We start from the raw sequence: 60,999 nt of genomic DNA, 5'->3' as shown, positions 1-60,999 counted from the left end.
GATGCAGTGCGTACACCTACTCAGGCTGACCTATGCATATTATCATATTATAATATATGAATAAAAGAATGAATTACCAACCTGGAGCTCTAGTATATCCATTTTTATAGAAAGGATCCATTTATATGTCTTATGTGTATGCTGTGGTGATAATGATTCTCATCCAAACATTCTGGATGAGTGGATGCGCCAGGCAGAGAAAGAGAAAAAAAAGTTCTACTGGATATATAAAATAGCACCTGTAGCTGTAGGATCAATATACAGGATCTGAAATGCTAAATATTCCACAATGTTTAAAAGCAATACAATAACTATGTAACGGTTTAAATCTTTAATTTACAAGGTATATGAATATGAAACATTTTGAAAAGTTTCCTAGCAGTCTTCACTTCACAGAAAATAAACATTTGGTAAATAAGCTACTCACACATGATAATTGGACAAGTCAGTCTGTTTACTACTGTGGCACTACCCCAACAGAGCAACAAAAGGAGATCCAACTGAATCCTAAAATTGGCAAACTATTCTGCCGAAGGTCATGGCTGTTGTTTCCCAAAATAACCTGGAGTGCAGACACTTCTTAAGTGTAGCACTTTGTAGGGCATTATCTTTGGACACATAGACTGGAGCCCTGTTCTTAAAGATGTGTCAAACCCGAGACTAGGGGCTTGTTGAACGTTAGTAGACAACCCTTAGGATTCTTTCACTGAAGTTTTTTCACTTCAGAGTGCATTTACATGCACTAATATACGGTTTAAAAGGCCGGTGCACCCACAGATGAAAATTTGGATGTGCAATGAATAGGTGCCGACAGAATGAGAGTCCAAAAAGCTGATAAAAACATAACTGGATTATTGACACAACTCAATTCCCATTAATTCTTGTTGAAGCAAAAATATGCTTGTTAGAAACAAAATCAAGATAAGAATTGTTTTTACCTTAAACCATTGTTTCTGATTAAAATACTAGTGCTTTACCAATAATATTGCTTTTAAAAGTGAAAGAGTCATCTTGTCTGAATCAGGAGAGAAATATACACAAATAAAGAACTGTTTACATGCCTTAAACAAATAGGTTGATGGATTTTGATGTGAGAGGACAATAGGCTTTTTATTTTCGCACAGGAAATGTTATTATGGACTTGTATTTTGCACAGTTTTGGATCATCATGATCTTTTTATCAGCTGATTCGATTCTCATTCTGATGGTACCCATTCACTGCAGAGTATCCATTGGTGAGCAAAAGATGTAATGCTAATTTTCTCCTAATCTGTTCAGGTGAAGAACTCATCTTCATCTTAGATGGCCTGAGGGTAAGTTATTTTTCATCAAATTTTTATTTTTGGGTGAACTATTCCTTAATATACAAATTAACGTAAACACTACTTTACATATTAAACAATGTATACATGTATTTATATAATTCATATAGTAATGACCAGAAAAACAACTTTTAGAAGGGAAATGGCATTACAGAACCAGCATATCCTTGCCAACATCCTGGATGACGTGCCCAATAGGGGCCTGGCTCTGAGCCTTGAGGTAGCACTGCTTCTTGCACTCCAACAGAGTCTCCAGGTCCTTCCACATCTTCATCTGTCTCATATTGGGCTCCTGGTTCTCTCGCACCTGCTTCACCTGCTGACGTAGAACCTGCAAGCCCACAGAGACACAATGTTCATTGCCTTTGAAAAACACGCCTAGTGCTCCAATGTTCCCATGCTAATTGGAGATAAAAGCAATTATTTACATATATTCAAAGCATGGCTGGTGGAAAAAAAACTGACACATGATATCTGATCTGATTTTTCAAATTCTTGCTGAGCCATTAAATGTATTGTACCCATATGCCGGCAGTCCATTTTGCCATAATTCTTGAATTCAGAAAGCTTGTAAATGCAGTTTTGGGAGAGTTTGGCATGCCAATGATTACACAAGCTTTGTTCTAACACTGGCACGATGTGACGTGACACTGTTCGCATGCTCTGCACGGTTTGGCAGAAATATCGGAGGCCAGACCCCCGCTCTTAACTAACACTAAGTTGACCCCGACAGACAAGTAAACGACCTGATGAAATGAAGTCATGAGTCAGAGAGGTTTGACAGATGGTCAGATACGGTCTCCTCACCTTGCCCAAGGACTCCTGCTCTGCCGTGTTGGCGATGTACTTCTCTCTGTAAGAGAAGGATACAATGATTCCTTAAAAGAAAATATGTTTTCTTTCTCGTGTTTTTTTCAAACCTGTTTCAGTTTTTATTTCCAAGCTGCTCTTTTCTATTCACTAAAACCATACAGTGGCTACTTGTCATACAGTAAAGCCATATAGTCAAGCTCTAAACAAAATTTATAATAAAACAAAAAATACCATGAAAAGTCCACATGCCTTGTGCATTATTTCTCAAGTCTTTCAAAGCCTTATTGAATGTGCATATGAAATAAATATTTATAGCAGCAAATTAAATCAATCAGTGAATAACAACTTATTTTTAGTCTGTTCCTCACACAAAACTATTGTTTGATTTCTAAAGAGTTAATATAGTGCATAAGTCATACTGACAACTTTAATATGTTTTGTTGTACTTTTTGAAGAGTAGGGGCCCTGTTCATTCTATGCTTTCATTGCATGCAAAATAGCAGCATACACATTCTGAATATGACTTCTGAACAGCAGCATAAATATAATTATGTCCTTAGTAATTATAAATATTTTTAATTAGTTTTTAAAAAAATATTTTTAGTAAAAGAACTTTTGACTTATGATCATAGCAGTTCTGCGATTCCTGAGTCACTCCTACTTAGAACTGAACCTGCAACCTTTGTGTTAACAGCTTAAATCCTTAACCACAAGGCTATCCCCCGCCTCCACATTTAGCAGAAATTCTGCTAAACTTTTCGAATGCGTAGGCTGCATGGATCAGGAATGGGTGAATAGATACTTGAAGAATAACTGAAACAAAAGACATGACAAAACAACCAGTCTGAGCAGTAGGCATGCAGACGTGCTGAGAGCTGCCAGCTCAAAAGAGTCTCTCGGGAATCATTTGTTTGTTAGTGATGGAGCATGAATTCATGTGCTGTGTACACGTCTGTCTTTTCACTTGAGTTTTTAGGTTTATCTATAGCAGATAGATCTTCAGTTTCTTACCTGAGAGCCGTCCTCCGCACCTGTAAATCCATTGACTGATAAATCTTACTCTGATCTGCCGCCCTCTCTATTTGACTCTCAGTAATCTGTGAAAGAGAGGCCAGGGAGGAGAGAGTGAAAGAAAACCACAGTACTAGAGATCTCTGATGTCTAAGAGAAGGAAGGTTTTTACCTCTCTCATGCAGTTAATGTGATGATATTGGCTTTCTTCCTGTGCCGTCTCTTCCCTAAGTACCCTCACTTCCTGTATAACATCAGGACATTAAATCATTGCCCGCTCTTGTATATTAAATAGTATTTCATAAGATGCTAAAACATTCAAGTTGAGACCAAGGTTGATTGTCTTTGAATTTGAGCTAGAATTTGAACATCCACAGAAAGCTCAAATTGAATCTGAACAATAACTGAGGTTCACATAAATTCAACAAATTAGACTTCTGAGTCATAAGTCTGCTTAATGTTGTTTGGATATCCATATACAAAAATCACAAAGGACTATACATTAAAATTTTCAATATATTTATGTCTGGTTTTGTTATTTATTTATTCATTCATAATGTAATTTTATTTATTAATTAAATATAATTTTATGCTTTAATGTAGTTGGCTCAATTTTTTTCATTTTTAATAATAATAATTTTTTTACATACGTTTATATTTTACATTTATTTATAATATAATATATGACTATATTAATTTAAAGAAACTGTCAATTCAGTATCAATGTTATAAGACCCTGGTAGAGCCCCATAATACCTGTTCCAGCTTGGACCTATTGCTCTCCAGTCCTGCAGCACAGGTGTCATACTGAGCCTTCTTTTGCTCAAACTCTGGAGCGAGTTCCTGTTTTAACAAGCAAAACAAAAGAGAATGCACTTCTGACAGATCTGATATGCTGATTGGCTCTTTGTGGTTGATAGTGATTCTCAGTGTGGTGGAGAGAAACAAATGGCTTTGTATCTTCAATATGTCGCTTGACTCACCGCGTGTTCCTGTCTCAGAGCTCTCAGGTCCTTTATCAGCGGAGACAAAGCAGACTTCTTCTCTGCTATCACCGAATTCAGCTTCTTAACCTGAAATAAACACAAATCTTCATGACAGATGATGACCCGAGAGAGAATCAACCAAATGCATACAAATGAGTGAGTTAAAGAAACGTATCCACAACAGAGTTTTAGTATTTTGTTAATATATGTTACCGTATTTTAATAAAAAGGCATGTTTAGGAAAAAAGGTCACTGTTTATTTTTATTAAGGTCAAATTTGTTCCATTAACAAACCATTAACTATGACATTTGGATCAATAAACACCTAATTTGCTGCTTATTAATAGTTAGAATTGTAGATGTTAAGTTTAGCTACTGGGAGGGATTAGGGATGTACAATATGGACATGCATAATAATATTAAACATTAAATAGTGGGAATAGGCCCCTACTCCCTATAAGTCTTAATGGTAAAATGACCATTATTATCTATCAAAAACAGCTGAACACTATATTAGCACTTTTTTTCTTTATAAGAATGGCACTTCATAAACTACTGAACAATACATAAACACATTTTAACCTCAAACACTGTCATTCAAAAGTTTGGAGTCAGTACGATTTTGAAAACAGTTTCTCGTGCTAACCAAGGTTATAATAATTTGATCAAAAAGAACAGTAAAAACAGTAATATAGTGAAATATTATTACACATTAAAATAAATGTTTTTGTAGATTTATTTAGATTTATTCCTGTGAAGCAAAGCTGTTTTTCTCCAGTCTTCAGTGTCACATGATCCTTCAGAAATCATTCTAATACATTGATCTGGTGATTAAGAAACATTTCTTATTATTGTTATTATGGTTGTGAATGACAGTGTATCTCATAGTAAAGTAATGATTACAACTGCTGTACCTCTAATTAGCTTTTCCCCGAATAACTTCTACTGACATTCCGTTTATCTCTGATTATCTTGAGTGTCAATACAGAGTTGTATCAGACAAACTGTGCACTCCTGTGGCAGAACAAACTCCTCTAGAAAGTTTATTACCTCATTAACGTTCCCTAGTCTTTTGCATATTGACAGTCTCCCAAAAAACACAGAACAGAACATTTGGAGAAAGCAACACATTTCGAGATCAGAGAAAGTGCATCATTCAGCCTGGCCCAGCTCACCATTTCAGACATATCGTCCAGCGTTCGTCCCTTCATCTCGTCCAGCTCGCTCTTGATAGCGGAGACTCTCTCCAGCTCTTCCTGAGTATCGCTGTAGCCCGAGATCCCCCGCTGAGCCTCCAGAGACTCCTGAACGCCAGAACACAAGCAAAGCTTAAATAGAACAACTGTTTATTCGCCTTGTCAATTTGATTAGATTGCTTACTGAAATGTTTGATTATTTGCATACAGTAAACAATGTTACTGAAAAATTGTTAGATGCATGATTTTAGCTCACAAATCAAACAAGATCTGAACCATATTAGCCAATGTTTGTAGCGACAATCTTATAATGAAATCAAAACTGACCCCATTTACTTCTATAATAAATGTCCCTGGTCAATATGCATGATTTATCAGAACATGTTGTTCCAAAATAGATTATTTTCATTATATTTCATCAACATGTCATAATGGTGTCTTCCTCTTGAATGACTTTTCTTGTCTGCTTTTTTGACTCAAATTAAATTAACCAATGATATACTGTAACCGGCCAATACGATCAATACGATAAAACAAGTACTGTTTTACATTATATGCCAATAAATATTCTGATTATTGAATTGGAAAGTAATGATTGTATTTAGATTTTCTAAAATATTAAATAATTGTTTTTTTCTGCATTTCGTCCAAATTATGAGATATAAACCTAGAATTCTTTATCCCATGGTGTAAACAAACTTCCATGGGATGTGTCTGCAGTGACAGTGTGATGTTCAAACAGAAGTCAAAGCCGTAAATCGCAGTGCAAAGCACTTTATTTTCTTTGTACAGAAGGAACTTCACAGGTCAGGCTGAAACTCATGGCTATGGGTTATATAATAGGACAAAAATGTGCTGAGCATTATTTCTGGGGATATTACATGACTAATCACACTTTGAGTACGGCTCAACTCAACTTAGCTTCATCTAGACATTTTGGACTAGTCAGGGAAAATGAAGAACGTTGCAAATATTTTGGGTAAGGTTGTAGTGGCACAACCCTTTCACAATTTAATTTGCTTGGACTCTGTGGTCAGTTTCAGTTTAGTTTGGTAAATACTAGGTATGTCACTATTGAAGGTACACAGTAAATTACTAATACTGATCTTTTTTTTTTATCACTGTAATTGAAGAATGTAATTCTACCTATATCATGTTAATCCTTCATTTCTATTGGGTACAAGACGTGAGGACATATTTTATAAGCTGATGCATTTGTAATGCTCTTGATACTGATGCACTTTGCACATGAGACAACATGAGTGCGCTGGCAGGGGTTTGACTGATGCCCAGGCCGTTTGAGAAGATTGGGTGCCAAAATGAGGGGTGGCCCAGGCTCGTGCAACCAACCACAAAATAGAGGAGGAAAATTCCCCTACTCAAAAAATAACAGCATAGGACCCAGACAGGGAGCAAATGCCAGGATCATAAATAGCCCAAGCTCAGCCTTTCTGCGTCAGATGGGCTATCAGCAAGTCAGAGACAGGGAGGGTTCAGAGGTGTGAAGTCATTTCCAGGAAGGTGCTGTTACTTCAGCGTTAATGCAGGGAAGGTAGATTATGTCCCAGTGTGTATAACATGGTGAAATGATACGCTGATAGACACAAGCTAAAACACCAGTGATGTTTGAAGAACAAAGGTGGGCGTTAAGCAGGGCAGTATTTCAATTTCAATTCTTGAATTTGAATGAAATTTGAATTGGTGAAATAAACAGAATTGGATTTGAATGCAAGGAGGTGGAATTCAAATAAATGTAAATAAACAAAAACATTTGAGAATGAAGCAAGTTGTAAAGTTTGGCTTGGAAAAACACATTTGAAAGATATACAACATATTAACTTTAATAGACCTTGCGGACAGAGAGAACTACAGAATGATGGATAAATGTGTGTTTACCAGCTGCTGCTGTCCAGCTGTGTGTCGCTCTCTCAGGATCTCTTGAGTCCTCTGTAGGACACCATACTCCACCTTCAGCTCAGCGATCTCCTGCCGTTTCTTCTTATAAGTGCTGCTCTTGCCACGCATCTTGGCCACATAACGCTTAAACTAAAAAGCAGGATAAAAACACAAAAAATCTTAAAGACATGAAAAAGTACAATAAAAACTGAAAAGAAAACCCAACAATAATACACTGAAAAGTACAATAAAGTAAAAAGAAAAAAAGAGAAAGAAAAAGCATAAAATACATAAAATTGAAGTTTCTACATTATAGTGTAGTGAAATAGTGTGTCGTTCTCCTCTGGCCAGACGAGACCAGCTGTTTAATTCTAGGTTGTGCGGAGGACTCATCTTGAAGTATGTTGGAAGTACAGCATGTCACACAGCAGGACATTACCAAAAAATCAACTACTCATTAAATATATATAAAAAAAAAAAACATAAACACTTAATTAACAATAAGTACTTAGAAATTATGGACAGTGAATACGTAGACAATAACATGGACAATCAATAAGTGAAAAAGTAACCTCAATTCTATACAAATCTGCCGTGCAATGAGAAAATGTGACATAGGATATTTCAGAAGGGATAAACAGATCACAACACACAATGAGCCCTGGCTGAGTGACTGTGTCTCACTAATGACTACAAAAAAAGCGAAGCCACTGTCTCAAATAGGAAAATGGTACTGACATACAAACACCACCTGCGCTGCACGTACATGTATAGGGATAAGGGATGCAATGAGACAAAGTCAGGGGAACATTGTGGCCTTGGCTTCATCTCTGGTAAGGTGAGAGTCTCTAGGAGAATACAGCTCTAAGGAATGAATGGTAGGAAGAAGGGGCAAACCAGTGTGCCGCTGGGACATCTCAGTGGATCTCAACAAAAGAGACCTGAGACCGCAGGCATGTAGCCATGGACAAAAACATCTTCATCTGGCAGCTCATTTGCTCAGGCTATTCTTCTGTCAGTTAATGCCAATGGCTATAAACGTTGAGCAGCACCGAAGAGCAAACCTAGAAATCACACAATGTGGCGTATGTCACTTGGGGCACGCAGAGATTGTGCGAGAGTTTATGCTTTGTGTATTTTGGGACAGCAAAGGGCAGACAAGGTTGGTGCGGCTTGGGAGGGGAGCAGCAATAATGCCTCGCTGTGAGTTCTTTCACTGCAAACGATTGAAACACATGAGCATTTAAATGCATTCTTATAGGTTCAATCTATGTGAAGCTCAACAGACAGCATTTGTTGCATAATGCTGATTAACCTACTAATAATGTCACTTTTTCTCTTATATTTATTAAAGGGGGGGGTGAAATGCTATTTCATGCATACTGAGTTTTTTACACTGTTAAAGAGTTGGATTCCCATGCTAAACATGGACAAAGTTTCAAAAATTAAGTTGTACGTTTGAAGGAGTATTTCTGTTCCAAAAATACTCCTTCCGGTTTGTCACAAGTTCGGAAAGTTTTTTTCGAGTATGGCTCTGTGTGACGTTAGATGGAGCGGAATTTCCTTATATGGGTGCTAAGGGCACTTCTGCCGGAAGAGCGTGCGCTCCCGTATAGCAGAGTACTGAGAGCAGAGGCATTAACTGATCAGAGCGAGAGCGTCGCGAAATGTCACAAAAGAACTGTGTTTTTGGTTGCCAGGACAAGACAACCCTGCACAGATTACCAAAAAAAAACAGCATTAAGGGACCAGTGGATGGAGTTTATTTTTACAGAGCATCAACGGAGTGTTGTGCAAGTGTTTGTGTTTGTTCCCTGCATTTCGAAGATGCTTGTTTTACAAACAAGGCCCAGTTTGACGCCGGATTTGCACATTGTTTATTTCTTAAGGATAATGCAGTCCCAACGAAAAAGGGTCACGATCGTGTGTTGGAACCGCATGCGGTGAGTAAAACTGCTTCAAATATCTCTGTGTTGTTAACTTAGCTATCGGCGCGTAAGCACATCAAGTAAACAACATGCGATGTTGTCATCAAACTGCACTTTCCACATGTACAGCTTAAAAAAAAAAAAAAAGACGACAAAGTGGAACTTAGTCATTTTCCAAAACCGCTAAGCAAATATATACAGTTTCAGTACATACCACATAGAGACGTTGTTGCTGATGCTGCTCTTGTTAAATTTCAGCCTCTGGATCTGATTCTGGATCATAAATATACGCTGAATCTGACTGTTAGCCATGGTTTGTTTTTCCTCACGGTAAAGTCACAGCTTCCAAACACTCTCAACGCAAAAGCCTACTCACGCTCGTGATTCTTTAGCTCCGCCCACACGTCACGCCTCCAGCCGGTCGTGTTTTTCCGGGAAAAATCGGTACAGACTATCTTTCTCTTATGAATATAATAAAACTAAAGAAAACTGCATCCTTCATAAATCCATTTTCATGGATTTATGAAGGATGCAGTACTACTCTATAGGTACTTACAGGATATTGAGTGAAAACGAGCATTTCACCCCCCCTTTAATCAGCTTAGACTGAGTCATTTTAGAGTTTTTAAGCAGCAGTCACATTAGACTATTTTGACATTGCAACATCTTATGATGTATGCGTGTGTGTTTATACAGTATATGCATAATAAATATACACAAAACACACATATATTTTGCAAACAAAAACGTTTAATTTGGAGGCGATTAATCACGAATAAGTGCTGTCAACTGAGCTGAATTTGTACTGAACTGCCTCCAACTTATCGAACTCTGTTGCTTTCAAATATTGTACTAAAAAAAGCATATTCTGAATAACTTTAAAAATGTTTATTAACTCCTAATTCCTTTTATTTTATTTTTTATTAATTTTATAAATCAGCAGAAAAAGTTAGAAAACACATTTAGAAATCCTAACCCTAGGAACACGGAACTCTGTTCCCTGATTCCCATTATCTGTGTTTAAGTAAATTTTATGTCATATCCGTGTCTCTGACTGCACCAAAAGCCCTTCTGTTTCCTTCTACATTGTGCCACAAGTTGACCATACTTGGTTATTGTCTATTTCAGATTTGCACATCCCTATCACATCTATAGACATACACTCTCTCTATAGTTTCAGCTATCCATCACTTGGCTGCTGCTGTTCACAGTTGGATGAGCCATGGACAGAAGTGAATGTTATCATGGAGAGGCTGATAAAATCGCAGGAAGTCCAGAATTGGGAGAGGAATGGTGGCTATTTTAGCCAGGGTGCCACTCTATCTGCTCGGCCTGCCAATATCTCTGCCCAAGGCCAGCCAGGGAATGCAATGTCTGCTTGTTAAAAAAAAATGCAGACAGACAGCAAAAAGTGAGGACAGGAAAGTTCACAGGTCTCAGAAGCAGACATAGGCCCGTTAATCACTGACAGTTACTTCCGGAAATCTCCTGGGGAAAAAAACATTACAGCTCTGGCTCCGGGGCCAGTGTGAGAAAGTTTGTGCCAGATGACATAACTGTCACCTGCCCTTCTGGAGCAGTGCTGCTTAAAGGGCTAATTCACCGCTGGCAAGATGGCCTTTTAATAAAAACTTAACTGTCCAAGCAATAGAAACCTGAAAGATGGTTTAAAAAAAATACACTATCAAACATAACCAGAAAAAAAAAGAAAAAAGGACATTGGTGTTCTCTTGACAAAAACTTTTGATTTTGGTGCCTTTTTTCTGCCCATGCATATAGGAATAAACAAAATGTAGAAATTTGAGCAATAGTTTTAAAATAAAAGACCTGGAGCTGTCCACCTGATGGTGCAAAACATGCATCTGGCAGACTTTTCCTGACAAAAATGCCACATATAACAAATAAAGAAGTACACTCTGTTCATTTACATATACATTGAAACAATACAAAGCTGGTTGAAAATGTGCAAACTTATCATTTAAGTGTACATACTGTATGTTTTTATGCCTTCATATCTGGTTTTCTATGATACACGAAAAAACAACAAGTAAATTCTGATAATTTAGGAATACATTACATAAAGTAAAGTGATCTAACTTGTTATTATAGTATTTTTAACACAACAAATGTTGTACTATTTCTGAATAGAACAGGATGAATTTGTGAGCGAACCCTGAAGCACTTGCAGCTGTGTTTCTATGTGTTGTGGATCATGACAGATTGTTTTCAGGACCTCATCTCCACGGATCAGCTCTGCTCCACCCCGCTCTCGTGCCTGACTGCTCTTCATGTTCAGTTCTCTCTCCACAGCCGCCAACTCCTCACGGGCCTCCTGTAACTCCTCCAGCTTGGTTTCCTTCTTACGGACTATAATAGCAGCCTAAACACACAAATGTACATTTTAACCAATGTATTTATTTTTTATAACTTTTTTCTGCTTTATCGACAACCAAATTTTCTTAATTCAAATTTTATCTACGATATAAATATAACGTTTATATGTATTTATGTATGTATGTATGTATATATTTAAAAATATGAAACTATACTTTTCTTTTGTTTTAAAGAGAGATTCTTCACTTTCTTTTATTGAAGATGCACACAAGATGCTATGTGGAAAATAAAATATCATGTTGGAGCACATTCATGCAAAAGTGGGGACAAACTCATCAAGACATTCTGAAATTCACATATATTTTTTATTTAAATAAAACTTTTCACCCAAATTTCCATGCTGATAAACAAATGCAATTTGCCAGTGTTCTACTGACCTGCTTTATCAATGTTTTTCTATGTAAACGTACTAGACAGCTTGTTTGACTAGGCATTTGAAGACAGAGGACTCATGTTAAAAATGTATATCTCTTTTTTTTTTTTTCATTCGACTCCCCAACATTTCACATTAATAAATGCAAAAACTGTCAATGGGCCCATAGACTTTTGGAAACCACTGTCTGAATTAGGAAGATCAGCTGCCTGGGACAAATGTCAATTATACAGTCTTCTTGTTATACAAAAATATTTGACATCAGAATGCTGCCGCTGACCAATCAGAATCAAGAGAGCAGTTTAATAGGCTATGATAATGGACATCTGGCAACTACATATAAAAAAAATGCACACTATTATATTAGCAAATCAGAGAACATCAAACATTCGTTCAAGTTCAAAAGATATGCAGGACAAGTAAAACATCTCCACACGAGTACCAAGGCCAGACGGACACAGCAGAAATCTCCCTGCCCAAAATAAACCTGACCTCTCAGGTAAAAAGAACAACACCTGTTAAAGCAAAGTCAAGTACATTAAGTGATGAAGTCATGACACTTTACCTGTTGTCTGAACAAAGAGAGTTTATCATCCATTGGGTCGTTACGCATCATCCTCTTCTCAATCAGATGATTGATCTCGGTGTTGATTTCTCTGATCTAATGAACAAAAGACAGTTCATCACTACAGCGGTAGCTAAAATTATTATAACACTAGTATTTTCACCAGCTAAATATAGTTTGACGTCAGTTATTTCTATCTTTTGCTGTAGTGCGTCAGTAAGAAATATCAGTTTACATATCCAAACCTTCATTTTGCCGTTAAGTGTAATAATCCAGATCCAAAAATGTTCTATTCTAAATAAATGCTGTTCATTTCGTCAAAGAATCCGGAAAAAAAGCTGTATAGCTGTATTTACATTTTCTTTAAACAGCACAACTGTTTTCAACACTGATAATAATAAGAAATGTTTCTTAAGCAAAGGATCAGCATATTAAAATCATTTCTGAAGGGTCACGTTTACATGTTTTTCTACTGTTCTTAGTTCAAGTTTTTACACTAAGAGTCCCATCCATGCACACTGACTGACCTTGTCCTCCAGCTCCCTCAGTTCTGCTTGGCCCAAAGCAGGCTCAGACGCCACCTTCTGCAAGTACTGCACCACCTTTCTTGTGTTCTCCAGCTCTCTGGGCAGCTTCTCAGACACCATGTAGGAGTTGAACTTAATATCCTCCTCGAGTCTCTTCATAAGGCCTGTGATTAGGATCAGATGTTATGCATGTTATCTTTACAAATAAAAGTACTAAAGTGATCTTGCTCTGTGCCACAACATCTGTCTACTGCAGTAAGAGCATAAAGACATTCAGTGGACATCATAAAGAAACTGTTGTGGAGTTCTGAAACTTGCAAGAAATAAATGCAATATGAATAATCCCTTGAAAGATGAGTAAAAGGTGCAAAGAGGTCACAAAACAAGGTTTGAGTGAATAAAGGTTTAAAAAAAAAAAAGCCATTATGTATACATAATATATAGTTGAAATATACATTTTGTTGTTAAAAATAATTTTACTTAATGAATCACTCACATACATTTATTTTTAGTATTGGTGTGCACTGGGATTCGAACTCATGACCCATGCTTATATTCTGAGTGATTCTGGGACAGCTGTCTTTAAGTATAGCAACTTACTCTCTGGCTTTTCATCTGCGGCTGCCTGCTGCAAGTCTCTAAGCTGGATCTGACATCTCTGCAGTCTCTGCTCTGCCTGGAAGAGCTACACCAGAGACGAAACACAGCCTAAGCCATCAGAATGTCCAGGAGACAATAACTGATTCAATAACTGGTCATGGAGCTCCAGTGAGGTTCTTGAGACATGATGTCATTGTGCAGGTATACAGAAGGTCTCTACCTGGTTCTTCTGCTCTTGTTTCTGATGAGCGAGAGATTCTTCTCTTTCTTTTTCCACTCGTAGCTGTCTGGCCAGTTCCAGCATGCGTTGATGGTTTGACACTGCCTCCACCTAGTGGAGAAAAATTGTATCACAAAAACCACGAAACCAAAATAAGTATAGTTGTTTCACATTTAATATGCTAAATAAGTGAATTTTGTGGAGTGGATTTGAATATGGTAAAAGACTGTGAATTGCAAGGAGTTACAATCATGTGCGTATATGGAATATTCAGATCCAATTTAAGCTTCAGAACATTTGTAATTATTTTATAATCGTTAAATAATTAATTAACCTAAACCTATTTTGTTTTTATTTCACATGCCTTGGTAGTCCTTTATTTTGTGTGGATTTAAATGCATTAATTATTCCATTTATGCCTTTTAAAATGTGACCTCAGCAGTTCACTTTGATAGTTCTCTGCAAATGTGTGTATTTGCAGGTGCGATTCCATCATTTTATTTAGTTAGCAGATTCTATAGGATTCTGTCTTTCTTACCCTCTTTTTAAGCCGCTCCACCCTTTTTATGAGTTGATCCTTCTCCTCCTCCATTGCAACAATGTCCTGCAGCAACACATTGTTATTTTGTATATAATGCCAAACTTTACATGACCAGATGGGACTTCAGCAACACTGGCTTTCTTACCCGTCGAATCTCAGAAGTGGAGAAACCTGAGCTCTTCATCTGCTCACACTCTTTGTGGATGGTCTTGAATCCCCCCACCAGCTCCTCATACTATGAAAACAATAGAAAGAAAACATTACAATAAAGCACAAAAAAATAAACATCAATTAATCTAAAATGATGCACAAACAGAACCTATAGTAGGTACACAAACGGGGCTAAAAAAAAAAAAAGGCGTTAAAGTTCACAACAAGTGATGAAAGGTTTTTTTAAAGAAAAAAGTGAGCAACCCTGATTATGTGCACACAATGTATCATTTAAAAATACAACTTTATTCATTTCCCTCTAAATATTATATGAGCTCTTTTAACTAATAATTGTATTATTTAACAGCAATAAACATTCAAATTAAATAGCAATAAACATTTAAAAGAAAATATAAGGATATATATGTAAACTTATAAAAGACACCAGTCGGCACTCTACTTGTGTAAAGTACCAGAATGCATGTTAGAAAACAAAACGAAAGAAAATAGAACAGAATCTAAAAAAAACAATGGTTTTTTTAAGGCTTAAAAGAATAGTTCACTCAAAAAATTTAATTTGCTAAACATTTTACTTATCCTCAGGCCATATAAAATGTAGGATGAGTTTGTTTCTTCATCAGAGCAAAGTTGGAGAAATTAAGCATTTAAGGTACATCACTTTAAATGGGTGCCGTCAGAATGATAGTTTGAACAACTTTTCACTTCACTAGCAATTTACTGATAGTCTGTAGTGGTGTTGTGGATTATTGTGATGTTTTTATCCACTGTTTGGATTATGACGGCACCCATTCACTGCAGAGGATCCATTGGTGAGCAAGTGATGCAATTCTAAATTTCTCCAAATATGTTCTGATGAAGAAACAAATGCATCTGAATCTTGGAATGCCTGATGGTGAACATACATTTTTGGGTGAACTATTCCTTTAAGCCATATGTTCAGTATAGTAATACCTGGTGGAAGGTCTCAGCAATGATATCATCTTGGAGAAACTCAGCAGGGATCTCTAGTTTGACGAGGAACCTGGCCAGGTACGCTCTCTTCTTCAGCTCGGGAATCCTTTGTAACAGCCAGTGCAAGATGGGGTGCACCACAGGCTTACTGCCTATCACCAAACCCTGACGAAAACTGCTTCTGTCAAGGTATACAGATTTCAAAGATGATTATTATTCATAACTTAAGAAGCACCAGAGCAAAAATAAAAATTTGAAATCCATTTCATCCTAATGTTTCTGTTTCTTTCTCCAAAAAACAAAGCTAGCTAGCACCCATCTAAGCTACTGTATGATACCTATGTGTCCTAGGACCACTATTTGACACATTCTGTACAGTTTTTCACTATTCATAACTTACACTTCAGACATTCCTCCAGGAGGTTTGTATTTCAGCATCCCAAGAAGAGTAAACATCCTCTTAGCTGTCTGCTCAGGCATTTCCTCACGTATATCAATGGCTTGCTGAAAGAAAAAAATAAATGGATCGAGACAAGATAAATTGTAAACAGACGATTAGAGGGAACACACAACATAAAAATAAACCTGACAGATAGAGTCTGTATAATACACCAGCTTATGAAATACATATCTAATATAATATGATATAATATAATAATAAATAAAATGACAGGGACAGAAATAACACTGTTCTGTACTGTAACGTTACTTTATTATATTTATATAAGGTTACGCATTTTACTTTGCTTTGCTTAATAAAGATGTAATTTGTATTAAAAGATCATTTCTTCACTCACCTTTGGATCAATTTCAGCCAGAACATCATTTAAAGTCTGCAGTAACTGCATCGGCTCCAGAGAGTCGAATGTAATGAGATTGAAGTTTTTCTTAAAAGGTTCCCTGTTCAGCTGTTCGACGATCAGTTTGAGCTGTTCGCTCATCTTGGAGAGTTTGTGGCTTTTAAACTTAAAAACAACACTTGAATGCGATGTTTAGACTTCTATTGAACTAACGGTAGCTAATTGTCGAGCTAATTATCGATTTTTTTTTTCTCCGAGCGCTGTGACAGAACGTCGTTTTTTATATTACTTAAGGAAAATGAAAATGATCAATATTGGTATATGTTGTGTATCTGTGTACCGCTAGCACGTCAACAAATCCTGCTTAGGAACCGTTGTCACACAAGGCCTGGTTGCTAACAGGAAGTTGGTCATCTGAGCGTTGTTGTTTTTTAAAATAAAAGTCTTTTAAAAGCCTTTTAATGGTTTCTGCACTAAAGACAAAAAAGGTTTAGTACTTGTTTGAAAGAAAGCATCATGAAAGATCATAATATATAAGCAAAACAATTATAGGGCAAGGTGATATGTAATATCAATCTCTGTGAATGACAGGAATTTTTAGTTCTTTTTAATTAGTTCCAAATATTCACTGATTGCTAAATAAACAGACTGAACTTATATATACTTAACTTAACTTGGACTTAATAAGACTTAACTTATAAGTAGTATTTATTTTTTTTTAAATTAGAACCAGGGGGTTCAACTACAGGCGGTCCAAGGAGAAGATATATATGTATAATTCAAGTGAACACTACATACTGATCTGATAAGCATAATATAATGTTAAAATGTTTAGTGTTTTTAATAAAAAGCTGGGTCTATTATATTATATTGGAAAGATATTTTTATTCGTTGTCCCAATTTTTATTGTCATCATAATCATAAGCATCATCATTATTAATATATTTATGTAATAATGATAATAATACTAAGTACTACTATTATTATTATTAACTTTTTATAAGTTACACATTATTATAAAACTATGTTAAAATAGTTTTCAGTACAGAACCTAAGTGCTAATCTTTATAAGTATCTTTTCTGGAATTTTTTCTTGAACCTTTGATTTTCTTTATTTTACAAGAACAAATTTGTACACTTTAGACGCACTAGATAAACTAGAACTAGAAAACAGATAGCAATATATAATTTAAGTATCTTACAGCTGGAATGGGACAAAGGAAGAAATTAAATAAATAAATAAAAAACAGTAAATATATATTTTCCCGTTAATGTGTTCGAATGTGTCGCATGGATCCACTAATAAACGTTTTAACAGTTTATCTGTGGGTAACTGGTATTGTGAGGTGGATTTGGTGCTGCGTGCTGCTCTGCGCGTGGCCGAGCTCCTCAGTCTGAGGCGCGTGAATGCACGAGTACATAGGCATTATCTTCAGTTCAGTTTCATCGGCAATATACAGAATGCGGAGGTGAAAACGGACGGTCTCGCCGATCGAGGCACAGATCCTTGACGCTTATATGCTGGTATTACACCAGTTAGTATTATTTTTCTCATCTGAAAGCTGTTCCTGGGCGAGAATCACGCATGCATTCAAACAGAGGATTATCGCGGAGGAACTGCCTCGAAACCATGAGCTGCAGTTGGGGGACGGAGCTGTGGGTGAGTACAGCCGCGAGACACTGAGGCGAATGCATCTGCAAGATATCAAGCAATATAGTGCACGAAATATTTAGGATCTCGATTAGTAACATGCATATGCCTATTATGACAGATGCATAGCCCACATCACCACCCATTTTACAGTGATGCAGACCGCAAATTCCGACTACTGTTACGGAAATCTTTCATTTAGCACCAAATCTTTTGCATGCACGTCCGAATATGTGAATGCAAGCAAATGCATGGTCTCTAAAGCTCGTTTAAGCAATTATTAGCCGTCAGCATTGACTAAATACCCTGGATGGCAATAATCCTGGGCTAATGCTGTCCTTAACCACATGCGAGTGAATGGGGCTGGAGCAGGTGCACAGGTTTTCCCATGCATGTCCTTTTTTCAGCTTTGATGTTGCAATGTGTATGGAGTCATGTAATAGTGTAATACTGTTGAACTGCACTTCTAATAAGATTTTAAATATTTAATAGTTTCAAGACTGTCCATTGTTGGCTGTAACATCATGCAACCTTAACCTAGTAACAGCAACATAATGTAGGATAAAATATTTAAGGTTATGTAGCCTATGGTTAAACATCTGGGCTGGTATACAAAAAGTTTAGACCTTGCAAGCTTCTACTTAATCTTAATTTGTTGTAATATGTGTAGAAGTGACCAGGGAAGTGGTAACATGGAGTAAAATGTAAGATCAGCAGTTTAACCAATTATAAATAAGTTATGGGGGGAAATCATCTTACATGGCCACCTCCCTCGTCAGGTGACAGTAGAAGCTTGTGAGCCTTTGTAAAATATTATGAGGGTAATATTTTTCAAGGATTTATAGGTATAAAACCAAGTTTATAATATGATTTGTGGTCATGTTAATGGATGTTTAGTGACAGAACTTGTGTCATCTGAATCAGCAAGTCTTCATTTAATTAAATTAAAAGCCTTCCATCATCATATTTAATATATATATATATATATATATATATATATATATATATATATATATATATATATATATATATATATATATATAATATATATATATATATATAATGATTGGTATGGGATGGTATAAACGCTATTTGAACAACCACACTAAATTATAGCATTCATTCATTAGCAGTTATGCTAACAATGCTTCTTGTAGTTGACAATAATTTAAGTTTAATGAAAAGTTGATTTTTAAAATACTTTTATTTGACATCTTAACTGTATTAAAGTTTAAGACAAAGTTACAGACATTGAAAATGTTGCTGACTGCGGATACAATGTTAAATGACCAATAATAAGTAATAGACTGATCATTATTGAAAAAGACTATTTAAATGGTCAAATGCTCTAAAAGCTATATTATGGATGCAACAGGAGATTCAGATCAATATGTTTTCTAACAGTAACCTAGTGGTTAATAGGTTTCAAAACAAGTTAAATGCTCTGTGATGGATGAAGTTTGTACTGTGTATATAGCGATAAGCATTAGGCATGTTTCGGCTGGAGGGCCAGCGGTGCTGAATAATGGATCTGACACGTTGCCAATCTCCGACAATACTGCAGACTCGTGAAATTATATGGGATGGCTTTGATTCTGAGGGTATTTTGATATCTCTCCTTTGGGCCCTCTTTCACAGTTATATCAAATCCATCAAGGCAAAATCTATAATTTTTATCTCCTAAAGTGTTCTGTTGGCACTCTACCTTCATTGCAATTTCATATTTTGTCAATGTTATATGAACGTGAGAAGCTCTAAATGGTTATTCGTTCATACGTTAACTTTCGGTCTGATGTTTTTCTGTCTTTTGCAGGATCAGTTTGATAATTTAGAGAAACACACTCAGTGGGGCATTGAGTTTTTGGAACGCTACACCAAGTTTGTGAAGGAACGGTCAGAAATTGAACTGAGCTATGCTAAACAGATCAGGTAAGATAAAGACAGATTCATGGTTTTTAAAATGATAAGGTAATGTTTTCATGAATTAGATGCCAGTTTTTGATGTCAGTTGAAGTTGTCTATTATAATACTACAAAAACTACATAAATATTAGTGCTTTATGCGGCACAGACTGTTTTAAAAGCAGCTTCACAGTAATAAACAGAAAGGTAATGTTAATGTTTCAAAAGGCATCAGTTCTGAAACAGCTTCAATTTGACAAAAGTGTCATTATTTACCTCAATTCAGATTCAGTGTTGATTCACTTCAGTTCATTGACTGTGAATGTTGAATTAACTATGAAACAGCTTCAGAAAACAATAGTGTTTTTATCCAGCTCGATTCAGTTCAAGTTTTTTGTTGTAATATAATCAATAATATTTTCTGAATGTAATAAAATCTTAATAAATAATAGAATTTCGTAGAGGTGTAACCACAGTAATTGTATATATTATAATAATTTTTGGGTGAAAAAAAAAAAAATGAATGAACCTTGTGGTAATTGCTATTTTTGGATAATCCAGTGAATTAAATGCTGTACTATTTTTCATCCTCACAGATTTGTGTATCACTGTATCGCCGAGTACTTAACTGTCAGTAATGTATCAGTTTAATGTATAAAAAGCATCCAAATATTCAAAATGACTGTTTTATGAGGGCAAGGTATTATGTCATTGAGAACAAACATAAAACGGGTCACATGTCCGGCGTGTATTACCATGGATACTGGGTTTCCATGGCTCTGACCCACATTCTGTTATCTACCACTGATTCCGTAATATTTCTTGCTTGCTGCATTTTGGAAGTTTATTAAGCAGCGGTTTCCTCTGGAGATGTTGACCCTGAGGTCACTTACCAGCATCATCCCGCTCAAAAGAAACCTCAGCGTTTATAATAAACCCCACAGCTGGAGCTCAACAAACAGGCCCTTTCTGTTTGTATTTTCTGATCACATAAGAGAAAATCCTCTTTTCCGAGCCGTTTGCTCAATCCGTGCATTGTTGTTATTTTTAAGAACTGTGTCAGACTGTATTTTGCTCTCAAGAAAGATTCTTTAATTCACAACATCTCCCAGAGGCTTTTTGTTGTTGTTGTTGTTCCGATCGCAGCCGTGGGTGAAAGATTTATTAAGTGCTAAGCACATGTTAGCAGATAAACGGCATCGACATGGATCTGTCTGACCAGAGAATAATAGTCCTTTAAAAACCCCTGGGTTGAGTTATTCTAATGAGGATTTATTTATGGCTTTATCAACCTTTTTCCTATTTGCCGTCGCGTATTGACGCATAGGGCGGCCCATTTAGGCTGATCGCAGGGAAACTAGCAAACAATAAAGCAACTGCATTGGTGTGGTCTTGTCAAGAAACTGCAAGATGGTGATCTGCCTAGCAACACGTCAGACTCCTGGGAGGTACCGTTGGGTGTGTGCGGAGAGAGGGAGAGATAGAGTGAAGGAAAGCTGCAGGAAAAAGCATCGAGGGGGCGGCACCATCAGCATGCGCTCTCACCATCGTAATTGATTTTAAGCCATTTATAGGCCCTCTTGAAATTAATCACATGATATTCATGTATAAAGCAATGGTTTTCTCAGTTTCGCTGTATCAGTTATCGTCTTCCTGTACTCAGTTTTCTATTCTGATTGACAAAGATCAGCCTCATGAACCGGACGCCTTGTTCACTGGGACGATACGATTATTCTAATGGTGACAATATTAGCTTTTGTTTGCACTGCACCATTAGATCTTATTTGTCTCATTTAAATTATTGGGAAACATATACACCTTTGGTTTGCTTTGTTTTGTTTTTTTTGGAGAAATGCTTGCTAAATTGATGTTTTTTTATGTTAAGAGTAACTATTTAATAATTCCTATTTAAATGTGCAATTTATGCACCACTACTTAGCAAACGTAATTGGAAAAATACTCTCTTTATCTGCCGTTGTTTGAACAAACCAATAAAACTCACACCATTGGTTTAACCAATGTTGTGCTGGTTCAGTCGAACATAAAATTGACATATTACTTGTTTATAGTTGCTTTATAGAATAAAGTGTTTTAACATTTTAACAAAGTGTCTTATCTTTCTTCCTTTAGGAATCTGTCCAAGAAGTACCAGCTCAAGAAGAACTCTAAAGAGGAGGAGGAATTCAAGTGAGTGAGAACAATTTGGCATATATTTTGATTTCTTAATGTAGCAGTTTACTAATGATGTTTCAAATTTACCTACACAAAACAGTTTGTCTTACTACTGTTCAACAAGGTTACATTTATTTGATCGAAAATGCAGTAGAACATGAAATATTGCTACAATTTAAAGTACATTTTAAAATATATTAACATATAAAACAATTTCTTTTTGTGATGCAAAACCAAATTTTCAGGAGCATTACTTCAGTCTCTAGTGTCATACAATTCTTCAGAAATTATTCTAATATGCTGATGTACTGCACGAGAAACATTTCTCATTATTATCATCATCCGTGTTGTTGATATTAACAGTATATTAATATTAATTTCTAACCCAATCTTTTGACTGGTAGTGTATATACTAGTGCTAGCAAATGATTAATCACATCCAAAAGTTTTGGTTAACATATTATATGTGTGTACTGTTTATGTATATATAAATACACACACATACAGTATATATATATATATATATATATATATATATATATATATATAATTATAACATAATTTCCTTAAATATATAGATTCATGTGTGTATTTATATATACATAATAAATATACACAAACGAAAACTTTTATTTTGTACTCTGGATTAAACGTTTGACAGCAATAGTATATACACAAATTCGTTTTTGTTTAGATATAATCAATTCAAAGTTGTTTGATTTAATTAAGTTAATTTTAAGGATCTATTGTGTTAATTTTTTTTTTCTGTCATAAAACTTCATTATTCAGTTGCCCAAAAAGTATTTAGACACTTAAGCCAGGCTTGCTTGAATGCAAAATATCAAACTTAAAAATAACACTTTTCAGATAAATATTTCCCAAATTGAAACTGTTGATGTTATGAGTTGGCACTAGTTGGGTAAAAGTGTCATTCAGACATTTTGAACGTAACTTAAAGGGATAGTTCGCCCAAAAATTAAAATACTGTCATTAATTACTCACCCTCAAGTTGTTCCAAACCCATAAGACCTACCTTCATCTTTGGAACACAAATTAAGATATTTTAATGAAATCCGAGAGCTCTTTGACCCTTCAATAGACAGCAAGGGTACTACCACGATCAAGGTCCATAAACGTTGTAAGGACATCAGTAAAATAGTCCATGTGACATCAGTAGTTCAACTTTAATTTTACGAAGCTAGGAGAATACTTTTTGTATTGTGTGCAAACTTCCACTTCATGTAAACAACGCATGTGCATTGCGCTGCTGTTTACATCAACAAGGACATGCGTCAGTGTATCCATTGTTTACACGAAGCAGAAGTGTACATACGTCATGATTCTCTCCACAATGGAGGCGTGACCTCAGACTGGATGAGGAGGAGAAGAATTGTTGAATAAAGTTATTTATTTTTGTTTTCTTTGCACACAGAAAGTATTCTTTTTGCTTCTAAAAATTATGGTTGAACACGGATGACACATGGATTATTTTACTGATGTCTTTGCCACTTTTCTGGACCTTGATCGTGGTAGTACCTGTGCTGTCTAGGGGAGGGTCAAAGATCTCTCGGATTTCATAAAAAATATTTTTGGGTGAACTGTCCCTTTAAAGTACCAAAATGTTCATATTTATGTAATTTGTCATTATATCGACCAGTACTGATATCAACACCTGTATCAGCCATTGAAAAACCTGACCACTATTGTGTTGATTTTGCTTTTGAATTTATTTCATTTTTCTAAACAAGCATTTTTTTCTAAGCAAACATTTTTCTAAACTCCTTTTTCCCACATCTATAATGTCTCATCTTGCTTTTTTTTGTCATGTATTAACATTTTCACATTTGCCATCAGGTACTCCACATGTAGAGCGTTTCTTATGACTTTAAATGAGCTGAACGACTACGCGGGTCAACACGAGGTCATCGCCGAAAACCTATCCACTCAGATAATCGCAGAGTTGAGCCGCTACACTCAAGAACTGAAGGCTGAACGGAAATCGGTACGAACATGTCTTTTCCACACATTCACTATCATGACGATAACCAAAAACTCCAGCTCTCAGCTTTCTAGAGATCCTTTAAAAGACATTATCTTCCCAAAAAAGGATCAAATCCCTTGATAACGTAAAATCGCACGTTAAGAACGCGTGTGAAACCACAAAAAGAATACCTACTCTGCTCTCCAGCACAGTGCTCACCTGTTACAAATCCAGGGTTAATCTTATAGGAATATGGTATTATTTTGTTTATGAGTTCTCCCAGCTCCATGGAATGAAGCCAGAACCAATGTGGGTCATGTATATTCAGGTCATAGGAGTTTGAGAAGGTCGCCCTCCCCCGCTCTCGGCCTCTATTGTCTAAAGGTTCTCGGCCGGCGGGTTCAGGAGGCCTCTGTCTGAAGCTGCTGGCTGGAAGTAATATGACAGTGGAGTAAAACACCACCACGCTCGAGCTGAGGGAGGCTTCTTTCGCCTCCGACCTCCGTTGATGCATTTCGTCTGTCTTTTGTGTTCAAATGTCACGCCGAGAGAAAGTGCTCTTTATGTATTTTTCATAAAGAGAGTTGTGGTATGCCGTGAGTGGGTAGACACAAGCGAACGCCTCCTGTGCTGGGATGTCAGTGACGTGTAAGCTAATGAGAACCCCTAAATAAATGATTTGTGTTCCAGTGAGGAACTCTGCAGCTAATTAACATTTATTGTACATGAGTACGTCTTTGCTTCCGTAATTGAATTCTTTATGGAATAACGAGGGATTTGGATTCAGCAATAGCTCTGGAATAGAATTTTTCTAGCAGCTGCTGTCTGGCTTGATTGTCTCACATTTCATTTAATCAGCTAAGATTTCAATTAAATGTCTTTTCAGAGTAATATTTTAAAAGGACATGTCAGTAACACAATAAGAAGTCAAACTGTGATAATTGACATGACTCTGCAAGAACCAAAATAGAGTTTCTTCATCTGAAATGGAGTGCCTTAATGGTTAAAAATAGAGTCTCTCTTGGTTTGTTTCCAGTATAAATAGGCAAATATTTAACAGCAATGTTGAAAAGTATTTTTAAATATTAATAATAAATACATGAATCTCTTTTACCACCAAGAAATGCAGTTATTTAATGGTTTAAATATTCAAAACTTTTTTTTTTACTTTCTAAAATCTATAAACTAGTTCCACAAAAATATTAAGCAGTACAGCTATTTTGAACATCAATAATAGTAAGAAAAAAGCAGCAAATCCGTATTATAAGAATGATTTCTAAAGGATCATGTGACATTGAAGACTCGAGGAATGATGTTAAAAATTCAGATTTGCATCACAGGAATAAATTAAATTGTAAAATATATAAAAATTTTACAGTATCACTATATTTGCATCATATAAATGCGTGCTTGGTGAGCAAAAGAGATTTAAGAGAAATACTGAACTTTTTCAACAGTAGTGTTCTAAATTTTAGATCTATTTCTTGTCTTTACTTTCCTCAAGCATTTCCATGATGGCCGCAGAGCGCAACAATACATTGAGAATTCCTGGAAGCAGCTGGAATCGGTGAGTCCGTTTAACCGAACAGAACATACAGTATGATACTGGCCTCTCTTTCGTCACCTGTCAAAAGATATGATATATGAAAAGATATATGAGCTAGAACTGGGCAGCCTTGTACAATAAACACTTGTGTGTAATGAGTTACAGGTGCCTGTAAAAGACAAGTGACTGTTATAGGTTTTAATACATACATTTTTGTTTTTTGTCTCTTTCAGAGTAAGAGAAGATTTGAGCGAGACTGTAAGGAAGCAGATCGTGCTCAGCATTACTTTGATAAGATGGACGCTGACATTAACGTGACTAAAGCAGATGTGGAAAAGGTATGGATCACGCGTGTGCATGAAAGAGACAGATCCTTTCACAAACCCTTCACTCTCCATGACTGCTTTCATCCTTTTCTGTGAGTCTGTGTGGATGATACCTCTTTGGAAAGGGGCGGAGGTGACTGATGCTGATAACCAATGTCGAGTTCAACTTTCCTCATACCTTATACCTCACCTGCTCCTACTGTGCAGTACCTTCCCAGTATTGCAGAAAAGTAGCTTTTTTTTAATTATTCAAATGGAAGTGGGACAGTAAGCCCCCCAAATATCTGTGATTACATTGGTACCCGCTAATGTTGATTTTTTATTTTATTTTTGCCATTGGGGTGATTAGGCAGATGTTTAAAACAGATCATATATCATAGATTTTTTATCCAAACAAACCAAATAATTTCCAGTTCAATTCCAGGTTTTTAAAATGTAAACAGTATACCATCGTTTCTATTGAAATATGTAAACAAAATTATAAACTGGAGCTTTAGTAGGAACATCAGGGCTGAGTTTAATTAATAAAATACGCAACATTTGAGAATATTGAGATTAATGTAAAGCACTTTGAGTGCCTAGATAAGCGCTATATAAATCTAATGAATTATTATTATTACTTACAATTTATTAAGCCATCTAAAAATTCAATACTTAAAAAATCTAAAAATACAATTTCTGAATCATAATTAATGGTAATTAATATTTAAATGTTCATTAATGAAAGTAATAAGCTCATACACGGCAAAAACAAAGGTAGCTTTGACAATAGGAAACAAAGACAACTAATATGGCAGCAGCCATTTGTTTTGAATCTAAGGCCAAATGAACAGATTTGGATTTGGTTTTGCCCATGTGTAGATGTTTTCTTAAGTACCTTCTGTTATTAGTGTGTCTGTGACACTAACCGACTCTGTCTTTGTTTTTTAACATGTCTTAAAGCGGTGTTCTCTCAAGGTAGGTTTGATCCAAGAGTCGTCTTTGTCGGTGGGGAGTTTGTTAACTTGTTCGGTGTATTACCCATATCAGCAAAGAGTGTTTGTCGTAATTTTGGTTGTTTTTCGTTGTTAGCTTCTGTTACGTTCACGTCCTTGCTTGCAGCGAATCTTTCCTGTATTCACCATGTACAAATGTACAGAATAAGACTTGTCATGGAAAACGTTAAAATGCATTACGATTGCGAAAATGGGCTACGTTGTAAGGGTTACAGCGGAGACTGATTTCACAAAATCAATAGCTATTACCGCACAATTTACTGTCAACCACAAAAAGTCTGAGTCTGAGAGTCTGTGCACACTGTCTGGTTCATGTACATGCAGTTGTTTCTGTAAGGTGGCCCCAAAAAGCATTTTGACACTTAAAAATCAATGAATTTCATTGGATTAAATTAAGTGGCAAAAGCACACTTTTCAAGCAAAGATTTCAGTTAATTGAGTTTTAAATAATTAATTATAGATAGGTTGTTCACAATTAATAATATATAAATGTATAATTTTACTGGAGCATGTTCATAATTAATGTGTTGAACCATGTCTATGGCTACTTCAGGAGAACTTAAAATTTGTTTAAAAAAGCACCAAAAATGGTTTAGTAAGTAATGTTAGTCCTGAGAAAAGGTCTTAACTATTTTGCCTATGCAAATTGAATTTTTATTTTGTGTTTAATGCAATGATGTTCACAAATATATGCGTTTCACTTAAGTGTCCAAATGCTTTTTTGGTCTGTTGTTTGTGTTTAGTTAGTATGCATGATGAATGGATGTCTGGTGCAATTAATTTGGATCATTTTGTCTTTTGTTTTGGAACAATGTTGAACATTCATTGTCATTTTTGTGTGTGTGTATGGGTGTTTGTTTTCTCACACACTGTTGGTACACTACCATGTTTCTCTTGTCAAAGTCTTCTTCATCGATACACACTACCATACTACTCATAATATTTGTTTTTATGTAATAGAGTACCCAACCTACATTACCATATATAGTGTGCCATATACAATCAGAGCACAATAAGTGAGCTATCCCACAATGCAATGCATTCAACTTTACCTTCCATTTCTACAGAGCCTGCACATGAATGGACAAAAAAATATTTATTGTGATGTCATTTTAGTAAATCATTGCTCTTTGTTTTCTCGCTTTGATTTAATTAAACGTAAATAGCACAACATGTCTACGGTTTACTAAAACATGGGAACGATGTCACTTTTTTTTTTAACAAACCATTATTACAGATGCCTTGTCAGATATTAGTTGAACCGCGGTGCAAGTGCATGCATGGTACGGTTCGATTTTTTACAGAGAACTAGGGCTGCACGATTGTGAACAAAATTGTCATAATTGTCGATTATTCCCTTGAAATTTTAATCGCGATTATTAATAACGATCATCACAATTTACATTCAATGATTTATACCTTTGTTTGATGCAACTGCATGCCGTATTTTATGAAAATGAACAAGCTGAAAACACTCTGAAAACAAGCTGAAGCTTCAAATGTCAACTATACATCCGATTGGTTTCTTTAAATTAAAAAAAAAATAAAAATATGAATGGTATTATAACGTTATACTAAAACTAAAATAATGGGGAAAACCTTTAAGATAACAAAATGCATCTTTAGCACACAGAATAACATAAGTAGACTCACGAGTTAACACAAGTTAATTGCCTCTTTGAACGATTTCGTAATTTTGGCATCCATAATTGTAATCGCGATTAGAAATTCAAATAGTGCAGCCCTACCGAGAACGTTACACCCCATGTGTGTATATATATGAAAAATATACAATTACTAAATTACTACTACTTAATTTTTCCAACATCAAAAGTTGACGTTATTTTTCTGCTTGTTTTTTTTTTTTTTTTACATTATAAATGCATATTTATAAGCGTAAATATTTATGTAACTGCCTCATAGCTAGACAGTAATAGTCGTATCCAGTCAGGTTAGTCATAGACAATACAGTACATCACAATTTTGTGATTAAAGCCTCATTTGACAATTTCTTCTGCTTACAGTATATAAATAAATGTACTAATACCACCATATATCAGTTCAGCAGTAAAATAACCGACGACCTTGTTGCTGGATAAGGCACATTTTCTGTTTCCATGTATTGTTGAGTGGACACTTACTAAACATTGTATAAAGTCTATTATTTATATCTTATACTCATATCTGAATGAAATTGTCTGCTGAAAACCATTCACATATCAGATAAATTATATAAGATACTATGACTCACAAATCTGCTCAATAAATTACTGAAAAACATTGGTTCAGTTGTGTTATTTTCCCTGAGTACATCATTTGATTATATTTCAGTGTTTGGTTTGTGATGTTTGCGTTGTTTGTCCTCTCTGACTCTTGCACAGAGTGTGTAGATCACTGACCGTATCGATCTGAAGTTGACACCAGGCTACGCTTATATCTTTCTGTAATCTGCTAATTGACTCTCAGTGTTTGTTCACTTGTGTCGTGTCAAAAAGGTGATCGTTTTATTTGTCAGTCCTTCCCCTTTACGTTCTGAAATGATCTTGATGTCTTTTGCCTTGTCTGTGTCTTGTGAATTCTGTTTATCTAGGCGAAACAGCAAGCTCACATGAGGCATCAGATAGCAGAGGACAGTAAAAACGAGTACCTGACCTACCTGCAGAAGTTCAACAAGGACCAACATGAGCACTACTACACACTTATACCACATATCTTTCAGGTCAGAGTTTCTCTCGATCATAGTAAAATATTCTAATCTTGATAAATGACAAATATGTTCCATTTCTATACCAGATGGATCATACGGAGTGTTCATAATGTGGTCAAAATGTGTCTTGCAGAGGATACAGGAGATGGAGGAGAGGCGGGTGGGCAGGGTAAGGGAGAGCATGCGGGTGTACACCGAGGTCGAGCGTAAAGTATTGCCCATCGTCAGCAAGTGTCTGGACGGCATGACCAAGGCAGCTGAATCCATCGAGCCTAAAATGGTACGTTAAGTGCTGACTCCTTTGTGCTGAAAATGCACTATGGTTCTGGATTACATAGCCATCTGTTGATCAGCCTACTGCTGGAAAATCCTATTCTGTTAAAATATTTTAGAAAGCCATAAACTACGTTTTTGTTTGTTTTTTCAGCGTGGATGAGAATCAAGGTTCTTGTTAAAAATAATGTTAAAAAAACACACACACATATTCAGTCCACAGTCAGTGATCATCTGAGCTCATCAACTAATGACACTTTTGAGTTAAAGTCTGCGTGAACCGGAAGTTGCAAATGACTTTTCTCCAGTGTTGTGATGTATTTCAGAGAGAAACTTAATACTAAATGAGAAAAAATAGTGGGCGTGACTTTATTTTCCAACTAGCACCTGAAAAGTAGTTAATGACAGAAATCTCACAAACCCAATTTTGTGTTCTGTCCAATTTTTGAAGCATTCGCGGGTGAAATGCTTCTAGCACATCCGTGACCTCTATGTTATCCCTCCTTCCTCAAAATGTAAAAATTCGAGCCATCTGGACCGTAACGATCGAGGGAATTTTAGGGAATGGGAAAAGTGTTTCATGAGTGCCACAACCAAAAAATCTCCATCTCCTTACATGCGCTCTCAATGCTCACAAACACACAGGCAGCCTGTCTACTGTCAGTTGAAGGGGGCGTGGTTACGGATGCTAAGAAGACACCCAAACCGTCAAACCTATGTCATCAGGGAAGGTCCTCCAATGCAGAGTGGAGGGGCATTTTCAGATTTTGATTAAAAAAAAATTTGTTTGTGGATTGACTTTGTTGATGAATTGTTCACCACAAAATGATCAATTTAGGCAAACAAAGTAAATAAGGTCAATTGTGATTTCAGTTGGACTTTAAGGAATCCGTCAAAAAGGCATGTAAATCAGTCTTAGACTCAGATTGCTACTTAAATCTGAAGTGTAATATCTGTGCTATTAATCCCTCCTCTCCATAAAAATCAGCAGTTTTTTAAAAGCAGTAATAATTTATTTGGTTTGTCCAAGTCCTTTTTACACACTTCCGTTCAAAATGTTGGGTTAGTAAAAATTTTTGTTTTTTTAAATAATTTTATACTCACCAAACTGCATTTGCTTGATCAAAAGTACAGTAATAATGCAAAATATTACTACAATTTAAAATAACTTTTCTGTTTTTAATATATATTAAAATGTAATTTATTCCAGTGATGCAAAGTTGAATTTTCAGCATCAATACTCCAGTCTTCAGTGTCACATGATGCTTCAGAAATCATTCTAATATGATGATTTGGTGCTCAAGAAGAATTCTTATTATCATCTGTTGTGCTGCTTAATATTTTTCTGGAAACCATGATATATTTTATTCAGGATTCTTTGATGTGTAGGAAGTTTATTTTAAACAAATCTTTTGTAACGTTATAAATGTCTTTAAGATCATTTATGATCATTTTAATGCATCCTTTCTGTGATAAAAAAATAAAAAAATAAAAATCTTTTGAACTGTAGTATTTTTAATTTTTGAAAAAGTGAAAATTAAAAAAGGAAGAGGAAATAAGTGGGAAAATAATACAAATTCAATGTAATGTTTTGCTGATGCACTGCGTCACAGATAGGGCTATGATTTTTAGAGTTTTCCAGCTCAATTAACTTTTCCAAATGAAACCAGCAGATGAATAATATACCAGTTCAAAATGCTGACTGAGTGGTGACCGTCATGGAGCGATGTCGTCCAGGTTACCATCAATGATTTACAGCTGCAGGGGATCTCTGGCAGCCAACGGGGCGGATGTGCGTGTTGTTTATCTCATCTGCTAAATCCTGATCCAGCGCTCATGTGGCCATCGCCATCCTGTCCAAATATGGCAGATGGGGAGTCTAATTTCCACCGCAGCACTAATTGACTCATGCGAGCTGGGTTTTGCAGCAGATTTGAAGTGGCTTAGCAACAAAGACTTAAGCCTCTCTGTGGCTTCTGGACTGTGTGTGTGTGCTTGTTTGTGTGTGTGTGTGTGTGCTTTCAGAGATAGTGTGCTGGCCATATGAGGTGAGGTGAGGTGAAAAACATTCAACTGTAGAAAAGCATTTGTTTTCATAGTAGGGTTATGGATGCCATATACACACACACATATATATATGTGTGTGTGTGTGTGTGTGTGTGTGTGTGTGTGTGTGTGTATATATATATATATATATATATATTCTAAAAATAGTTTCTTGTTCTGACCTGAACAGCAGCAGTGGGATTAGATGGAGGGGATTTGCAGCAATCTTATTTCTATAGTGGATGTGCATTTTATTGTCTGTAGTTCATGATTGCTGCGATTATGATGTCAGTTTGTTGGTGCGGTCTGAATTTCCTCACTAAATTAAGTGCTTTTAACTAGTCGAATAAAATTTGTATTTTTTATAAATATTTAGAATATAGTAATATTATTAATTAAATCATTTTTGAACTGTTCGGTACGAGGCTTTCGTTTTTTTGTGCATTACAAATTACGAACGATTCGTTGGACTAATCCTATTACATTTGGAAAATAAAAGAGCTTAAAGTTTGTGAAATATGATGTTCTCAGTGCCACTGCGCTCAACAAGGCAGCCCAAATACATGATGTCTGTTCCGCCATAACTTTCCCTTGCTGGGGTGTGTCGAAAAAAATGGTCTTATATTGACGATAGCCAGAGATATGGTCAAAAACATAAACTGTTGGCGATATTACGTTATTTGGCATTTCCAGTTAATGTAGGCCTGTTACATTCTTATTTTTATTAGGCCTATTATTATTATTACAGTGAAGTTACTTTTATTAGGCCTGTTAAATTAAAATGACAATTAATTTGCCCAGCAGTAATTACCAAATTACTGAAGTGCTGCGAGGATAACAAATGATTAGGCTATATATTTACTCCTAAATAAAATTTTAATACAGGTCTATTTTACAATGATTATAGGCCTACAATTAAAATATTAACACTGCAGTCATCAATAAAAATCAATGAATCAGTATAATATTTCAAACACCGACTTACAAAAAAACCTGTTCAACACAAAATATATAGGGGGATATTATATATATTACAGGGGTTCGCCATGTCAAGTTTAAAAAAAAATTTTCAACTTCTACACGCAGCACCGCTTATCAATGTCAGTTCAGAAAGAGTGGACCAATCAGAATACCCGGAGGCAGGGCAAGCTTTTGTTTACATTAGCAAGTTGTTATGTCTTCTGTTTTATTTGATGGAAACATGGGGAGGAGGCATTTTGCGCTGCACTTAATTATAATTATAGAAAAAATTTAATATATATATATATATAAATATAATATAAAATAAAAAATAATTATATCTTATTCAAATGTATCTTGTAAAAGATGTACATTACAATGAACAGAATGTGCTAAGTGACATCTATCTTACATACAACAGTTTGTGTCAGTAAATAGAGTTAACTAATTTGGGTTGAGGTTTCATCCTAAAAAGATTGACCTTTTTTATTACTGTTTTTAATCTCAGGACAGTAAGCAAGTTGTAGAATCATACAAGTCGGGCTTTGAGCCGCCGGGTGATGTGGAGTTTGAGGACTACAGCGTGTCGATGAAGAGGGCGGTGTCAGAATCCAGCTTCCTGAACGCACGCGGAGAGAGCAGACGCCGGAGCAGGAGCAAACTGTGGCCTTTACTCAAGAGAAATAAGGTACGGGATCAGACGGATCACCTGCTTAGGTCACAAATAAGCAAATAAAAGAACAAAAATCAACACTTTTTATTTTTTATCCATGCTATTTATATTCAACTAGTTTTATTACTATTACAGAGTGTTTGCAGTGGCTGTTTTATGCAACTAGTTTCATGCAGCTTGTTATGGAATCTTGTAGTTTTGATGATATAATTTATTATCTGCATTAGGAAAGCAGTTGTTTTAATAGTCAACTGTATTTACGCTTTTAAATATTAAGACGGGATAGGAAATTGCATGTATAGGACGGGTCTGTGGATTGTGAACACCATCACAAATAAGCACATAAAAGAATAGAAAAGAATGTTGCTCATTCATAGCTCATTGCGATGCAGTCATGTAGATTTAATGTCCAAATATAAATCATGTTATTTATATTCAAGTACTTTTATTGCTTTTAAGGAGTGTTAACAATGGCAGTTTCATGCAGCTTGTAATGGAGTTGTGTAATTCTGATGATTCTGAAGATTAATAATCTGTTTTATATGTTAGTGATTGTTGTGATAGCACCAGTTTTTAAACTTGGAAATACTAAGATTGGAAGTAATTTTTCAAAAAACTAACATGCATTCCCTTTAATAAAGTTTGCAATGAGTTTGTTGTAATGCAAGGACTTCTGAACATTTTCATTGCCCTTGAAGTTTTGTCTCTCCTCATCTTCTCTCTTTCTGTCTTCCTCCATTCCATTTCTCAATGTGCTCCATCACACCTTCATCTGTAGCTTATGTCTTTGTTAGCATCGCCCCGCCAGCCCCCTCCCCCTCCCCCCACATCCCCGTCCCCGGACGGCCTCCTCAACGGCCCCCAGTCCCCACAACAACACAAGGAGCCGCTCAGCCAGCGCCTCAACGACTTCATGGGCACCAAACACAAAATGCACTGCCTTCGAAGCCTGAAACGTGGGGTGAGTTCACGAGCCACCGCGTCACCTTGCTGTCTTTCATGTGGATCTGACTGGACGACTCGAAAGGATAAAGCACTATCAGCTCAGTTTGGTTCTAAAGTGATGTGTGGATGTGTAACATTTCTTGTTTTCATGCTTTTTATCCACACCATCCTAAACAGATCTGTCTTAACAGCTATATAACTGTGTGTATTAACAGTTTCCCCTAACACGTCTTTCTTCTCTTAACATTCACAGCTTTCTCTAAAGCTGGTAAGTCTGACTTGCTTTAAAATCCACACGACTTTGGCTTTAACTATTTCCATAATAAATATTTAAGACATTTTATTTTATTTTCATTTGACAATTTTTCCAGTTTCAATTCTTGTAGAAAGATACATTTTAAATATAAGTAAATAAGGGAATTAATTGGCAATGAAGCCAATTTACCATTTTTTGAATCTAATATGTCTATCTAATAGGTTATATATTATTTATTGAATGTTTTTAATGCAATATTAGATTCTGTCTGTGTTTGATTTGTTCTTTTTGACTCTCATATTTCTGTCTGTCTGCAGGGAACAGGCCAGGAGGACTACAGTCATCTGCCCCCTGAGCAGAGGAGGAAGAAACTACAAGCCAAGCTCAATGACATAAACAAGGACATCCAGAAAGAGATGGATCAGAGGTAAATCATCCAGCAGCTGCCATGCTGCTAATAGTATCAACCTTTGTTTCTGCCAAATACTCGCACCAAACTGTTAATACCACATACTACAGCTCAAAGGTTTGGAGTAGGGCTGGGATAAACGATTATTTTTTAAACGATTAATCTAGCGTTTATTTTTTCGATGCATCGATTAATCTAACAATTAATTTTTTATTTGACCGATTCGATTTCGATAATCTCCCCATTAATTGACTGCTAACAATTTATACATGTTGATTTACATATCTGAATGAAAAAAACATGAATTCCTTAACATTGCAATATATGTTTATTGCTCTTAAAATTACAAAATAAAAGACTGACTAAGAATGCATTACTTTGCACTTGTATAGAGATAGCATTCAATAAAACCTTGAAGCCTTTAAAACACATAGCTTACTGAAACAAGCTTACTGAACACATAGGGCCTAGCTTACTGAAAAAAGTTCTTCTTTCAGATGAAAATAACAACTTGATGGCTAGCATTCAATAAAAAAAGTCACCCAAAATACTTGTTTAGAGTAATTGAAAGAATACAGTAACCAATGTAAACTTGAGGGCTTTAAGCTAATACAGAGAGTGCTCCCCCCCTCCCCCCCCCAAAAAAAAAAAAAAAAATTAACAGTGGGAGCCAGCAGCCTGTCATGGAGAAGAAAAAAAAAACACTGAATGCTCATTGGAAACTTTGGCGTTCCACCCTTTTTCTATCGTGTCCAGAGATGTATAGTAACGAAGTAGAACTACTTCACTACTGTACTTAAGTACTAAAAGGCGGTATCTGTACTTTACTGGAGTATTATTTTTTTCTCCTACTTCCACTTTTACTTCGGTACATATTTTCGCTGAGTTTAATACTTTTACTCCGATATATTTTTTATGTGCTGCATCGTTACTCGTTACAATTATAATAATGTTACGAATCATTCCATAAACCACTGCCAGAACTGTAGATGGCAGGTTTGATGAAGCTGGCACATCAATGAGCGAATCAAGCGATTAAGAAGACTGCGCATGCTGACTGAACTGCTGTGAAGAGAGAAATGAACATCGAGCCGAGCCAGATAATGACTCGTTCACGAGTCAAGAACCGGTTGCATCGGTTCTCGGATGACCAGTAACGTTAGTTCTTTCTGACAGTTCGATTCAATAAACCAGTTGAAGAAAACAGTTCACCGATTCTTTTGCGCTCGATGCAATGGCGTCATTGGCGTTTACTGCACCTGGGCTCATAACATTAACACAGAATCAGTTCAGAATCAATCACCAAAAGAATCAGTTCGTTTCAGACGCTCTGTGTGTCGGTTTGCTTCACGCTAAATCACACATGCGCAGTATCATCAGCTCATCAGTTCACGAATCAGACGCGTCTGACAGAAACGGTTCTTGACTCGTGAACGAGTCATTATCTGGCTCGGCTCGGTGTTCATCTTCAGTTCTCTCTTCACAGCAGTTCAGTCAGTGTACTGTTTGAGTAAATGAATTACTCCGGGATATTGGTTTGTTTTAACTCCGAGGGAGTGTCAGACACATTAAACAAGTTAACAGCTTAATTCATCTGTGGATTAATGCGTATTGGAGACGCGAACTGTTTAAAACGATTCAATTCGATTTGGTGAACTGTTTCAAAAAGATCCGGTTACATCGAATGATTCGTTCGCGAACCAGATATCACAAACTGCTTTGTTTTTAACTGTCTTACAACAGACACCGAAGAGAAGACAACTGAATAAAGTCGTAGTTTTTGCTATTTTTGGACCAAAATGTATTTTCGATGCTTCAAAAAATTCTAAATGACCCTCTGATGTCTTCCGGGTTTGAAACAACATGAGGGTAAGTTATTAATGACATCATTTTGCAAATTGGGCTAACTAACCTTAGTAATCTTTTTTGTTTACAAGAAGTTACAGTCAAAGGAATTGTGATTGTCCTTTAGGTTAATCATTTGCAATAGTAAAAACAATATGTTCAAACTTTTGACTACTTTCTTTAATAGCTACATAACACAATACTTCTACTTTTACTTTCAGTACTTGAGTAGTACATTTTAAAATAGACTACTTGCAATACTTAAGTACAAAAAATGTTGAATACTTTAGTACTTCTACTTAAGTGTGGTGCTTAAAGAGCACTTCAACTTCTACTCAAGTCACTTTTTTGATAGAGCACTTGTACTTTTACTCAAGTATGGGTCTCTAGTACTTTATACATCTCTGATCGTGTCTAATGATTTTGGTTAATATGCACGAGGGAGAGAGAGAGAGAGAGAGAGAGAGAGAGAGAGCGAGAGCAACATAAGAGTGAGAGCAATCATTCAGCGCACATAAGGTAAACATTTTGCAAACAATTTTTAGAGAAATAAAAACAGGTCGACGAATCGATGCGCATATTTTGCGTAGACGTATTTTCGATGACCTCGACGCGTTGTCCCAGCCCTTGTTTGGAGTAATCATTTTTTTAAAGAAATTAATACCTTTATTTAGCAAGGATAACTTAAATTGATCCAAAGTGACAGTAAATGCAGTTCATATGCATATGCCTCTTGTTTTCACTAACTCTTCTTCTTGTAAATTGGTTGCAGGGACGCCCTGACTAAAATGAAAGATGTTTACATTAAGAATCCTCACTTGGGGGATCCAGACAGTATAGATCCACGGTTAGAAGAAATCACACAAAGCTTGGAAAAAATGCAGCTTGAGGCACATAAATTTGAGGTGAGGCCCCCACAAATTCAGTCTTCAGATACCTTCAAAAGTTGGTTTAAAATATGGATTAATAATGAAAGTGAAGTATGCTATTTGATCATTAATGATTACAAGTTAACAGAAGGATCTGTTGGATATCTCTTTTCAGGGCTGGTTGACGGAGGTGGAGAGGAAGTTACTTGAAAAGGGATCCGAGTCTCAGAGAAGACAGAGCGGTCATTTTGACTCGCAGGGCAACACGCCTCTTACAAACAACTACGGTCAAAACCGAGAGAGGTACTTCAGTCCCTAGATAGCAGGGCTACCAAACATGATGTGCTTAATATGACTGACACTGTTACATGTCTTTAAAGGGCTCATGTTCAAAATGACTGCGGATGCATCTCTGAACTTTTTAACATTAGCAAAACTTACATTACTAACATTAGCAGTGGACTTTGTCAAAAAAACAAACTCGTGTTTAATGCTATTAATACATAATCTTATTTTGATAACCTCATATGAGAGGGTCTAACATTAACTGTACAATCTGACTATAACGTCAAAGTTAATTTAGTCTGTTTTACGTATTGCATGTCTTCTGCACATAGTCCGGATGGCAGCTACACGGAAGACCCCAGCACAGAGACCACCATGCAGTTCAAATCTCGCAGTACTGAGTTCGATGACGAATTTGACGACGAGGAGCCTTTACCCACCATTGGAACATGCAAAGCACTTTATCCATTTGAAGGTAACAGAAAACATGAATTGGATCTTGTTCCAGAAAGAAAATTTGTTCAAAAAAAATATGTCAGGAATTTATGAAAGTTAAATGGCTCTGTAGCATATTTGCAATTCTTGGGATAATTCGTTTAAATGATACGTTTTCGATCTACTAAAACAGATTTTTTTTTTTTTTACTTTTTAAAATTACAAATCTAATTTGACGTATTAAGTGTCTTTAAGCTTTTGACTGGTGCTAAATTTATGAAGAAAATGTATTATGGATAAATGGCAAAAATAAAATTAAATGAAAAATGAAAAGCTAAAAATAAATGAATGAAAAAAAATATAAACAAATTAAAATTGTAAACAATTCAACTAAAAATTAAATACATTTTTTTTTAAACAAAAATACCTACAAATGAGTAAAAAACAAATTGTGTATTATTATTTACTTTTTGTAAGTCGTTTAGGATAAAAGTAAGTACTAAATTAATAAATGTACTCAACATTACCTAAAAAACAAAGTCAGATTTGGTATTAGACAAGGCTGTAGGGCTGTCAAAAAATTTTTAATTTAGAATATTCGTTGAATTTCAAATATAAATCCACCTTCGAATGCTTCATTATCAGCGGCACACACGATGATGATGAAGTTGCCATTGCAATTTAATGTTTTTATTTGTTAACCTATCCAGTTTAACCCACTAGATGTGAAGCTGCTACGTTGATCATTCAAAATATTGCGGATAAAGAGAACTTCAATACATAGAAAATGATGTTAGCAATAAAAAACGAAACCAAGCCATTCACACGGAACGCATATTTATCACATTTTCTAGAGGGACATCTATCACCGTTGCACTCGCATCTCGCACAAGAGACACGCATGTTTAGAAAAAACATGTAAAATTAAAGCAAGTTCAACTTAGAGAAAAAACATGTCTCGAGACTTTATGGCAGTTTTTCTCTATCCCACTGCATCTCGTGTTTTGAAATGAAGTACTATTTGTGATTGGTTTTCGGTCCTTTGTGTTATACTATACATACATACATGATGCTGTTATGTTTCTAATTGTTGAAGCAACTTAATTATATATGATTTATAAACATCATTAAACATGCACGAAAGGAACATGCAAGAAACATGCATTAGTAATATTTTGCTCGATGCACCCTCTTGTGGCCTCAAGAGAGAAGCTAAAAGCCCCCCCCCCCCAATTTAGATTTTCAGCCATTTTGACAGCCCTGATATAATAATAAAAGTTATAATAAAAATAATAATAATTTTTTAAAACCCACATTGCCAGTTTTTGTGTCTGTAGGTCAGAACGAAGGTACCATATCCATGGCTGAGAGTGAGATGTTATACGTAATTGAGGAGGATAAGGGTGACGGTTGGACCCGAGTCCGCAGAAACGAGGACGAGGAAGGATACGTGCCCACATCCTACATCAAACTCTTTTTGGACATGAATGCCAAAGGTGCTAAGACATACATATAATCCCACAACACTTAACACCCAGAACGCTGTTTAACTGTACATACAGTAGAGCATCATGAAAACGTTAACAGAGGAAGCAGACAGTAGCGCTCTTCCTGTTTTTACAAGATCAAGATGCCATGTGTCATTTCTCTCTTTTGGTCCTTATTTACGTTTTTTCATTATTGCTCCCTAAGACCTTATCAGGGTTAAACAGGTTCTGCTTCCTTAATGATACAAGTGAATTAGGCAATAAAGACAAGGTGCTGTGTCATTTTGATATATATGATGGAAATGGATGTTTTACCAACATATCATGTTCATATTTATCATTATAGCTTGGTTAGCTTTATGGAGGTTTTCTGCAATAACCAAGATATGTAGATACTCATGTTCATGTTTTTAATGATCTACAAACAATCAGATTCTTTTAGATTAAGAATGAAATGATTAGAAAATGTCAAAAGCAAATATTCTAAAACCTTCTGGCAATAAAAAATAATCTCTTACTAACATTTTTGACCTTAAAGCTACAGAATAAGTAGCAATCCTGCATTTTAAATATAGTCAAATGTGTTTTTAAATTATAATAATTTTTTAAGACTTTAAAAATCTTTTGCTTTTGAGAGATGGAATAGAATATTTTCTCAGGTATGTTTACTTTGGTCTACATCCTTGAACCTCAACAAATCCTTAATAAACAGGATTTGTTTTCTTTCCCCACATTTAATTGCAATGCATATCATTAAATGTGAAGAGATTAAGTAATTAATGCATGCATCTTTGAGACTTCTGCTAGCTTTGCATTTACTGCTGTAAAATAAAAAGAAAAAAAGAACACCTTTAGAAGTAAAAAAACCCATAGTTAACGCGATGCCTTTCAGTGTAGTGAGCACTGAAGCAATAATTCAAAAGATGCATGTTATTCACACACTGACCAGCATGGAAAACTAACAGTTAACGTGAAGTTAAATAAAAAAAAAATTCCAGGTGGTCATCGCAGTGTGTATTAGAAAAGCTTACAGCAGGAATACCGCTCTATATGCATGCTATAAAACCAGACAGGCTATTTATTGCTGCTTATCAGATTCATCATTTGTCCATAGCTTTATCAGCAGCTGTTAAATATGCTTGACAGTGTCGCGAGCTAAATATATGAAGAATTTTGTATGGTTTTATACTGTCCCTGTCTTTAATTCTCACTTCATAGTGGGGCTGCGCTCTGACATTGAGCTTCCCTGGTTTACTGAACGTTTTTAACCCATTACTGTCTGTGAATCAACGATTGTACAGGAGTTCTTGTGCAACATCTCTAACATGTCTTGTGTGATTTTTTTTATTTTTTTATTCTTTTTTGTTTTTTGTTTCTGTTCCTTTCTTTGCAGATCCCTAAAAGTGTTTGGCTGGCACAGGAGTGGCAGGGCAAGCGTCCTTGCGTGAAACGTCCTCCTCTTGTAACTCTAAATGGGGGACTAACTGAAAGGATATTCCATTTTTAATGCAACCACTTACACTGAACCCTCTCGTCTGCCATAAGAATGCAAACTGATCTTTTTCATGACTAGCGTGTTGATTATTTGCAAAAGCTTGCTTCTCGTATGGACCTAGAGTATTTAGCCTTGTGCCGTAGCTGCTTGCCGTCAGAGCCGAGCCTTTAGGTTTGTTTGCTGAGGCACAGAGTAAGTGCCATGTACATGTCTTGTTATTGCCTGGCTTGCTTCCGAGCCAAGAGGAGTTTCTCATGAAGACATTAGACTTAATTAATATTTGTCAGTGCAGACTGTTCAGTTATGTGAAAAATGGGACTCATTTTATACATCATAGGCTAGCAGTTTTTTGTTTTTTTTTTCAGTTATTATTACAGTGTTTGCGAGGCGGCAGTGTATTTAAATCCTGCTTTTATTCTTCTTTTTTTCACATAGAAATGTAAAATAAGCGTTTTTTTTGCTATGATTATGATTATGTTTAAGTCAGGGATGGACATACCAAAAGGCTTGTCTTTTTGCAATTAGGTATGCTATTGTTCAAAAGATTTGGGTCGGTAAGATTGAAAAAAAAAAAAAGTAAAAATTTATTCAGCAAGCATTAAAAGCAATGCTTTGAATTGATGATAGGCGACAGTAAAGATGAAATTGAAATGTTTTTAAAAAATCTCAAATAAATGTTGTGCTTTTGTAATTTAAAGAATCCTGAGTGTAAAAATATACCATGGTTTACACAAAAAAATTATTAATAATAATTTAATATAATATTAAATGTTTCTCAAGCAGAAGATCAGCATTTTAGAATGATTCCCGAAAGATCATGGGGGACTAAAAACTATAAGGATGCTGAAAATTCAGTTTTGCATCGTAGGAATAAATTACGTTTTAAAATACACATACACACACACACAAAAAAAAAGTCTTAAAAATTGTAATAATATTTCACAATATTACTGTTTTTTTTAATCAAATAATCCAGGCTTTGAAAGCATATAGACTTTTTTCAAATCACTAAAAAAAAAAAATCATACAAACCCTAACTGACAATAGAATGTTTAAAAAAAATTATAAATAGACAGCGAATGTGATTTATATTATTTGCATACTGAATTATTTCTTTTCAAGCTATAATTTTACCTTAACACTTTTGCTGCCTTGCAAGCGCTGGTATTTCCATCATTATTATTAACATGATGATGAATGCATAATCATCCCCTACATTTTGTGTGAGGTGCTGTTGTAGATGAATAGGCAGGTGAAGCGGTAAGCATCTTTTCTGGTTCTCTTACCTCACTCACTCATTCACACTTTCTTCCTGCGATGTACACACACGCCACAGCTGCTCTCTTTCTCACCTCCTCTTCTGTTTCTCTTACCATCGCGGTCTCAAACTCTCTCTTTTTGCCTCATCTCTCTCAGGCATATTTTCTCTTTCTCCTGTTTTCTGGATCTGCCCTGTTTTGACGGGCTGAAATGAGTGTTTCACAGATTAATTTAATCACATCTGAATAAAAAACAAAATCCAATAAAAAAAAAAACACAATTAATTTTTTTTTAGCTAATTTGGTAAATCTAATCTAAACAGCTAAACAGTGTGAAAAGAAAAGGCCACACACTTTCACTGCAAACTAAAACTATGTGGGATTTATTTGCACTTAGAAAATACTAAGAAATGGCAATTGAATTGTATGGGATTTTTTTTTTAAAGAAGAACGACTGAAATAATTGATTTTTTTTACGGTGTACTCTGAAAATAGTAGTGAATGTGTGCATAATATGTTGAACACAGAATGGCAAAATGTTTCTTGTCTCGCCACATTCAGCTATAAGTTTCATGAATCATTTAAATGTTTCTTCCAAAACACAGTCAAATTTGAAAGTCCAGTCATTTGCATCACAGGATATTACTGCTGTTTGTTTTACATTTCTATCATAAAACATTAAAACTGTCAAGATATGAAATATTTAGCTACTTACATCTTTAGCTGCTTAGTTAACTCGCACTCTTTCACCCATAAAACTGAAGCGTCACACTGTAATTCTCATTCAGCATCTGTGAAAGTAAAGCCTGCCTGCTTTGATTTGATATTAGACTGCTGATTTTTTTTCTTCATCCTAACAACAAACTCTCTCTTTTCCTTTCGTTCTGTCTCTCTCTCTCTCTCTGTGGCTGTGTGTGGTGTAGCTGTAGTGGTCCAGTAGATGTTGATGGTGGTCCTCAGCTGGTGCTGTGTTTGGACGCATGCATGCTTGCCCTGTCTCTGTGTGTGTGCCAGTCTTAGGGGGTCCAACTCTCCATAAAGTTCAAGCCTTCGGTTTCTGACGGTTGAACTTAAGCTTTTTAAATTGTGTTTGTGCCTGTTTTTATTTTTTCTCTCTCTCCACTTTTATCTTCTTAAGTGTTTTATTTCTTTTGGAAAATATATGCATGGTCTTGTGTCTACACATCCCCCCTAAGCTATTCTTTTAAATCGTTCACACAGTTTTAGATTCTTTTGTTGATTCTCTGAATGATTGCTATCCAGGGTCCAAGATTAACAATCACAAAGCCCACATCCATGGCTTTGGGGATTAAATAAAATGTTATTTACCTGTTGGCTGGTGTTTAATGGGTTAAGTTTCTAAAATGTGCTGGTTTTAAGTTATTTATTTGTGATTCAAAGACTGATAAATGCTTGATTTTGTAACCCATATTACTAAGATTTCTCTTTTCTTCTAGTACTGTTTTATATATCTTGCACCAAAATATAAGAAACCAAATCACAAGTGTTCATTGTTGTAGTTTTTACAATGATCTGCCCTTTCTGTCAATATAAAATGGGGCTTAATAACTGCATTGTCATAAGAAGAAAAATGTACTGTGAATAAAAATATTGTAAAATAGAGTATGTTAGCAAATAAGACAGGTAAAATCTTTGAGTTGTTAATTTTGGACCCTGTCAATATCATTCTGATTTCATTTTTGATGTTAAACACAAGTATTTACCTCATTCAGGATACATTTGGGCTGCTCTTCAATAATAGGTTCTGAATGTGACGAATCTCGTCATATGGGTTCATGAAGAAACACTACCGCAGAGCTGAAATGTCTGTGTTTTTCTGTATATTGTGCTATATTTGAACTTGCTGGATCCCTTCCTTCGAAGACCTCATTAACATAAAACTGCCAAATCAAGTGTGAAAGGCTTGTGACTTTCTTGCAAATGCTAACCAGTATAATAGACATTGAGATGAGTTTTATTTCAGTTCAATTCCAATCATTCATATTGTAAAAGTCAAAATTGTATGTCTGTCAAACTGGGCAATTTTTATGTAGAAGTTTAACAAATTAAAGGTCATTTTAAAATGGTTCTATTTGTCCTGTTTATGTTCCTTAACCTGTTTATGTACTTCTGCTTCTGTAAATCACAGTTTGATTCACTCTGCGAACAGAGTTTTCTCCTTTTATTTATTTTGCCATCTTAGCTGTTTTATGCATTTTATAATTTTATTAGCCAGTGGTGTTATTGTTAACTAAAACTATCACAAAATATTTGAATATTAAAACTATATATAAAAGCCATTAAACATTGTGTGTGTGTATATATATATATATATATATATATATATATATATATATATATATATATATATATATATAAAATAAAAACTAACAATATTAACTGCCATTCATTTTCAGGTCATGACCCACCAGTTTAGAACTGCTTAAGACAAATGTGACCACAAGAGGGCGTCAGATTCCAAATCAAGTTTGATCATTCCCTAAACGTACAAATAATGAATGCTATAACATGACAAATGTCACAATACGTTCCATATAAGCAAGAACAGAGATAATAGACGAGTAGATGATATGTAGAGTAGATGATTCAATATAAATTAAATTAAATTAAAAAATACAGACAAACCAGCGATTGGGTTACTGCCCTGAAGGGTGGGTTAAACCATAGACATATACCTAGACCTCGACCGCACGTCAACGTCGCCGCCATATTGGAGCGGGAAACTCTCATAACTCTCACATCAGGACAGAAGAAAACATACCTGCCTCATCGACAGATTGGAGTCCCGAACAGGCTCCGAAGTGCTGATCTGAATCAACCGAGTCGCAAACAGGCTCCGAAGTGCCGATCTGAATCAACAGCGTCGCGAACAGGCTCCGAAGTGCCGATCTGAATCAACCGAGTCCGAAGTGCCGATCTGAATCAACAGAGTCGCGAACAGGCTCCGAAGTGCCGATCTGAATCAACCGAGTCGCGAACAGACTCCGAAGTGCCGATCTGAATCAACCGAGTAGCGAACAGGCTCCGAAGTCCCGATCTGAATCAACAGAGTCGCGAACAGGCTCCGAAGTGCCGATCTGAATCAACCGAGTCGCGAACAGGCTCCACAGTCCAGATCTGAATCAACCGAGTCGCGAACAGGCTCCGAAGTGCCGATCTGAATCAGCCGAGACGCGAACAGGCTCCGAAGTGCCGATCTGAATCAACAGAGTCGCGAACAGGCTCCGAAGTGCCGATCTGAATCAACAGAGTCGCGAACAGGCTCCGAAGTGCCGATCTGAATCAACCGAGTCGCGAACAGGCTCCGAAGTCCCGATCTGAATCAACAGAGTCGCGAACAGGCTCCGAAGTCCCGATCTGAATCAACAGAGTCGCGAACAGGCTCCGAAGTGCCGATCTGAATCAACCGAGTCGCGAACAGGCTCCGAAGTCCCGATCTGAATCAACCGAGTCGCGAACAGGCTCCGAAGTCCCGATCTGAATCAACAGAGTCGCGAACAGGCTCCGAAGTGCCGCCCAACATACATGGGAAACCAAAACACTGTTTCAAAATGTGTTTTCTGCATGAGTGTGTTAATGTGCATTAGAACAAAATGTCAAGCATCGTCAAGTATTTTACATTATTTGACTCATTAATTGAATAAAATAGAAAATCTTGAGGGAAGCGGCGGGGAATTAATGTTTTTAAGCCCTATTCGGACGGGACTGGTTTTACAGGGGGTCGTTAGAGATATCTGCGTTTCACAGACGTACTTAGTGATTTTAGTCCCGTCCGAATCTGCCACGTCTGTGTTTTTCTCACACAACCTCTGTGATAATTCCAGCGCAAATTACCTACCGTTTTTCAGCAAACTCAGTGATCCTCTGAGAAAACTAATCCCGTCCGAATGCGAATGTCTGTGATTGCCGGTGATATTTTATTTCACAACGCGTTTCTATGTGTGTTTTGGCCAACGTGAATTACCGTAGATGCTCTTACCACGCGGATGTTTGATATATTTGCTTAGCGGCAAATAAATAATAATAATAAAAAATCTAATAATAAAATCAAGAGCAAGATCGCGTAAACTGTTAATACCGGCTATTGTAATATCAGCATCAGGTAAGATTACTCACGTTCATATGTACTCAGTTACATTTAAAAAAAAAAAGGAAAAAAAAGGAAAACAAGTTAAACTAAAAGGAACCACACCTTAACAAGGTTTGCTATACTAGCCATTTAGTATTTATTGTGTAATAATACTAATGGCAATCATTTTGAATGAATGCAATGCACGCATACAGAGCGTGTGATCTCTGTGACGCCCAGATGCACAAATCAGACCCTCCCACCTCTGTAATAAACACGGAGATACTAGTCCAGTCCGAATTGGTACATGAAAATCACAGACGTCAGGTGGTAAGAATCGAAACTCAAACGTAGTTTAGAAAACTAGTCCCGTCCGAATAGTGCTTTAAGTCAGGTTTTGTCTTCACAAATAAACCACTCTATTCCCAGGGAAAGACAGAAGTGAAAACTTAAATAAAATGTGTTTCTTGAGCTGAGATTGATTCAGAGGATTTTCTATTTTATATATATATGTGTGTGTGTGTGTGTGTGTGTGTGTGAGTACATGTATATATTATACTTAAGGAGCTCATTAATTAAACACAATTTGGAACTCATGTCCACAATATTTTTGTGTTGTGTCATTAGTTGTGTCTTAATTTGATTAATAATTAGTATTTTAAAATTACATTTTAATTTTTTTTATTTTACTTTTTATTTTACTATTAATTTATTCTTCATTTTTATCTATTCTGTATTATTCCACCCTTTATATTACATATTCTTCTTGCTATTATTAACCTATTGTTGTTCAGTTAGCCTATTTATTATGGTATTATTCATATTATACATAGAATTTAATAAATCTATTATATCTCATGTTATTGTACCATTGTACTCGCTTTTCATATTATTCACTTTAATTTAAGTTGTACTACATATACTTTTTAATATAACATATCACTTTTACTATGTTTCTACTGTGCACTGTATCAGTGCATATTTTCATTTTCACTGGATCCATAGCCTCATCAGTTACAAGTGTTATTATTTGTTGTATTCTGCTGTAGGCTAAAGTGCCATCAAAATGAAAAGCAGACTTCAAGTGTGTGATTTGTATTTACTTGTTTTATTAAATTTTCTCAACGATAGTAAATTATTAGTGTTTAAAGATGTATTATTTAGGTTTTATCCCAGTACTTCAAAGGGAATGGGCTGTACTCTGACCTGAGACACAAGAAAGAGAGAGAAAAAAAGAAACAAAAATGTTGCGATTGAACACAGAGAAAGAAATAAAACAACTACATATCATGTAATGTACATTCAAATTACATTACAAGAATATGTCACAGTTATACTAAACTAACAGATTTGTAAACCGAAAAAATCAACGAAATCATCAAGTGAGACTAATGTGCTTTCAATTAATAATTTTCCAAACCTTACTAAACAACTGGAGGCAAAGTTTTTTTTTAACGGTTTTTTAACCTCTGAAATTGATTGGTAAGTGAGAACGTTATGGTGTTTTTATTCAGTACAAACCGCAGCTCCCTACTTTCATTTGTTTTAAGGCAGTCTTGCCCTCACTAACATGGCGGACGCATTGACGTATCGCGGCAACGGCTCAAAGCGGCCAATGAGGCGTCTAGGTATTTATGTTAAACATTTAACCCAGCTGTTGGTTGGAAACAACCCAATCGCTGGGTGTGATGGAGAGACTTTGAAAATGTCTACTATCACGGGTTTCACTGTAAATCTTGTTTGTTTTCTTTATAAATGTCTTATTAATTGTATTTATTTACTTAAACTCATTTTTAGATCTTGTGTATATCATAAGAGTAAAAATCTAAGAGTTTTTATAAAAAAAAAAAAATGGTACGTTCCAATTTGGAAAGAGCGGGAAAAAATGTGGATTTAAGATGGCCGCCAGTAGAAGTTGGGTGAACAGATAGAGAGCTTGGACAAGATTGTTGTGCTGTCTAGCAAGGGAAACTCCAGCCTCAACGTTGTAGAGGGAAGCTGGTACTGTTTTTAGTACTTGCAGTTCTAGTTTTAGACAGTTTTTATTTTTATTTTAAGCTTTTATACCTATTTATTTGCTTATTTTGCTTTATTCTGACTGTTTGCGTCATCACACTGGGTTTGCCCATTTTTTAGGGTTTTTTAAGGGTCTGTTCTGATGGTCCAATGTAAGGTTTAAAAAAAAGTATGCATTTTATCCAGTATTTCTTGAAGATGGAAGAACAACTTAAAGTGAGTGCAAGAAGTCTCTTATTGACTCGGTTTGTGTGATATAACAAGCATACATTTGATTGGTTGCAAAACACATAACATAAAATCTCAGGAGATGTCAGCCTCTTGTACATTGTGTAACAAACAGGTCATATCCTCAATCCTCCGGCGCGGGAACAAAGCTTGCTAAGCAGTGTTTTGCCTGCGTGCTCTGACAGAAACACAGAGCTTCAAATTAATGGCTTCCTCTCGCTCCTAAAAACGTACTCGGCCGGTGGTCAAAGCGCAAAGTTGAGGGGCTTCAAGGGGAAGAGGGGGTGTGATTGGTTCAGCAGGTGAGGGCTGGGAATGCCAGATAAAGAACAGAATTTCTTACATCACTTCCGCTGTTTGTTCTTCTCTCTATTTCTAGGCGATGGAATGCTTTGCCATTCAGGAGGCAAGGATTTCAAAACAAGTTCATTAAGTTTGAATAGAGTCTTCTTTTTAAAGCGACTTTGACCACCCCACCCAAATATCACAAAGGCCTTTCCACAAAACACATCCTTCAGTGTCCAAGATCTGACTTCCTTCCCTGAAAGCCCTCTTCATTTGAACAAATCTGTAGCAGATTGTTTGTCAGTGAAGTGCTGGAACCATACCGATGGTACGAACTAAATGTTTGTTTTTGCTAAAGTGCCTGTTGTGGGATTGTTTCACATCTGCTGTAAAGAGGTGGGGTGGGTAACAGGAAATGGCACTTCCAAGTGGCCAAATCCAAACTTATAATAGCCATATTCAGGATAAATATTTAGATACTTAGCGCCCCCTGCTGTTAGGGAGGAAAGAATACTATTTTGTAATGAAATACTATCATTTTTTTAAAAAATTTAATCGAAAAAATACTATGTGAAAGAGTGTTGTTAGTTAAAGATTATCAATTAAAACTTCTAAAAAAGTGTTTTGTTGATTAAAACTGTATATGAAAAACGATTCCTGAATAACTGAATGTAATAATTCCATTTTATTCTATAACTGAATACGTTTAAATTTAATTACTAACATTGAAACTGAAATAAATAACCTAAATAGAAATATTTAAACTAAAATGAAAACATAAAAATAAAAAGAGCATTAAAAATATGAATACAATAGTAAATAAATAAAAATAACAATGATTTCATTATTCTCAGTATCACCAGGTAACAAATAACTCATAAATTAAAGAATTATTAACTAACAATAAATTAACTAATGTAAGTGTATCCAGCTTTATATAGTACAGTATATAGCATATTTCAGCTGCTTGATGTATCATCATTGAGTATCAGCTCAAACCGGCTGAATGACTATAAGGCATGAAGATATTATAAACATTAATATGATTTTCTGTAAAGCTAATTTAAAACAGTGTGTTTTGTGTCAAGAACTGTTTAAATAAATAAAAAAAAACCTGATGTGGACGGAACAATGAACATTCCAAACAGTAATGTGCTTTATTCTTTCCATTACATGCATATTTAATTTCATGAATGTCATATTTGAAATAAAAAAGGTTATTTTACATTTTGAATCCAATTTCATCTTACCTATTGTCAGTCTGACTGAATAATTCAAAAAATGGTAAAGGATGTTGAAAATCATGAATTATACTACTTATGATTCATTTATCAGAATAGAAATGAAATACTGAGATCAATGCATTGTGGGATATGGTCCCCATCACAGTGTGCTCTTTTTTTTTTAGTTATAGGTAATCTGCACACAGAACATCTGCAGAGTATACACATTATACCAATTCTATAGGCTTCTGTGATAAGTATGGCAGTATGCTATTCCATAGATAAAATAATAACTGATGGATGTTCCAACCGAAATGACAAGTCAGAATAGTTTTTTTTATTATTATTTGTTTTCTTCCTTTTCAGTGTCTGTGCTCTTTAGTGTTGCTGCTTGTTGTTTTAGCTGCTGTTTGTGTCCTTTTTATTTGAGTACTTTGGGTCTAGTTTTAAGTGCTTTATAAATTAATGTATTAGATTAAACAATCTTTTCTCAGAACTAACTTTTCTTTTTTTTTTGGTGTCCTTTTATAATGTTTAATCAGCAGGTTCACATGTGCTGACCGACAACTATAAAGTGTTCAAATACTTGTCCTCATTGTGAACAGTATTGTTGATAAAAACAAACAAATCACTATAAAAATAGTTTGATATTCTGTTATCTATTGCAGCGAAGTCTATTTTAAGCCTAATTTAAGAGTCCACATACTTTGGGCGCCTATTTAGTGTGGTAAAAGTTTTAAGGAAATGGTTTGTATTTGTGAAATAATGTAGGACACTGCCCACGGAAGTGTTTCAGAACAGCCATTCCAGAGCAACGTGGAAATCTACTTTCGATGAAATGTGAGGAACACGCCATTGTGCTTTTGAGATCTTTAAGTGAAACACTGATTTTTCTCCCGCCACTTTGGATTTGGCACCATTTGGTCATTCTAAAATCTGTCACTCACTGCTGACGCAGATCCTTTTCCTGAGCGGGTGAGATTTTTATTGTTCGGATGAAGCAGACCCTGCTATCTTCATCCACCAGCAGCTTCCTGTTTCCTCCGACACTGGAAATGCTGCATCTCTCCCCCTCCTCATGCTAACCTTCAGGCATAAATTAGAACCCTTTGGCCTCTTGTTTTACTTTATTTACAATGGGTTTCTTTGTGTTCATATTTTATGATATTTTATTAAATGGATATATACCATCCTGACTTCTGATTTAAAACTGCATATAAAAATAAAGCTAAATAGAAATTAGAAATTAAAATTTTTTAAATAATTCAATCAAATTTAAAATGAACATTGAAAATATAAAAATAAAAGGCATTTAAAGTTTTGTATAAATACTATAATGTGCATTGTTTTTGGAGGACAGTTTTTTGTTTTCCATATTTTAACTTCGTAAAATTCATAGATTTTTTTTTCTTAAAGGGACAGTTCACCCAAAAATTAAAATGTTATGTTTATCTGCTTACCCTCAGGGCATGCAAGACGTAGGTGACTTTGTTTCTTCAGTAGAACACAAACTGAGATTTTTAACTCAAACTGTTGCAGTCTATCAGTCTTGTAATGTAACTAGATGAGAATCACGGCTAAAACATAAAACGAAAAAAACAATATATAATAATACAAAAACAAGACTAAATTAAACCCTGTGGCTTGTGACGATACATCGATGTGTAATGACACAAAACGATCGTTCTGTGCAAGAAATGCAATGTCTGAACTGTTAGAACTCTCCTGAGCAAGTTTTCAGCAGCAGGTGAAGACGCTTCTTCTTCTTGCTTTATGGCAGATCGCAGACTTATAAGTGCTATCTATCTCTCAAGTAGACAATTGACACTCCTAATTGAGATTGTAGATAGAGTGTTAATGGTCCTCTTGAGAGATAGGTTGCAGTAATGCATTTATAAGTCTGCAATCCACCATAAAGCAAGAAGAAGAAGGCAATGCCTCACTCGCCTGCTGCTGAGAACACACACAACTGGCCAGCTCAGAAGTGTTCTAACGGTTTGAACATTACGTGACTCAAAGGTAAAAAAAAAAAAAAAAAAAAGATACTGTTCAGTTTCTTGCACAGACCAAGACCAAACATTTTGTGTCTTTACCGAGCGGCAACCTCACGCTCTCTCTCGTGAAGCCAATAAGGAAGTGACTAAAAGAGCAATTCGTCGACTGGCCGCTTGAGGCTGGCTGCAGAAGAGAGTCAGTCCCATAGACTCCCCATGGTAAAATGTCCAACTTTACAGCAGAAAAAAACATGTTTACAGCCTGGTTCAAAAAATGATTTTGGTCTATATTGCTAATTTTGTCCTTCATGACAACTGTGAGGGTGGTGAATTTTTTTATAACTCATCCGTTTAAATTATATTAAGCCTTAAAGTTCTGCATAATTAAGGGCGTGGCCACTTGAGTGACAGGTGGATTGCCGCTGCTGTCAATGCCGTCGCGCTAGGTGGCCGTGGCTTCAGCAATCAGCTCCCGCCTTTTTGCCCATTTTCGTTTATCTGGGAGAGTCGCACGGTGACGCGCTGCCAAGATGGCGACGGCTCGCTCTGCACACTTTAGGCTTCAAAACCGCTATTGAGGAGTCTATGGGTGACGTCACGGACACTACGTCCATATTTTTTTACAGTCTATGGTCTTTACACATCAATGTATCGCCACGAGCTGTACGGTTAAATTTTTTCTTTGTATGTTTTAGCTGTAATTCCCATCCACTTACATTATAAAACTGATAGACTGCACAAACAGTTTGAGTTAAAAATCTCAGTATGTGTTCTACTGAAGAAACAAAGTCACCTACATCTTGGATGCCCTAGGGATAAGAAAATAAACCTCACATTTTCAATTTTTGGATGAACTATCCCTTTAAGTGTGTCTAATTGTCCACTTCAAAAGCATGCTAAATTCTTCTCAGAGTTCACTGACAGACTCCAGCAGTTCTAGAAGGATGGAGTTTATTCTTTACAGCAGTTTTATCAGCTCCAAACACACACAGGAATTCCGGTTTGGGGAATGGCCATCCTGATTCCTCACTTCCACAGGAAGGTTCAATAAAAAGAACCTCTAACATGACAAAAGCATTTCATTCCTCACTCGTCGGGACAGAGCTGTATAGGCTACAATGACCACATCACTGAAGTCCAGTTCTTGGAGCTCAAACCTTAGTCTATGGACCTCCTCATGTCTCAGGCTCTCCAGCTGGACCAGCACATATTCAGAAACAGATCCATAAAATTCAGGTAAAGTTTATAGAACTACAGAACTTTTTTTTTTCAAGGATTTTGGGTCACACTTTACATTACATGCTACTTTGGAAATCTAATGAACAATATGTTACTGCGTTTTGGGGCTGCTTTAATTACACCAAGTGATTGGTAATATTTTAGTTCATTATAGTAATATTTAATATGCAATATAGGCCTACAGACACTGCAATGATAAATATTGTGGTATTGTTTCAGTTGGCCATTGGCTTTACTCCAAAAATTGTCCCAATGCAGAATCTAGACGTCTTGTCGGCATTATAATGCTATCATTATGTGAGAGACTTTTCTCTTTTTCATTCGATCACCTGATTTTTTTTTTTCATTTTAGAAACATGTAAGTTGTTTTAATCACACTACCTCATCTGAGCACGCAATATAAAACTGCGCCCTCTGTTGGCAAATTGTAATATTAAGCAGGGCGTTGAACTGTTAAATGATTTGTTTTCTGCATGTATTTATCTTCGTATAGAATGGTTTGTGTACTGCATGTTTATAATCGTTTTGTGAACTTGTTAGACTGGAACTTTTTAATGTCATTTCTGAGGGAGAAGTCTCTGAGTCTAATAATACTGCATTGTTTGAAATATTACATCATGTTTTTCTACTCCATCACTGCAGCAATGGACGGATTTAACCTTTCATGATTAATCGGGCACCTCTGAGGGCCACTAATGAAGAAAAGTGAAGGCTTCTTAAGTCTGCAGAAGGTAAAGTAAGCAAAATTTTAGCAAATCATAAATATGTTTACATTCTGCATGTTTCTTAAAACCATATACTCACCATAATTTTCACAAACTGCCTTGATGAGAAGAAAGGAGCCCTTTTTAACTGCTTCACAGTCCATTATTACTTTTGGTACGCGCTAGGCCAGACTCAAACTCGTACCGTGAGTAATAATGCACTGTGGCAGTGTGTTTATCAGCGTGGAGAAACTCAAAACTGGTTTGGAAGCAAATTATTGAATAGGAAACATTTCATTATGATTCACTTGCATAAATGCACACTTTACACTTGCATAAAAACTTTGATCCTCTGATCTGACATCTGTATTGTTTTCATTTTAGGTTTGAAATGATGTAAACTGCATTCCAAGGAGTGGAAATTCTGGATGATTACTGTTCATTACATTTCTGTATGCAGCATTTAAATCAGTCAAGTGGTTGGAAAATCAATTCCAGTTGAAATTAAGAGTTTGCCTGGATGTAAATCTGGGGTTTACTATTATTTTCTATGTATAAGACAACTGCTTGGTGTAATGCAAATGTACAAAATGTGTTAAAGTTCTTATAGAAGTAGTTGCATGGTGTATATGCCTACTAATAAATAAATACATCTAAGAATAATTTATTTTGTGAAGAAGCAAAAATGGTTGAATCGGTTGTTCTTTTGTTGTCTATGGTGGACGTCTGACAAACATGCTCAAACTTCAGTGTGCATTGAAATCTATTTGCTTTTGTAATAAAACAAATTTCATCAGTGCAATACATTTTAATTTACAATAAAATATCAGTTACTTTTTCGAATAAGTATGCCAGTTTTCCCGTTTATGCTTTTGACTGACCACTCTCGTGTTGCCAGGTTGAGAGAATTCAGGAGTAAGTCCACTGTTCCCATGTAAACATGATGTTTCTATATTCTAAACTGAATGTGAACATTAACTTATCTCACTTGCACAAAAACAGATTCACTATTCCTCAAAATAAATAAAAACAGTGAAATGCAAACTCAGACTATGACACAAACTTGCAATAGGTGTTAAATAACACAAATATGTAGAGGCTCATTTTATAAACCAGTGTTTTTGCAATGGACCTTTGATGATCCAATTCAACTATTCTAAGCAGAGATGACTAGATAAACAATGGGTTTAATTTTTTTTTAAAATGCATTTATTTTTTTATCTACAGTACTGTACAGACATGAATTTGCCATAAAAATGTAATTTGTGCATTAAAAAACAAGCCCAGCCCAGAAAAGAAAAATAACTTTACATATTACTTTCCATATAAAGTAGACTAAATAGCTAACACTGACTACTTACTTTTTATGGAGTTACACAATACTTTAAATTATCACCTTTTAAAGCGTAAATCATGTTTAAATGTGTGTTTTTGTTGTCATTTACTAGAAAATAATGTAGTTCAGGTATTGGATTTGTTATATTTTTTTATGAAACGGTAAGATGCCATGTGTTTTGATTAAACTAATGACAGTACTGCTTTAAGGGATAGTGGATTCGCGACTGTTTTTATGGGCCACGATAGGTAAGCCGTCCGCCATTTTTGGAACGGTCCGAGCCGTTGACTTGACCGTGTGCATCATAGATAGGCTATATGTATGTGCATGTATGCATAGATAAGTATAGATGCGTACAAAGTGGATAAAAATTTACCAGCTTGCTTTAATAATCCATAGTTTTTCAGAGGATGCTGGTGAGATGAGTCACTCAGCCGCAGCATCTCAATCATTTACAAACTTAATCTCATGCAATAAATGTCTTGCATTTGAAACAGTTAAGGAATAAGTGACCATACCCCATAAGCACCATAAAAATTTATTTTATAGTCTCAAGGATTCAGAAATCATGCAAAAGAAAACTAAGCAGTTTTACTATGATAAAACCATGGTTTATTTTTGTAAGGGTTGTGATATGCACGTTTTTTGTTGAAGAAATTATAAAGCCTGTGTCATCTATAGCAAAAAGGTGGCCAAAAATGAAAGATTAAGTGAATATTTGAATGAAATGTTTGGTCAGAAGCCTAAACAAGGATTTGATTGTCCTGTAAGTGTAACATCAGCAATCACATGGCATTTGTAATAACATGTATAAATAGTTTATTTTGTATTTGCCTATTATGTAGATGTTATGTTGTATTATGCCTATTTGAGTCAGTTCGGGAGTTCAAAGCGGATTCGCGAATCATTTCTGTCAGTTATGGGGATCGCGAATCATTTGAGTCAGTTTGGGAGTTCGGAGCGGGATCGCGAATCATTTGAGTCAGTTCGGGAGTTCGGAGCGGGATCGCGAATCATTTGAGTCAGTTTGGAAGTTCAAAGTGGGTTCGCGAATCATTTGAGTCAGTTTGGGGATCGCAAAACATTTGAATCAGTTCGGGAGTTCGGAGCGGGTTCGCGAATCATTTGAGTCAGTTCGTGAGTTCAAAGCGGGTTCGCGAATCATTTGAGTCAGTTTGGGGATCGCGAATCATTTGAATCAGTTCGGGAGTTCGTAGCGGAATCTCGAAGTATTTGGGTCAGTTATGGGGATCGCGAATCATTTGAGTCAGATTGGGAGTTCGGAGCAGGATCGCGAATCATTTAAGTCAGTTCGAGAGTTCGGAGCGGCTTCGCGGATCATTTGAATCAGTTCGAGAGTTCGGAGCGGCTTCGCGGATCATTTGAATCCATTCGAGAGTTCGGAGCGGGTTCGCGAATCATTTGAGTCAGTTTGGGGATCGCAAATCATTTGAATCAGTTCGGGAGTTCGGAGCGGGATCGCGAATCATTTGAGTCAGTTCGGGAGTTCGGAGCGGGTTCGCGAATCATTTGAGTCAGTTTGGGAATCGCAAATCATTTGAATCAGTTCGGGAGTTCGGAGCGGGATCACGAATCACGAAAGATTCGCGCTCATAAATTTTCAAATTGGCCATAACCTTTAATTCGTTGCCAACTGGGCTGGCAGCGGGGGGCAAAGCTTTCTTTTAGGGTGGCATTTGCCACCCTATGCCACCCCGGTAGATCCGCCCCTGATAGCCTGTGTCCTTTTGTAGTGTGCATATATATTTATCATCAATCTGTGATAACTGTGACTAAATTCAGTACATATACGTCTGCCATATTGCCACCCCTCAAAAATTCCTGCCCCCTTCTCACCACCTTCTCCCATCAATATTTTTGTAGATCCGCCCCTGGCTGAAACTATAAAATTTTTATAAATTATACGTTGTTAATCCATCTTCCTATATTAGACATAAGAAGCCTAATTATGCTTTCCAGCCAAAATTGATCAACTTTAATGAGAAAACATCACCTAACAAGTCAGTGTTTATAAATATGAAGTATCACAGTACATTATTACAATGCGAACACCCTAGGCATGTAAACGGTTATTTTTTTAAATGTCGGGAATTTCCCCTACTTATTAAAAAGCTATGTTCATTACAGCAGTGAGCATCATGAACATGATAAACATCAGACAGACACGACCTCAACACATATAACAAACTACAAAGTGTTCGTTCTGAAATCTGAATTTATTCAGAGAAATAACTGCCTATATACAGTACGGATTTAAGAAATAAATACAAAGCTTTATTTCCCAGATTGTAAATTATTATTTTTTATTTCATTATAGAGAAATATTAACAACATAATTGTATAATTCATTGTAATATATTAAAATACATTTCTGATACTAATACGTTCGTTTAATAATTCTTTAATAACTTTGTTCATAAAGAAATAAGCCATTTTTGTGTTTGATCAGTTACCTGTGTCGTCAGTGCGCAGCAGACACACCCACCTACACGATTTAAATATATCGCTTATCCTGTCCCAAAAGACCGTAAACACTGCAGATAACATCTGAAGTAAACATTACTTTATTACACATAACATAAAAACGAGTCCCGTTTGACTGATCAGCTTCAAATCGAGTTATTTTAGGACAGCGGTTTGAATGTAACTCAATGGTGCTCTCTGCTGGTAGGGATTAGTAAGATGGTGAATCGAACACTTCCGGTGGCTTCACTGCCTGTTGGCAGTTACATATATATAGATCAGTGCATGTACCGTATTTTCCGGACTATAAGTCTTCATAGTTTGGGTGGTCCTGCGACTTATAGTCAGGTGCGACTTATCAAAATTAATTTGACATTAACCAAGAGAAATGAACTAACACAAAATCCTTTCAGGCAAGTCGTGCCACTCGGCCGCCATCTTGGCAACGCCTCCGGGCAGCTATTTCAGAATAACAAGACCAGCTCCTATCTAAATGAATGGGCAGAGAGTCAGAACTGCACTTTCACTGGTCACCGGAACATAAAAACAGCATGTTTAGAAACAGCAGTGAAATATGATAAAAATCGCTGAAATATTTTGATGACTTTGCCCCAAAATAAGGTTTAAAACGCCTTTTTCCCCACAGGTTATACCTTTACTACGTATGCTTAAGGGTTCCTCAACTGTGCGCATATCAGTGGAACCAGATTATATTTCCAGCGGGATGGGCGGGAAATGTGCACGCAACGCCATCTTTGCCGTTACGGGTTTTCCTTATATAGTTGTATTGAGGATTGAGAAAGTGACATGTCTCTTATAAACTGTCTCTGACTAAGACAAATGAACCAAGAGAAAACATTACCGTCTCCAGCCACCAGAGGGCGCTCTAATGCTACTCAGTGCTCTTGTAGTCTACACTGAAAACATAGAGCGCCCTCTCGCGGCTGTAGACGATAATGGTTTCTCTTGGTTCTTGGTTCTAAATAAATGTGACTTATAGTCCGATGCGACATATATATGTTTTTTCCTCATCCCGACGTAATTTTGGACTGATGCGACTTATACTCCGGTGCGACTTATAGTTCGAAATATACGGTACCAGTCAAGCTAATGCTAATAAAGTTTTGATTGTCAGGGCCTTGTTATTGGGTTGTTTACAAGGATTGTTACTTAACCCTCATGTTGTTTAACCCAAATGTCTATGCCTTTTGACCATTGTCCATACAAAGCCATTGTGCTCCAATGTTGTTTGGTTCCCAGCTGTCTTTATAATGATATTGATAGTTTAATGTTGGATTAATAAAAGCACACGACTAAGTCAGTAATGTCAATATAGTTTATTTTATTTGGTGTAGTAGAGTGAAATTCCACAGTAGACCTGGACGTAAATGTCCAGGGAATATTCTCTGGGTTTGTGACCCTCACACACAGTGGAAGCCATCAAAATATAATCCACAAGTTTTAGAAGCACTTTGAACCAATTATGTGGAGGTAAAGCGGACCAACGTACAATCAAGCGTGTTAAAAACGTAATGCGGTGGGGTTGAAATAAGACAAACCGTGACCACAGCAATTTCAGTCACTCGAACCAATCAGCATCAACCTGACTGGTGAAGCGTCCCTTTGGAAACTCGTCAGTCGTTGCCGTCGCTACACTGAGGATACGGGCGGACAGTATTAAGGGTTTTGGTGTTGACTTTTCCCTGTTTTTCCTTGGAGCTGTAAGCAGCAAAAATATTGTCCAGAGGGCTGGATTGTCAAGTCCACAAACCTCCAACGTTATTCGGAAAGTAAAAGGCACTTTAAAACATTGTAACAAAATCCAGTGTATTATCTCACATCATAGACACACATGATCAGAAATGAAGGAATGCAAAGATAGTATAAACCTTGAAGAGAGTGACATTTCAAAACAGTTTTGCTTCATCAGGCTTATAAAAAGAAAGTAACAAAAAGGTCTGTATAGCACATGACAGGTATAAGGTTTTCATGGAGCGAAGATAGAGACTCGTGACGAGACGTTTCTGTTGCGTTGCAGAAACTTAAAAAATTGCATAGGCAAGGAAACATGATTCTCGGATCACAAGAAGGGAAACAACTAATGCAAATATAAGATTCTATCCTCATGGACAGAAAGTTCAACTTCTCTGAAGTGAAAAAGACAAATATATGCATGGGAAACTTAAAAGCAAACGGGACTTCCAAGTCAGCAGCAGTTTTGGTGCAGGGCGGTGCCCCGGTGGAATGGTGAAGCTGTGCGGCGAGCCGAAGCAGAGGAACTCTACAGCTCAGTGTCCTGATACTTTTGTGTGGTGTTGTAATAGCCGCGCTTGGTCTGCTCTGCCAGCTGATGTCGAAACTCCTCTCCGTGCTCCTCGCCGAGGCCGACCGGGCGGCTCTCTGAGTATGGCAGCTTGCAAGGAGGCGTCTGAGGCTCTGGTCGCGCACTGGAGCTGGACTCAAAGCAAACGTAGCAAGATCAGGGAAAGATTGTGTGAACATTTATCCTGCTAATTTTTGCAACATACAACTATATGACAGTAGATAACCTCAGGTGATTATGTGCTTTATTCAAAGTTAAACAAGTTCC

The 60,999-nt window shown here is 36.1% G+C and overlaps 3 protein-coding genes and 1 long non-coding RNA gene across 7 annotated transcripts in view; 2 read left to right on the top strand and 2 right to left on the bottom strand.

Annotated features, from left to right (window-relative positions):
- Nucleotides 1-943: 943 nt before the first annotated feature.
- Nucleotides 944-16,684, bottom strand: LOC113107205 (intraflagellar transport protein 81 homolog). 2 transcript variants are annotated; one of them, XM_026269545.1, is made up of 18 exons: nucleotides 16,292-16,682; nucleotides 15,895-15,998; nucleotides 15,495-15,675; nucleotides 14,518-14,607; nucleotides 14,370-14,435; nucleotides 13,832-13,942; nucleotides 13,612-13,696; nucleotides 13,012-13,175; nucleotides 12,485-12,580; nucleotides 11,386-11,532; nucleotides 7,225-7,374; nucleotides 5,308-5,436; nucleotides 4,130-4,219; nucleotides 3,903-3,989; nucleotides 3,319-3,390; nucleotides 3,147-3,232; nucleotides 2,130-2,175; nucleotides 944-1,653 (listed from the first exon to the last, which is right to left on the bottom strand). In XM_026269545.1, the coding sequence occupies exons 1-18, from the start codon at nucleotides 16,433-16,435 to the stop codon at nucleotides 1,471-1,473; spliced, it is 2,031 nt and encodes a 676-aa protein (XP_026125330.1). In that variant the 5' UTR covers nucleotides 16,436-16,682; the 3' UTR covers nucleotides 944-1,470. The 2 variants fall into 2 exon arrangements, with proteins under 2 accessions (XP_026125330.1, XP_026125331.1); XM_026269546.1 differs by lacking the exons at nucleotides 944-1,653; nucleotides 2,130-2,175 and adding an exon at nucleotides 2,195-2,948 and having other exon boundaries at nucleotides 16,292-16,684.
- Nucleotides 16,685-17,458: 774 nt separating this feature from the next.
- LOC113107204 (formin-binding protein 1-like) lies at nucleotides 17,459-44,898 on the top strand. Of its 3 annotated transcripts, XM_026269542.1 has the most exons (17): nucleotides 17,460-17,954; nucleotides 19,759-19,874; nucleotides 21,977-22,033; nucleotides 23,873-24,020; nucleotides 25,504-25,566; nucleotides 25,779-25,883; nucleotides 26,814-26,828; nucleotides 29,457-29,585; nucleotides 29,707-29,853; nucleotides 33,361-33,540; nucleotides 34,304-34,486; nucleotides 34,724-34,738; nucleotides 35,044-35,153; nucleotides 37,753-37,885; nucleotides 38,025-38,152; nucleotides 38,467-38,609; nucleotides 39,907-44,898. In XM_026269542.1, exons 1-17 carry the CDS (start codon nucleotides 17,880-17,882, stop codon nucleotides 40,083-40,085), a joined length of 1,926 nt encoding a protein of 641 aa, XP_026125327.1. In that variant the 5' UTR covers nucleotides 17,460-17,879; the 3' UTR covers nucleotides 40,086-44,898. The 3 variants fall into 3 exon arrangements, with proteins under 3 accessions (XP_026125329.1, XP_026125327.1, XP_026125328.1); XM_026269543.1 differs by lacking the exon at nucleotides 26,814-26,828; XM_026269544.1 differs by lacking the exons at nucleotides 26,814-26,828; nucleotides 34,304-34,486; nucleotides 34,724-34,738 and having other exon boundaries at nucleotides 17,459-17,954.
- An 8,815-nt stretch (nucleotides 44,899-53,713) lies between these two features.
- Nucleotides 53,714-55,618, top strand: LOC113107203 (uncharacterized). Its single transcript, XR_003292624.1, has 3 exons — nucleotides 53,714-53,882; nucleotides 54,528-54,616; nucleotides 54,974-55,618. It is a non-coding gene; the product is annotated as an uncharacterized LOC113107203 (long non-coding RNA).
- A 4,113-nt stretch (nucleotides 55,619-59,731) lies between these two features.
- The window catches only part of LOC113107202 (tight junction protein ZO-2-like), a 6,386-nt gene continuing 5,118 nt past the window's right edge, over nucleotides 59,732-60,999 (bottom strand). Inside the window, exon 5 of the mRNA XM_026269540.1 lies at nucleotides 59,732-60,862. Coding sequence (XP_026125325.1) covers nucleotides 60,691-60,862 — 172 coding nt within the window. The 3' untranslated portion in view covers nucleotides 59,732-60,690. The remainder of the gene's footprint in view (nucleotides 60,863-60,999) is intronic.

The sequence above is a fragment of the Carassius auratus genome, chromosome 8 (assembly GCF_003368295.1).
Source record: "Carassius auratus strain Wakin chromosome 8, ASM336829v1, whole genome shotgun sequence".
NCBI lineage: Eukaryota > Metazoa > Chordata > Actinopteri > Cypriniformes > Cyprinidae > Carassius > Carassius auratus.
Note: the sequence above shows the minus strand (reverse complement) of the source record. Positions and strands in the feature narration are given on the sequence as shown.

What these genes read in the sequence shown, in the direction of transcription:
- LOC113107204 (XM_026269542.1), top strand. Translation starts at nt 17,880, where the DNA reads ATGCATTCAAACAGAGGATTATCGCGGAGGAACTGCCTCGAAACCATG. An exon ending in AAAGAGGAGGAGGAATTCAA is followed by an intron (nt 22,034 to 23,872) that starts GTGAGTGAGAAC and finishes ATTTGCCATCAG; the next exon opens with GTACTCCACATGTAGAGCGT. An exon ending in TGAAGGCTGAACGGAAATCG is followed by an intron (nt 24,021 to 25,503) that starts GTACGAACATGT and finishes ACTTTCCTCAAG; the next exon opens with CATTTCCATGATGGCCGCAG.
- LOC113107205 (XM_026269545.1), bottom strand. Translation starts at nt 16,435, where the DNA reads ATGAGCGAACAGCTCAAACTGATCGTCGAACAGCTGAACAGGGAACCT. An exon ending in CGCAGATGAAAAGCCAGAGA is followed by an intron (nt 13,176 to 13,611) that starts GTAAGTTGCTAT and finishes TCCTAATCACAG; the next exon opens with GCCTTATGAAGAGACTCGAG. An exon ending in CTCTGAGACAGGAACACGCG is followed by an intron (nt 3,990 to 4,129) that starts GTGAGTCAAGCG and finishes TTGTTAAAACAG; the next exon opens with GAACTCGCTCCAGAGTTTGA.